At 29.7% G+C, this 72089-nt stretch overlaps 1 protein-coding gene across 2 annotated transcripts; it reads left to right on the top strand.

Annotated features, from left to right (window-relative positions):
* The first annotated feature begins 22358 nt into the window (after positions 1–22358).
* On the top strand, positions 22359–55510 carry LOC107449702 (uncharacterized). 2 transcript variants are annotated; one of them, XM_016065312.5, is made up of 2 exons: positions 22359–22631; positions 54398–55510. In XM_016065312.5, the coding sequence occupies exons 1-2, from the start codon at positions 22597–22599 to the stop codon at positions 54942–54944; spliced, it is 582 nt and encodes a 193-aa protein (XP_015920798.3). In that variant the 5' UTR covers positions 22359–22596; the 3' UTR covers positions 54945–55510. The 2 variants fall into 2 exon arrangements, with proteins under 2 accessions (XP_015920798.3, XP_015920797.3); XM_016065311.4 differs by lacking the exon at positions 22359–22631 and adding an exon at positions 31582–31724.
* Positions 55511–72089: the final 16579 nt, after the last annotated feature.

Below are 72089 nucleotides of genomic sequence, written 5' to 3' on the forward strand. Positions count from 1 at the left end.
CTGTACTGCGCCCAGTATACCGGGATGGTGCAGCGATTTATTTTTGACACAAGTATAGTGAGGTACTACATTTTGATACAGGAAGGTTAGTGAACTGCTCTGATTGGGAAAATAAAACATTGATACAATTGAGTAAATAAAGTCGCATGGTTTATACAGAGAAATTAAACACTGACATCAATTCACACTTTGTCAAAAGCTATAGTTTGCATTATGTTTATAAAAATTAAATAAACTGTTGCTTTTTTCTTAAACTTCACAATTAATGAAATTTTTTTAATAATTAATTAATATATTAGAAATAATTGTCAATAATATTTGAATCTAAAATACTACACAAAAAATGTTTTGCAGCAACATTAGAAGTGTAAATGTATTCTTCAGATTTTATGAAAATTGATTGGGGGATTAGAAATATTCTGTAATGAATAGCCAAAACCCTGACTAAAATAAGTCAAAATCTTAATTTGTAATTTTTTTTCTCCATATCTTTTGAAACGACAAAATAAATTTTGTTAAATAAGCCTCGGAAACGGTTAGTTGATGTAGTTATTTGATTTATATAATTAACATTCTACGGTTATACTTTAGTGCATCCGTCGTAATATTTTTTGATTCTAAATTATTATACAAAGAACGATGATTACATATGTAATATGAAGGAATGATGTGATTACCCTTACTTCTCTGAAAGTGAAATGAAATTTTGCTCGTTTTTCGAAATTATTTCATATTGTGCAGTTAAGTAGAAACATTCTAATAACTTGCAAATCATATTGTGCATATTATGCAGTTATGTGGAAACATTCAAATAACTTGCAAATCTTTTATTTTAGAAATTGGTTCTATTATTTACAAAAAGTGTTCCTGTAATAATTTTATTTATGCGTGTTTATTTCATTCTGTCATATAATAAATTCTTCTATATAGAGAAAATAAAAAATAACAATTTTCGGAAGTTATTTAGTTTAAAAAGTGTAAGGGTGATTGTATTCATATAAATATGAACTTTATAAGACATTGAAATAAATTTGGGAGCAGGAAAAATGGTGCAAAATTAAAATATTCGAAATAAATAGTAACATACTTTGTAAATTGTATTTTTGCCTTCATTAACAACAGTCCATCCTTAAAGAATAAACATCTAAGCATTTCAGAGAACAAAAACAACCAAACGACTTCTAATAACATTACAAATTCAATTAAAAGTTATTAAAAGAAAATGATAAACTCATCAATCTAGCTATTGAGCAAGATTTTTGTCGTAGCGTATCCTTAAAACGTTAGGGCCAGAGTATTGCCATTTTGAGGCGTATTGATAAAAAAGACGCGTCGTCGTTTTTATCAATACGCGATAAATCAGTAAGTGAAAGGATAACTTTTATTCTTTCACTTTACAGGCTTTCATCTTTTTATTAAAATGAAATATTTAAAAATTAAAAAAAAAGAATGGAAGAGTATAAGAGACTTCACCCTGTCGTGTTTTTAAATTAATGATTTTGCCTAACGAAGCCGCCTGATTCATAGAAAATGCAACATTATAAATAAACAATAAACCATACAGCAACATTTAGTTTTCCTTGTAAAGAGATCTTGAAATATGTAGGAACCTTTAATCCATTGAATCGTTAATCATCTCTTTAGCCGGGTTGAATTGACAAACTTGAAGAGCTTTCTATCAGATTTATTCCTTCTTTTATAGGTAAATTTTTCTATTTTTAGAGGCATTTTAGGCCTGTTGGGAAAAAAGGCTTGCTTTTATTTTTGTATTAATATTTCGAAGAATAATGCAGCATCTTAATTCTTTCTCATTGAAATGAATTATTCGATCCCATTAGTTTGGCTAGTAGCCCGCTTTTCGATTAAATGAAACACATCCGAAAATTTCACGAGCCTGAAACCTTTTGCTTTCTGATGTAGCGCGCTTGTAACTCACTTTATCCAGCCATTATTTCCTTAACATCGCATCACTCAGGAGTGATGGATGAGTTACATTTGCATATATTTTCCTTAGTAACGTTGCTCTAAAGTGCGTTATTTATTTTTTTCTATTAAAGATAGAACGATGGAAAGAGCTGGAAGAATTTTATTATACTTTCGAATATTTACATATTTTATATTCCTGTCATACCACTGCCGACGAAAGATTTACTGCGTGTTCTACCTCTTCTTATAACAATAAGAAAATGACTTAAGCATGTTGATTTTATTTTCTTGGTTTTGCTTTTTTTTTGCTTTATTGACAGATTCAGTATAAAACAGTGGCACGCAATGAAGCAAAAATATACATAATTTTATTAGGATTTTCCATTTCAAAAAGTGATATGGTAAGAAAAATTTTATTAAAATATCAAACAGTTAAAAAAATTGCAATACAAGATGCAATTTTAAATTTTTTTAAAAGATTCGTTAACTTTTTTTATACATTTTGTATATTGTCAAAGCATTTCTGAAAATAATTTTATCCAAAATTTGTTTGCCAAATAAAATTTATTATTTTTAAACTATTTAGTAATTCGTTAAAATTAATTATTATTAAAACAAATCAAAGCATTATATTATTAAATCAGTTGATAGTTTTCAAGATAATTATTTTTGAAGTAGTTAGTAATTTTTTCAAATTAACAATTATTTACCCACTAATTATTTTAAATAAATTAATATTTAAGCAAACAAGTGATTTATTCAAATAAAGTAGCAGTAAACAAATGAGTTATTATTTCAATTAAGTAATATTCTGTCTTATTAAAATCCTTTTTTATTAAAATTATTGGTAATTTTTAAATTTACATTTTTAAACAAGAGTTAGTTAGTATTTAAAATTAATTATCTTTAAATTAATGAGATATTATTTAAAAATATTTATTAAACCAGTTAGTTACAGTTTAAAATCAATAATTACGAAACTTAGCTGTAGATATATGCACCGTATTGATATATTGAAATTAGTTTGTTTTAAATAAATCGAAATTTAATTTCCCAATAGTTCGTATAGTTCCTTAGTATTGTTGGTAAAGCAATAACTTCATTGATACTGCTGGGGACGCAAAATGATAACGTATAAATTTTTGATCCCAGAATTAATTGAGATTTAAAATATTTAATTAAAATTAACTAACAGCGTACATTCATTTTCGTCTCTTAATTCATTTTGTCAGTGAATAGCATTCAAAAGTGTCTAAAGTACTTCCATATTTAACGAATAACTTTTTTATTTACAACGAAAAGACTCTAAAGTGTCACTTGCAAACGAAGCTAAACTTTTTTATGCAGCTCTCTTATGAAATAATATATATGAAATAATATGATTAATTTGCATTTTCAGACGGGCACCTGTTTAAAATGCTTGAAACATGTTGACTGTTTTTTCCAATGTGTATATATTGAAGAAAAGGAAGTTTTTAACCTACACTGCGTTAGCTAAATAATAATAGCCAATTTTATAATAAATCCAATTATGCCTAATTTCATGGAAATTCTCAACTGAATTTGCATGAACTTAATTATCCAAGACAAGATATTTCCGGGCAGTAATAATCATTATAGAGTCTAGTGAGAGTTTATTAAAATAGTGAAATAGTTATTTTTTAATGCCTGAAATGAAATCCTTATCAGCAGCTTTACATTTGAATTAAATGTTCTTTGTTATAGCACCAAAAGTAAATTCGCAAAACTCTCCTTCCAACTGATGATATTACCCAGACTCACAAGTGCTCAAGATTTTCCAAAGCTTGCTCGCTGAGGACCAATTTTTGAAAGGCACTCATCAAATTCCGGGTAAATGAGACCATTTTCACATTGCCTCTCATAAAACTGGCATTTAAGACTTTGGAGAATGTTTCTGTTAAAATTTCGGAGATTTCGAGCAATTCCTTGATTGCAAGCAATTCTTTTAATGATCATTACTGCTTATTACAAGATCAGGAGAAATCTGCTGAAATTATCGCCAGAATTGTTGCGATTCAGATAAGTGCCTTCACAAACATATTTAGCTGCTCTATAGAAGGACTTTTATATCTTTATGCAGAATGAGTTAAACGTTTTGCAGAAAAATAAAGATTTCGGTAAAATTAAGAGTGAAAAAATATATTAAATGTTCATTTCATTTGTGACTTTAAATAACTTTTCATGAAGGGAACATTTATTAACCTTTTTGTATTTTTTTGTTTGTTTTATATTTGGATATGTTATAGTTTTCAACTAATTCTAACTAGTTAGAACCAGGAGAAAACAGTTATACCAGGATAACTGTCACTATTTGCGTGGATTTAGTTTTTTTTTTTTATAAAAAAAAGCTATTCCTGCAGTAAATTCATGTTACTGAGCATAAATGATTTTCTCCCAGAGTTTTTCATTTTAGTTCAAGATAGTTCTAGTAGATGGCGGGGCATATAAAACACAAGAAAAATAGAAAAAAATTTTTTTGCAATTTTCAAAATAATAATATTTGTTAATGTTTTTAGCTAATAAAATTTCCTTTTAACTATTTTCAAAATATTGATTATCAGCCGCAATCACGCTTTGAAAAGTGATATGCTTTGGTATTTATTTATAAAAAAGGGCTTTCATTTGTTGGTATACTTTTCACAACACTTATGTTTCAATCAAACATTTAATCAAAACATAATGAAACATCTATCTAAAACATCAAAATTAGCATTTAAACATTACCTCATATGGAAAGATAGTTTCATAAACTTTATTTTCAAATATTATACATATTTTTCTCATGCACTTTAATATAATTTTTGAACTCGACAAAAATTAAGCAAAAAAAATTTCGAAATTAGTCTTTAAAATTATTATTCAAGTGTAAAAATACTGATTAATTTATCAAAATACGACGAATTATTATCAAGTGAAGGATTCATTAAAACAATTAAAATCTGTTAGATTGTAAAATAAAACTGTAGTGCGTTTCCTATGCAATCTTCTTTTACCAGATTTAATTTATTTGATTTTTAATCTTTTAATTTGCCTTCAGTCATAAATTATTTATCACTTTTTATAAGCATTTTATTTTATTTTCACTTATATATCAATTTAAAACTCTTAAAGTTTGAAGATTTAAGGAGCAATGATTACAGAACACTCGATATAAATGGATAAATTTTTGTTTTCACGGTTGATAGTTAACATTTTAGAATCATCGGTTATACAGTAAGCTGGAAAAAAATTACAAACACTATATAAATCATCTGAATATCTTCATATCATATATTATTACAAATAATGACTCTATATATGCTTTTTTTCACTTTTTTTGTTATCAATAATTTTAATTGCCTCTTTAATAAATAACATCTTTTTGATTTCAAAATTTCTAAGATATTCCTTCAGATTTGATACAAATGCTAAGCAATTAATTCAAATATAGCTTTTTTTTTAACAGAAATATCTTTAAACGTTTTTTAAGAGAACTTTTATCTGCACTGAAGTCTAAAATTATTCAATTCAATCCAGCTGTACTATTTTTCACTCCATTTGATATCTGGCATGTTAAACGACTTCTTTCATGTCAGCTATTCTTCCACAAGATTAAAGTAAGAAAAAAAAAATTCTTTCTTGATAAAGAAAAAAAAATAGGAGCACTTTTCCCTTACTAACTTTTATGACTCTTTACCTGCGAGCTGCAAAAAGGAACAAAGACTAGAAATTAAGACGAAACTCTTGTATCCCCTTGCCTTTTAATGCTACACTTGGCTTAAAGAAAAGGATAATGAAGAAAAGCACATGCCATAAGGGAAGAGGGTTTTCTCATAAATATAATTTTTGTGCACCATTTCTGAAATGAAATGAGGAAAAAAAGTCGCCAAGTGTTGCTTTAAAAATATAAAGCATCCTCAAGGGCAAAGTTTTCAAATTTTATGGGGTGAAAAACTTTCTTCGAAGCTTAATGACTAACTTTCAATGCGCATTTTCGGAAACAGTGTTTATTGAAGGTTTTTTTTAATCAATGAACTGTTTAAATGTTAATGAAAATATACTATATTTTTAACGCAAACAAAAAGGATTGGATTATTTTAATTTTTGCTTTATACATTATTGTCTTATAAAATCTTTTGGGGAAATGAATTGTAGTAAAAATATATTAGATGCTGAAAAGTATTGTTTTGTGATGTTTTAAAAATAACTGAACTTTTTGGATTCTAATTATATTATTCTTGGTTAAAAAGGTTGTAAAAAACATTTACTGTGACAAGTGTTAGACTTGTATAATTTTCAACAAAAAAATGAACTTTTGTGTATATTACTTTCTAAATTGGCTAAGAACTAAATTTAAATTTCACAAAGTTAATGAAATGTTATTTTAACACACTTTATTAAGCTGTTATTATTATTTCTTAGTCTTGGTGTACAAAGCATTTTAATGATTTTTCAATCTCAATTTAATAAGACAGAATAAATACTTTAACGAATGTTGAATTTTCGGTAACACATTTTGAAAGCGAACTTTACAAATGGAATAAATGTTAAAATTAATTATTTCTTGAATTAAATTTTAATATGCGCTTTTATAGAAAAAAATAAGCAGAATTCATTTATACTTTATCATGAGTGTTTGAGGGCCTTAAATTATAAAATTGCTATTGATATTAATAATATAAATTACGACAATAATAATGTTTTATTTCCGAAGACCTATTAATTTCAAACACCATAAAATTTATTTACAGAAGAAAGCATATTGTTTTTAGAATATTACTTGTTTTAGAATTTATAGAAATAAGCTACAAAATCATTGAAGATACTACCTAAAATATTTATATTCTAAAAAAGTGCAATATTTTAAGTTAAAAAAGATGCTATGCTCAACAGTGTGAAAGCTGTTTTTTATTCTCCACGGCATTCATGCAAGATAGTTATTGGAAGAAAAAGGTATCGTAAGCATATCTTGTTGTCCACATATTTTTTTTTTGAATTGGTGTTTCTTAAATTATTAAAATGACCCTCCAAACTTCCATCTACAAAGAACTGCAATAGCCAAAATAAATGTGGTCATCAAACATATAATTTGCATATCATCTGCAAAATGATTCTTGAGCTTGGATAATTTTCCCCGACACGTGTGTTACAGTCAAGGAATATAGAAAAGAGAAGAAATCTAGCTTGTCAAATAGGTAACTCACGCGAGGAACTGCTCGGTATGGTATGTTGCATCAGACAAACAATTTACAGGGTGAGGAACATACTCAACTAAGAAGAACATCATAAAGATCCAGCGCATGCGCATTCAAAGAAGAGTGGCAGTCAATAGGTACGTCACCCGGGTACCGTTTGTTAGACAATTCTACATGCGTGGTTAGGTACGCAGCCTCTCATCTGCCACCATTTTATTCTTTCTTCCTATATCAAATTGTGTTGGCAGATATAATCAATATGGAATCATCAATATGGAATATCAATGTATTCTCAACGAAATATCTTAATTAATAGTATAGTGCTGTATATGAATAATGTACAAAGGCAAAACAAACCAACAATAAATAAAAAGAGTTTTTCTTCTCCTTTCAATCACCAGTATGGTTGGCAGGAGAAGAGAAGAACCTCTGCTAATGCTCCCTTAAATTTTTTTTTACTTTATACTTCACCAAATCTTGAGAGACTAGTTTACATTATATCTATGGAAGCTAGCCTTCTTCTTCTATGTATATTCTTCGACATAGTGTTGCACTTCAAATATTTAGCAAAGGCACTCGAGAACAGAATTTAAAATTAAATTAATTGCTCCGAAATATTAATATTGTCTTCAGAATCCTAAATGCCTTTGAAATCCAGTTGAAATCTAAAAAAAAAAAAAAAAAAAACCTTCTCTTCAAATTATATTGAATAATGGAAAATTTCATTATCATCAATAAGCAACTATCCAAATTTTAAAGATTTGACAGTCAAATAGTGAATAAACGTATGTTTTTGAAAAAATATATTTAGTAAAATCAAATTATTTTTATGAAAGCAAATTATCACTTAGGATTAACTAATATGCACACGGAGTAGAAATTTCTGAAAAAATTACTTTACTCGATGGTAATGGTTTTTCAGGTAAAGAAAACCATAATTCTGGTATGAAAAAATAAAAATATATGGTATTTAAATCATTCATTTGGTAAATTTCCCCTTCATATAGTAGCAGATTACCAGAAATTCTGTTTTTCAAAATAGTTTTTACTACCACACACTTAGTAAGAAAAATACAAAATTGTAAAGTAAATTTAACCAAATAAATAGTTTTATGACATGCTCTAAGGTATCATGAAAGAAAATATCGAATTTTACATTTATCAAATTTTATTACATATTACCAATTATTAATAATGATAAAACTAATTATCGTTAAAGTTTTATCATTAGTTTTACCGAAATTATTATCAAAGCTCTTCCGTAAAAACTATTGAATTTTTTGGTGTTCCCATATAACCAGAATTACTCCATATAGCCAAGTAAATTTTTTCATATTATGTTAGTTTTCCCTATACATTTTTTCTCAGTGTACATAAACTGCTTAAATTTATAAGCAACTTTAAGAAGTAATCTTATAGTAGATGACTTTGTAAAAAAAATTATAAAAGTCACTTAAATTATTATCTGGGTAAGAATTATTATGAATTATTAAATAATTTAAAAGGCATTCGTTTCTATTTTATACATAATATAAACTACTGAATTTTAAATGCTTATTAACGATTAAACCAAAGTTGGTATTTTATTTTTGTTCATTACATTATTTATTTAAATTTTTTACCCCCAGTTACTAAAAGAATACAAACTAAGCTATTAAAACTCCCTTTTCAGCATATAAAAAAAACTTTTCCTTTCAAATTTTCTAAAATGTTTTAGTTTGTTGGAAAAGTTGGAATTTGCATGGATATTCTTCTATTTTTACAAATTGCCCGGAAGTCTACCTACCCCCGATTGACAAGGAAAATATGCAAAATCGTTAATGTTATATGACAAAATTAAAAAAAAATCTAATAAATAATTTTCTAGATTTATCTAATTAATTCCACAAACTTTTCAAAAATTGTTTAGTAGCAAGTAATCGTATGCAAATTAAAGTACTGATCATCAATTAAAAGGAGAAAACATTCAAAAGAATATTTATTTTATACAGAAATCATAGTAATAATGGAGCACGTTTTAGTCAGTGTTTTTTGTTACAAAGCAGAAATCAGCCGTACAGCAAAACATTTGTTCCTGCATAAGAGAGTGAACTTATAATTGAAGGAGTTTAAAAAGAAGTTTATAAAACTAATAAAAATACTTAAGCAGACTCAAAGTTAGGTTTTCAACTTAAGAACAAACTAAGTGTTTGTGCCATTTTGCAATACGGTGTCGGAGAGAATGCTTTTTGGGATTTTTCTCAGTTTTAAATTGCATAAATTCTTAACTAACAAGTTTGCATCGTGGAAGAAGTTTTTTGAAAAAAAAGTATTTAACGTAACTAAATTTGCACTGAGAAAAAAAAATCTTGCAATATGACATATAATGTCTGGTTATAAAGTTCGGTATTCTACAGAAAAACACATGTTAGCAAAACTTTTATAATTGAACCGATTAAAAAAAATAACTCAAAACAGAAATTTTTCAAAAATATATTTATAGAGTAAGTACAGTAAGAATCTCTAAAAAAGTTAATGTAAAAAAAATTGAAGTTAATTGTGACCTAGGAAATTATGTTTATCATATGAGAGAGAAACGTAGAAGGATGTAGTTTTGCCATCTGTCGGTAGTTGTGGACAAAATGAACCGTTGGCCACCGATTAGAAACAAACTATGGTTAGCAGAAGCTGTACGCGGATACTCTAAACACCATGGAAAAAAGATGTGTTAGGATGCTTCATGTGGTTGCAACCATAGAATCACCGCTACGATTCACGTTTGTAAAGATGAAATAGTAAATTAAGTATACAGAAATGTTTTGAGGGTGAAGATAACAATATCAAAATGTATTGTTTGTTGTTTTGATATTAAACTTTTTCGGATTTGAAAAAAAAAAAACTATTTGTATTAAGTAAGATCTGAAGTAAGATCGAGAAGTAATTTTTCGGTTACATTTTACAGTTTTAAAGAACAGAAACTTCCTGTATTGAAGTCGAGAGAATCTTCTATTTTTTGACAGAATTATTTATATTTTTTTTTAAAATGGGAAAGATTTATTTAAAAAACAGAAAAAGTCGAAATTAAGGAATTAGATGGGATACAAAAAATAATGTTGCAAAATTATTTATGGTAAAATATCAAATTTAAACAAACATCGGAGAATGATTAATAAATTTCATTCATGAAACAATCCTCCCATATCTAAGAATATTTCCTATTCTAAACTCCAAATAAGGATCCACTATTTAGAAAGGGATTTTCTGTTGTACTTTAGATAAACTATTTATTCTACCTAAAGATTCAATACCACTGATATCGATTCGATCGATATCGGCCCAGCGTTGTGCAGAAAAAATTAGATATAATTTCTAAAAGATTTTTAGAAAAAAATTGAAGCCAATTCAATACCAGAAAAAAAAAGTGCAGCTGAAAAAATTCAATCAATCGATAACTTTCATAAATGCTTAATAGCAAATTTTATGTGGGTTAAATCAATTACCATCAAATTAATTTAAAAAATATTCAAATAATTATTTAGTTCAATAAAATAATAATAAAATTATCAATTTAGTTTTTTTAAAGCATAATTTGCTAATACAGTTACAAAAATTGCAAGTCATCTATGGAATAATTATTTTTAAGATCTAGAAAAAATAAGCTATGAAACCATTAAAGATATTTAATATCCAGAAATAAAGAAGCAGTAAAGAGAAAAAAAATTCAATCAATCTGCAACTTCAGATAATTTTTAATCGCAAACCACATGCGGGTAAAAAAAAATTAGATATCTCACAAAACATTAATTTCCACGGAGAAGGAATGGAAATTTGCATAAATTAATCTGTGTAGATCTTGGGCTTGATCCAAGAGCAATCTAGGCCAAGATACTCATTTGCTCTGCTTCACTGCCTTAAGATAAGTTTATTTCCAAAACTACTCACCTGAAATGTAACTTAAAAAGGTATCCAATTTACTTTTTTTTCTTTTGTTTCTTTATCTTTACCACGTGATGACAGTCATTCTAAAATTTTAATTTTTTTTCTTCTTATTCTCGAAAGTAATGGCGATGAAAAAGAGAAAACCTTATATTTTTGTCGTTTTAGTTTTATTTCGATGATTTATATTGATAATGATAAACTGCTTTTTATGAGTTTTGAAATGACATTTTTTTTTTCTTAACTCTCTTTGAAGAAGCAAAACAAACCGATTTGCAAACGTCATTTGGTTTTTATTTTTATATTGGTTTGAGTAGAACTTTGGTTCACCTTCTGAAATTGAAATAAAGAAAATTGAAATAAAGTGTAACAAGATTAATAAATAGTTTGAGTTTAGAACTTTCCTAAAGAGATTTATGATCACGATCTTTTAAAGAATCATAAAGAAAATTAGCTTTTAATGAAAATACACTTTTAATACCTTATTTTTAGATTTCATTTACAATTGTGAAGCAAACTTTTGAAAATTGTTAAGAAATATTTGTTGATACATAAATTAAATTTCATAGAAATCAGAAAAAAATAATGCTTGAAATTGAAAAACAAGTCAAAAGTTATTTTTAGAGTTAATTTTTTTTCCTTAAATTTTTTAAGGAATTTTTCCTTTTTAACTTTTATTTGATGTTTAAATGTAAAAATAATAAATTATTTTCATTTTTGAGTAATTTCTAAAGAAATAAATATTGAAAGATGTCATCTATAACACTGCTCTGTTCTCTTTTGTGTATCCGTATTTTTACCGTCTTTTTTATCACCTTTTTACCACCTTTCTTTTAGAACAGTTAACATATAACCTAGTTTTTAATTTCAAACTTTAGTTTGATACTCAATATTTGCTTAATTTGATCCCAGTATAAATTTACTAATTGCTTGACAATGGGCGTTGATTAAAATTCAGAGATCTAAGCTTTCAAATTTATTCAAAACAGTATAGATTTCTCTTTGACTTTGGTAAATAATGCTCATTGTTATGACCTATATTCTCCCGTTAGTAGTGAAGTCACTAGTAGTAACAATGTTTGCTCTTTCGGGCTGTTGATTAATTATAATATCTCGAAGTACGACTTCTATTCTCCATTAAGTAGTAAAGTCTATAATAATGACAGAGTTGATAACTTCTGGGTTCTACATCGATAAATAATATCTCTTGCTTTGACCAATCACCTCTAATCAGTAGTAAAGCTCACATTAGTAAGAGTGCTGATACCCTCTGAGTTGTACTAAAATTATAGGATTATGACCAACTGCACAGGGAAAGCATTGCTTGTGATTGGAGGACGAAATGTTGTGGCTTTAAACTTAAGGAAGTACTAGCAGAAGATTCTCTTGTCAATGTTACATGTAAGAAACCAGCTGTCCACTTTTCATTCTTCATAGTAAAGAAAATAAACAAACATAATAAAATTGTAAACTGTTTTAAGGAGACATGTGGTTGGATAAGTAGTAAATACTTAATTTCTGCTATTATTTAGAGCTCTCTCACAGTTTACTAATATATAGTGCTCTCTCATAATTTGCTGATATATATAGAGCTCCCACACAATAGCAGTGATTCTTCAATTCTTAATGTACTACATGCGTGCATTAAAAATTTTCAGTGTAGAATCCAAAAGGCATTACCATTGCCATTACTTGAGACTTTACTACTCTTTACTAAAGGGATAATAAAGTTCATAACTTTAAATATTTTAATTAATAAACGTAGAGAAAGAGCAAACATTGATACTACTAGGGACTTTATTGCAAAAGGGAGAATCTAGGTCATAGCAATGAGTATTATTTATGAACGTCAGATGGTAAAGATATGAGACAGTAAAATTATAAGATGATAATAAGATGGTAAGATGATCAAATGGTTACAAGGTAATATAATTGTCAGATGGTAAAACGAAATATGTATTGCTTTGAATAAATTAGAAAGCATAGATCTCTGAATTTCTAAACAATAAATTTTTAAAATGACATTACTAGAGAGTATGAGTGCAAGGCTTAAGGTTCACATGACACGTCCATCCATCATAAAATCCGGAAATGTAAGTGGCAATTTTTAGATGCTAATAAATTTCGCCAAAGCAGTAAGGAATCCATGATTGGCTAATTATTAATTGCAGCAAATTATTGCCATAGTTTTTGTTTAAAGACTTGTATCCAGGTCTTGGCTTTCGAATTTAAAATGCGATGACAGCGAAGACGTTATGAGAAAACAATAATGTATTTGTTTTAATAACGACAAAATATTTTAGCTACCACGCAACGGTTTCTGAATTCTAAGCTAAGGTATCCACGCAGATTTATAGAAAACTCAAAAAATAGATTGAATTCCATTTATATATCAAGGTTATTCAGCAAAAAGATAAACGATAACATTAATGGTTTAGTTTAAAGAGGAAATTCTAAAACGATAAAATAATTAAATTTTTACGCGATAGAAAATAAGCGATGGTGTATTTTGCATGACAAGATGGCGCTCTTTTATTTTATAATTTTTTTTTCCAAACCCAACTTATCAAAAGTGTCATAGATAATGATATTAACTTTCTGAAAATAAATAATTGCTATTTGAAACTAGGTAGATTTTAATGTAACTATAAACCAATTATCTTGAGTAGCTTAATTTTCTATCAATAAGGAGGGACATTGAAAAACGTATGAGAATAGTTGATACAATTGTCAAAATAAAGGGTAAATTTTAAGAGTAAATTTACACATTAGAAATAACCGATACCCCTACCGATTTAAAGAATTCATGCAATCACGGTGTAAATGCATCTATGCAAATTATTGTTCATTATAAACTTTGCTCTGGATTACTAAACCCTAGGGTCTAGCAAATTAATTAACAATAGTCACAATATTTTTGTTTTATTTGAATATTCTTATTATAGTGATTCAGATTATCTTTACTATTGCCATTTAATTATGATTTTATAATATATGTCAAACAGCATCATGGAACTCTGAAATAAATTTGATTTTTTCACCAATTCTACAGTCGATACATCTAGTTTTGAAAAATGATGCAGTTAATTTTATTACTTGTTATGATTGGGAAAAGTAAAAGCTGTAATTTTACTTTAATTTGATCCGCAAAATCAACCAAATTCAAGTTTTAGATTTTTTATCGGAATTTTGCAGTTTAAAAGAGAACCTCCCGTATAATCCTAAACAATAAAAAAATTAATTAAATATTTTCCTAGAAGTCATATTAGTCAGGGAAGCTTATGACGTATCGAAGAAAAAAAATTCTCCCCTCCCCCAAATATTTAGAAATTCCTAGTAAGAAGCTATAATGTCATTCACTCCCGTAAAGACAAGAACAAAAGAAATATATGTTTTTTAGTACCTCACTTTTTCGTGATTTTTATCTCATGATTTTAAAACATCATTCTTTTCTTAAATATAGCCCTCAGTTAACTTAGAAATACCATAAAGATTTTTTCTCAACCTCCACAAAAAGATGCAATTATTTACCGAAATGGAAGACAATGTCTATTTTTACTTATATTTCACATGAAAGAAAATAGTTTACTTTCAATTTGATGGAACAAAGAAATAATAACTTGCAATTTTTATGTTTTTTATTGCTTCTTTTGTTTCAGAAATTTAATTACAATTTCAGGACTATAATTTAGAATTACTTAACCTATATAATACTATAATAAATGTCTTCCATTTATGGAGAAATTATTTAATTCATTAAATAATTTCTCCATAAATGTGATTTTTGAAGGAAAATTATTTAAACTGACAATATTTGATGAAGTAAGCCGAGGAACTCATAATTACATTTAAGAAAAGTATATATTATTTATATATTCATTTTTATTATTGTGTATAAATTTAATTTTCTTCCAAAAAAATTTAAAATTCTCGCATGTAACTATACTTTAATATCAATCATTTCTTAAAAAGCAAACAAAGTCACACGAGATATTCAAAAGATGAAAAAAATACCGGAGAAATTCTTTTAATTCTGAAGAAATGAAATTAAATATTCATAAGAAAATATCTACGAAACAAACGTGTCGAACGCATTTTTTTGCTACCATCTTAAAGTACGAAATAAAAGTAGATATTCAGTTTGCTTCGTATTAATTTATGTGTTAAAATATTTTGACATAAACTGTTTACGAAAACATTTCCATTAAGAAAAATAATTTGAAAAATATCTTCATGGCTAATCTAGATGATTTAAATACCTTTCTAGCAAAATATAAAATACAAAAATAATAAAATATTTAAATCATAAAATTGTTTGAAAAAAAAAAGATTCAAAATTGGCTTCGTAAAAGCTGGAAAAAATTGAAGCTGCGATAAAAATTTTTGCCGTCTAATAAGGATTATTACATCTCGGGAAATATTGTCAAGGGAAAGACCATGTTGCGAATAAATATTTGTTCTTTAGATATCATTGTAAGCTTCCGCGCAATTTATTCCAGAAAAAGAAATCCGTTACGAATGCATCAGTTCCGCATAATGGTATGGACTTTACGTGTTTGGTCATGTATTTAATTAGAATATGAAAATGGAAATCGTCTGGAACTTTTTCGAATGTATTACGAAACGTTTGCTTTCTGAAAGAAAGCATTAAGCAAATGGAATATCCAAAGTAAATATTTTTTTTCTCCATAAATGAAAAAGAGTTATAGGCAAGTCAGGGTCTAGTTATTGTAGTAAAATTCTAAACTTATTTCTTTTGATAAAAAAATTTATTTTATTACGATTATTCTCCCTCAAGGTATGAAAAACTTTTGCTTTTAAAATTTCTACGTACATTTCAATGTAAATATTATAAATTTAAAATTAAATTGATACTATAACGTTTAAAATTCACTTTTAAAAATTAAAACTTTTACTTGTTAATAGATATAGGTATAAAACATATTAAATTTAATGAAGTCTTTTTTTTTCTCCAATTTGTGAGTATATTCTTAAAATATACAACCACGCATCCTATTTTTCTGGTCAATAATTTGAGCGGCAGATGAAATTGTAACCGAAATATTATAAACAGAATAAAATATATTGGCAAAATAACGGTCCTGTTACGTGTTATGCAGTTACCAATTATCAGGTTTTATTTTTTGAAAAATAATGATTTCATCAGTCAACGCATGAGGCAGCTTTTTTTGTTATTCAAGTAATTTATATCATTAAATATTTTAGCGTATTAAAAACAATTAACAAGTCTTCCCTTTTACTCCTTAGACAAGTTAGTAGGCAGGTAGTTTATTTACGTACCACTAGAGCTGAACAGCCAAGTGGCTCAATTGAAATATTTCGGTACTATAGTAAACAATAATAATTAACAAAGCAGACAAAGAGAAACTGATGACTTTTGAGAGAATAATATTAATAAAATTTTTTGATGCAGTGAGAGACAATGGAACCTGGAGAATTTGTTGCATTCATGAATTGCAATCAAAGTACAAAGAACCTAACGTAGTAAAAGTTATCAAGTTTTCTCAAGCTAGGGCGCATATTTCATATAGCGATGAAACTCTTGTTAAAAAAATAACCCTCCAATCACCAGAGTGGAAAAGAAAAAGTGATACCTAGAACAAGATGGTTAGATAAAGTAGAAGTGGTTAAAGGGCTTGGGAGTTAAGGATAAATATAGAATCGAATATATCTAAATGGAGTGAAGTGAGTGAAACGGCCTTGGCCGGCTGTAGTACCTAAGAAAAAGAAGAAGAAGTGCTGCGCAATGAACTATTGGCGACGGTCTGAGAAATATTCTTGAGGATGATCTGATGACTTGTCATCACAATTTTAATCTTTAGCAGACGTGATGGCCTTCCCGTTTTGGTACCTGACGACCTACGCTTAAAATCGAGCACTTTAACGATAGAACAGATTATTAAAGATCGATACGGAGCACCCACGGTCCTTATGCAGACTGATCTAAGTGTTCCTTCACCCACTTACTGACTGCAGCTAGTGATGCTTGGCTTAGGTGTTCTACTGGGAACCTCGTCTTTTTTGCGGGAAATAATCCAAGATCAATTCTGCTAATTCGGCAGTACAAAAAGAGAGTTTACACATTGCAACAAAAATTTAATTTTATTTATATTTTTATTTATTTATTTTATTTTTAAACGCTATATGTTTATTAAAATCTAGAGAAAGTTTAACAATAATTTTCTAGTCAGTGAACACGTGAGATACCTTTTTTATTTTTTTAAGTAGTTCTGTAATCAGTAAATAAAACGATCTTTTCCAATAAATTCACATTTAGAATGAAATGAAACTTTATCTTGCATAAGTTGACAATTATCAGATAATAGAGATGTAAAGAAATTTAGAGCACGTGTGGTTAAAGATTAATAGATCCCATGACTAATCTAGGATCGTTAACCGCCCATAGATTTGCTCTTCTTATTATGATGCTTTGCTTTTTGTACATTTTTAAAAAGGATTTTTATGTTATCAAAAACATTATTTCAGAAAATAAGAGTCTCTCCGAGATCGCGGGTTGCAGCATTTCCGCCAATTGTTCAGAAGTATGGAGGTAGAGGGTTCGAGTTATTACGGGTTTATCTTTGTGTATTTTTTTTTTCAATCCTGCGATCTTGTCCTTTGAATGACAGAAGTTTACAAGCCATCATTTGCATTTAGCTCAAACTCCCGGATATGTATGATAATAAATAAACAAAAACATAAATGATGACAAGGGGAAGGGGAAGTTATTTATACTATTGTTACACACCTGCTCATTACAAGTATTGCTTATACTGCCTTGTCAGGTTGATGAACATATAGTTCATTTTTTGTCATACTGGAGAGTATGTGTGTTCCCTTCAAAGCCATTTTAGGTGGTCTGGTCAGTTCTTAGATCTAATAAAAATAGATATGGCTTTTTTGGTAAAGGTACACTGTCCTTTTGTCAATTATTTTTAAGTGTAAAGGCTGAAGATTCAATTCCTGTAGTAACTCCAGGTATTCATTATCCTTTAAGTGATGGCTATTTTTAATGACGTTTTTTTCTCATATTTAAAGGGCGTACGTGTCGTTCTTTGTATTGACTCTACAAGCAGACTTATAATTGAATTCTATTATTTTAATTTAGTACGAAGTATATAGCTTAGTATATAACTTATAATAAGTGAAATAGTTCATTATTTATATAGATAGCTTCGTCAAAAAATACCTGCTCTTTTCAGATACCCCAGATAAACTACATAAGCTCGATGATCCAGGTCTTGATTTCTTATGAAAAGCTGAATGATTCTTTGTTTTTCTGATGCTTAAACTGAAGAGACATATAAACTGTGCATAAATTTAATAAAAAGAAAATATTTAATGATGATCATATATATTTACGAATAAAGAGAATTAATACAAATAAAAACACAATTTCATTGTTTCATGGATTCAACCAATCTTCTTTTCACTTCAGTTCAGTTACTAAAACTAGTTCATGCATGCAAATAAGTATGTCGGCTCACGTGTGGGTTTTTGAAACTTAAGTTTCGACCTGTTGGCTTCGGCACTTTTTATTTACGTCAAGCTAGAGATGCGCAATGGGCTATTGGCGTCTGTCTGTTAAACATTCCTAAAGATGAGTCGGAGACAACATACTTACGTCACATCCCGGTTTACAGGAAGGAACGCATTCCCACTCCATCCAGCCGCAGATCACAATTTTGACCTGAACCAGAGCACGGTCCATCTCCGATCTGGCAGCCCCAGAGGTATTAATTTGCTGTGGGAACTTAAAGGAGTTTGTGAACCCCAGAGGATTTAGTGTACACAAGTCACAATTTTGTACACGGGGAAACTGCAGCTGTCGAAGATCGAACTCACGACCTGTCGGAGACGGTCCCAATGCCTTACCATCCAAACTATCTGGCTCTTCGATCTGTTGAAAAATACTACTTTTGGGTTGAATCCTTTTAAGAGAACAGAGAAAAATTAAAGCGCAAAAATATATTTAAATTTATAATTTATGAATTACATCATGAATTTTTTAAAAATTATATCATGAACCCTATATATTTAAAATTTATTCCATACCCTGTTTTCTACACTCACCAACCCTAGTAGTTGCTTCTCATGCATCATAAGATCAAAAGAGAAGACGTCGCCAATAGCCCATTGTGCAGATCTAGTGCGACGTAAATGAACAACAACAACAAAAGGGAAGAACGGTTTATGTCAATTTTTTGACAAATTACGACCAGATTACCACCTGTTATATTTTGAAAATAAGTTTTGTCAAATCAATAATATAGAAAATCGGTTCCTCCCGAGGTTATTGCGCAATGAAAGCTTTCGGGTGACTCTTCAATCTGATGTGATTTTATTCTGCTTTTAACTGTTTCAAAATTCTGGAAATAAAGTTTTAGTGGTTCGTTGGCCTTCTACTCAGAGGTTTGCTCCGTGGGTCACGGTGGGGGGTCTCTCTGCTGTCGGCCCTAATGTCTGCAGCTGAATTGGTAGTGTGTTGTGGTGCTCTTAACTAGGCACCACAACACACCTTGGGGCCTTGTGCTTGAGAGTCCACGAACTCCTTGGTCTTCTGGTGCTCCGATTACAGTATCCAAATGCATTTGGTGTATGGGCCTGGGTTGCCGTAAATTAAGTGCCCTTACAGAGTGGAAATAGGTTTTTCTGTCTAAACAGTCTGTTTGCTCGAATATTAGTTTTTTTTTTCATAATAAGCTTACATGGACATAAACCGTTCGTCCCCTTTGATTTTCTTAAAAGTGTTTTTTTTTCTCTTTAAATTCGATAAAAAAAGACCATTTTGTTAAGGGAATTTATAATTATTAAAATATTATACAAGCGTATTTTGAAAATATGTTAATCGCAACGAAATGGTAGGATATTTGGATTTGAAAAATTATCAACCATACATGAAAAACTTAAGAAAACGGAATGCGATATTTAATAATAAATAATAAATTAGAAGTAATTTTACTTGCTAACGATATATAACTAAAACCCTATTTCATATAACTATTAGATGCAGTTCATATCTCTCTTCAGTCTTTCTATTTCTATCGATTTTGATATAAATGTTAAAATTTATATCTGGCAACATATAATCTCTTTCTTATTTCTTATTTTTTCATTTTTTTAAACTTGATATCAAACCAAGCGCTAGCTGAGAAATTAAAAATCACGTAATACACAAATTTTTATACAACAATGGAAAAATAATTACTATTTAAGGAAAAAAATTGCAAATCCATCACTCTTTGCAATTTTTTTCGTTAAATAATAAAATAATTATTATTTTTCAATTGTTTTCCATTGCAGAAATCCCTACTTTGGCCGGGATAGCCTGGTTGGTAGGGCACTGAGCCCATGTCCAGAAGTTTGTGGGTTTGATCCCCACAGGCCGAAGACTCCCCGTGTAGTAAATGGTGACTCATGCACGTTAAATTTGTCGAGTCACAAAGTCTTCCATGTGCCCATAACAAATCAATACCTCTGGGGATACTGATCCAGGAGTTTCCTTGCCTTCTGTATTGGTTCAAAACTACAAGGCTACGGAGCTGAACATTAGTAGTTGTAAACCCAAAATTGGGTCGGCTGTTCAACGACGGATAAAACAAACTAAAAATTAAAAAAACACTTAAAATTAAAATAAATTCAGAATGAATAGTTGTAGTTGTAGTTCATTTACGTCACACTAGAGCTGCTGCTGTTGTTGTTACTTTACGTCGCACTAGAGCTGCACAATGGGCTATTGGCGACGGTCTGGGAAACATCCCGGAGGATGATCCGAAGACATGCCATCACAATTTTGATCCTCTGCGGACGGGATGGCACCCCAGCTTCGGTAGCTCGACGACCTGCGCGCGAAGTCGAGCACTTTACGGTAGCACAGTTTAACGAGGACCAATACCGCACACCCTCGGTCCCTACGCAGACTGATCCAAGTGGTCACCCACTTGGCACACTGACACACTTGGCACACTCAAGCACACTGACCGTAGCCAGTGATGCTTGACTTCGGTGATCTGCTGGGAACCGTGTCTTAACGATCAGTCCACTGCGGGACACACTAGAGCTGCACAATGGGCTATTGGCGACGGTCTGGGAAACATCCCTGAGGATGATCCGAAGACACGCCATCACAATTTTGATCCTCTGCGGAGGAGTTGCTCCCCCGCTTCAGTAGCCCGACGACCTGCACGCGAATCAGAATGGATAGAAATTTTGAAGAAAGATGAGCTTTTGTTTTGAGCCTAATTCAAAATGGTACCATCAGCAAGTCTAATTTCAACTCTTAAATTACATTTCAACGGACCAACATGTTTTCTTTACTAGAAGTTTAACAGTTTATAATTCTCGCAATTTTAAATCAAATCGCATTCTTTCTTTTTTTTACTCCATCTCACTTTTTATACAGTTTCCTACACACTTTCGTAATTTTAAATTACTAAGTATTATAGATTCGTAGCAGCCAAGCAAATTGTAAGCAAAGCAACAGAAAAAGCAAGAAAAATCCCCAAGAAAGAACTTAAGATTGCAATAACTGTTGAGCAAATAGAAATTTTAAAATAAATAAATAAAAACTATGTTGAGTACAATAAACAAATATAGTCTTTCTAACATGCTTAACTTCAAATTTGTATACCTTAGGCCTGGAAGATATTTTTTCTAACAAGTTTAACAGTTGCTAATTATCAAAACTACTCTTTTATTTCATTGTAACCTTTGTACACCTTTATGCACATCTTAGTAAAAAAAAAGATTAAGTCGTATAGTTTTTGCTCACAAAACAGATTGTAACGATAAGTTGAACACCCTAAGCCGCAAGTGTGGTGTTCTTCATAGCTTTTTTTAATTTAAAAAAGATTATTGTTATTATTGGAAAATTTTATTTGATTAGAAATTGTTTCTAGCAAGTTTGAATTCAGAGTTTAACATACTCACAAAACTCACCATTATGAATTTAATAGGCGCCGACTTTTCTAAAAACACAGAATAGTATTAATAATTAACAAAAACTGAAAAATGATAGACTAAGTGATTGAGTAAGTAAAATTCACACAAATATGAAGAAAAATCCTCATAAAGGTATGTTCATGTTTGTTTTTTTGATTTATTTAGAATTCCTTATTTTTTAAGTATTCTAGTATCAAGTGAATAATGAAATCTCTTATAACGCTAATTTTTTTGTGAAAAATACCTTTAATCCAACGTATTAGATAAAGATGCTATAATTTTTGACCAAATGTTAATGTAATGATTCCGCTATACTCGAAACTTCCGCTATATTTCCACTATACAAAGAAAAAATACTTCTTTAAAGATAACGTTCTAAGTTAGAAGTTTTCCATTTAAACAACATTTGAACCTATAAGTAGTTTCTGCGCAGGTCCTATTGCGCTGGTGTACATTTCGAAGCATATAGAATTAAATCAAAATGTTGAATTGTAAACAAGTACTTGAAACGAATGCACTGTTAGCAAAAGTGACGTTTTATTTTCTGAATTTGTCAATAGTGAGACAAGACTCTGTTTAACGAGGATTAATCGTAAAGATGCCCGAATATAAAAACGAAACTTCGGATGAATTGTAAGTCCTTTTACGCTATTTTTTAAATTACATATTTTAAATTAACAATTTTTTAAAGTCAAAAAACAGCTGCGTAAATAAATTCACTACAAACTAATTGGGTTTCAAAGAACTCAATATTTTATTTGGCGTTTAATAAATTGTGTAACAACTCAGAAAATCCTTAACTTCAATTCAATTGTTCTTTTACTTTTATTATTGTAATTTAAGTTTATTTATGTTTGGTTATAACAATATTTTAATTTTATACAGTCACTTAAGCGAAGGAAATGTACAAAAATTTATCCCTCTTTTTCAACGTGGTACCCATTCTTCAGTTAATCTATGATTTCTCTGGTAAATTTGCGACTATAATTCTACAATTGCACATTTGATTTAAAAACATTGCAAGCAATTTAAAAATTTGTTCAATCAAATGTTAGGATAGACGTTTAACATTGATTTTGTTAATAATTAAATGTTTTAAGGTATTCGTCTGACAGAAAATCTGCAGTTTTTATGAAACTTCTTACTTTTTTTTGTCAAATGAGAATTTTTGTTAATTAGTTTCTTTAATTTTCGTTCTAATGTCTTTAGAAGGAAGTTATAGTTGTTTATTTGCATGCTGAGAGACAAAACAGAACAGAAGTTACACTTACTTAAAATGCATTTTCAGAATAATAATGATTTTAAGAAAACCTGTTTACAAGAAAAGCTTATAATAGAATTTTTTGAAACTTTGAATGTAAATTTTGCATAATGTTAGTTATGTTATACACCTAATATACTATTCACACTAAACCTATAGTCTAAGAGAGAATTTATTATTTGTATCACGCTTTAAGTAAGAATGTTTAGAATTTACCCTTAAAAATATCAATACTGAACAATATATTTAATTCTATTTCATTGTGCATTTGAAATCTTATAAACATTTTAGTTCTAAACAAAAATAACTATACTATAGATCTAGAAATTTTTTTTAATTTAGTACTGCAATTTGTTGCAGAGGGCCGGTATAGCCTGGTCGGTAGGGCGCTGGGCCAATATCTAAGAGGTCGTGGGTTCGATCCTCACCGGCCGAAGACTCCCCGTGTAGTAAATGGTGACTGATGCACGTTAAATCTGTCGAGTCTCAAAGTCCTCCATGTTCCCACAACAAATCAATACCTCTGGGGGTACTGATCCAGGAGTTTCCTTGTCTTCTGGATTGGTTCAAAATTACAAGGCTACGGAGTTGATCGTAAGTAGTTGTAAACCCATGAAATTGGGTCGGCTGTTCAACGACGGTTATAAAATAAAATAAAATTTGTTGCAGAGTTGATAGCTTTACTTAAAAAGAAAGTTTTCATGCTCAAATTTGTCTTTATTTTGAAAAAAAAATTTAAATTTTTTAAGTTTACCAAAACTAAAATTAAAGTTTTAATTAAGACTGTTTTGAAAAATTTTGTGTCGAACCCAGACGGAAATACTAAAATTGTTTGAAATCTATCTAAGTTTCATAAGGGAGCTTTAAATTTATAATTAATTATGTTACATAAGCTCTAGAAAATACTAACTGAATTTATGCTTTTTTCTTTTTTTTTAAAAGAAAACTTAAAACTTTCAATCTATTTCTTAAAAATTTATACCACATATTACCTGATCAATCAATCAATATTTCTTTACAGGTAACTAATTTCAGCAATTTTGTAGCATGAGAAAATGATGTTTAAAAATCTTATCCGAAGGGTTTTAGAAAAAAAAAATTCTTGTTCAATATTGAAAATTAATAAATATAACAGATATCAAAATCTTATAAAAGGTATACAATTTTATTTCAAATTTTAAACTCAACAGCAAGATCACTTGACAGAATTATTTAATGATGGATTGTTTACTAATAGAATTTTTATGCTAATTATATTTTATGTAAGCACATTGTGTCATCATATTTCATTAAAAAAAAAGTCCAGAATGAACCATTTTTTTTTTCATTTTTGGACAACTGCAAGTCATTTATTGTCTAAAACTGGTCTGAGCACTAATTACTTTCAAATATGTTGCTGTGTTATAAGAAATGTAGATAAACAAATTTTGGGATAAAGTAAATAATGTAAAAGGAAATGAACTGGCTCATAATGCGATAGATACATGCTTTACGAACGAGTTCAGTGCTTTTTGGAACTCTGTGCAGAATTTTTTTGTACCATATTTTATCATCAGTCTAAAGATGTATTTATACTTAAATATATTTATTAAACAAAATCAAAATAGGAACCGAATAGGCGCCATTAAGAACTAGCTTTTCGGGTTGAGAGATCACCTGTAGATAATTATACAGCAAGCATAAAAATACGCTTAGAGAATTAAGATAAATTTAATTTAAATTTTTAATCAATTTTCTAGAGGAATATTAGTCCTTTATTTCCTTTCAACTTCTTAATAATTATTAAAGATATTTTACTCAATTATTAAAGATATTTTACTCTAAGCGTTTGCGGTTTAAAAAAAAAGATATAATCAAAAACTTAATAAAAAATTATTGAGAATTCTTTTAATTAAAACTTAATTTAAAGAATAATTATTTATTAAACAATTCTTTACAGTTTAAGGAAATCTACTTTTATTAAAAAACTAATTTTTTAAAAGACCTACGCCTTTTAAAATTGGAATGATTATTCAAAGTTTGATTAGATTAATACTTGAACAAAAGCTTGATTAAAAGTTTTATGCTTGATTATTAAAATGAATTGTAATAAAAATTTTAAGAAAAGCTACCTCATTATTTCTAAAACAATTTAAGCATATTTTTAACTTCAATTAAGTTTTGAGTTATTAAGTAAAATTAAATGAAATAACATTTTGTTACGGAATCTTAAATTATAGTTTCATTAATTAAAAAAAGTAACGAATGAGACACTAAATTCGAAAATTTTCAGTCTTATATATCTCATTGGAACACATTTATTTTCTTTTTCAGCTTATTCAGCGCATTAATTTATTTCAAAACTAATTTGTTCATCGCAGTATGATTACCCGACAAATAATATTCGTTCGTTTATTCGTTTCGGGAAAACTGAAAAATACTTTTTTCATGCTAAAAACTCGGGCGGTTAAAACATTAGACTAATAACTATGGTTGTTTCATGTTACGCAGCTTTTTATTTTATTTTGAGTTCATTTAATGGAATTTGTTGACATAGTCATTATGGATTGAGATATATTTCCCATGAGACACTGCGAATTTCAAGATTATTAGAGCTCGGTATTTTTAATTAAAGTTTGGTATCTTTGTTAAATAGAAAATGAAAAACGAATTTGTGGATTATAAATCTGTTTCTGAAATTCCTATGCTAATTATATCTAAAACTGAAATTCGATTTGTGTGCTGTGTTTTTATTCACCTAATTAAGAAGAGGAATATTTATCTACTGAAGTATTTTTCTTCCTTAAAAAATTTTTATTATTGAGTATAATTAATAAAGTCAACTTTTTAGTTTCATTGAGATGAATACTGTGATAATTTGTTTTTAGTTTTCATTGGAATGTGTAAAAAATAGAATAGCAGCAAAATTTCAATTAAGTTGATTTAGAATCCTTACAAACTTGTTTGATTTTTATAAGATATTTTATATTTTTTTAGATAATTTGTGCTTTGCTTCTTTGTTTCAAGTTGATGGATTTAAAACGAAGCATTTTTTTTCTGCGTGCTAAGCTTATTCTATGAACTAATAAGTAAAATTAAGGATATTTATTCGTTTCAAGCATTTTGAAATTCAAATTGTATTTTTCCCCAAAATTTAATAATACTAAAATTCTTATGCTTATTAATAGTTAAGGATGCACGCATTGCTTATATAATTCAATAATAGTTAACAGTTGAAATTCTTTTAAATAACACAACAAAACATTTAATTGTAAATAACTGAGAGAAGCGTAATTCAGTATTGCATATCCACCATCTTAGGAAAATGGCTTTTAGTGTAGGATTCATTTTTCTCAGCTTAGAACAGGTTCTATGAGACAAAGACACTCTTGTGAATTGTCCCCCTTTTTGTCAAAGTTTATATCCAAGGACCAAAGTTTATATTTATATACCCAGGGAACACAATTCCTCAATCTGTATCTAGACAGCAGAATTCATCAATACGCATCTAAACGCATATCCCAGGCCCGGGATAGCCTGGTCGGTAGGGCACTAGGCCCATGTCCGAGAGTTCATGGGTTCGAATCCCGCCGGCCAAAGACTCCCAGTGTGGTTGGTGACTGATGCACGCTAAAATTCTGTCGAGTCGTAAAGTCCTCCATGTTCCCATAACAGATCAATAACTCTGGGGGTTCTGATACAGGAGTCTTCTTGTCTTCTGGATTGGTTCAAAATTACAAGGCTACGGTGTTGAACATTAGTAGTAGTTAATCCAAAATTGGAGGCCGATCGTTCTCTGATTCAGGTCAAAATTACGATCTGTGGATGAATGAATGGATGTATGAATGGGTCCACCTTATCAGCAGGTGTGACGTATGATGTGGCAGAAGTTGAATTCTTGGTCATAGATGGCGCCACTGAAAAGAAGAATCGCACACTCTGCCTTAAATTTGCTCGGTTGCACCAAGCAGACTTGCCCGTGTGGCAATTAGCATTAGAACCAACCAACCACGCATATCTTCCGTATCGGATTTGAATTTTGCTAATTAAAACATTTACCGAGATTGAAAAATACTACGTAAAATTGCTGTTCAAATCATAGTTTTTTTGTTCTTGAAAAAATAACCCCTTCAAAATATCAATCAATGATTGATATTTTAAATTGGTGGGTATTCTAAATTTAATTGCTCTTATTGTGACAATAACTACAGCTTCTTGTGAAAGAGGCTTCGTAACTCAATATAGAACAACTATTAGCTTTACTTCGTAATCGGCATTTCGATGTTCTTCTCATATTGTGTTGTGAAGGGTCTCCTTTCATACTTCGATGTCGATTGTAGCATGAATTTTGCATAAACTGCTAAACAATGCAAACAGAAATAGGGGTATGAAATTTTTAATTCTATATATTTAACAATATTTTTTTTTCTTCATTTCATAGACTAATTAGCCAGTAGATAACAAAAAAACTGAAAATAATAGGGAGTACTATTTGCTTGTCAAATATTAAAGTAATAATTCTTAGGTGTTAACTTTGTATGACAAATCGGTTTGTTACAAAAGTATATCGGTCTGCTATAAAGTGGTGATAATTTACAAGCGCAATCTACTTTTATATGCGTAATAGCATAAAAAGTTTGAGAAACTTATATCACTCCACTCTCTCTAAAAAGAATTTTTAACACTGACGTTGATTGCGAAATATCATTTAAGTTGGGCGCAATGTAGGTTAATCTGGCTCTTCCGATATTAAACTCAACTTCTAATTGAATTAAGTACTCCATTTCCATGCATTTCTTTTTTACTTCCGAGTATTTATTTTTACAATTCTTATTTTATTAATTTTTTATTTCTTTCGCATAGACAATATTTGATTAAATTTGTGTAGAGTCTTTTTAATTTTCCTTACCGTCAGTATAGAACATTTTCAGACTTATTTACTTGATATCAATCTGCTAAAGTAAAGCAAACATAGCTTCGCATCATAAAGGCACAGAAAAAAGAAAAGCAAAATTTGTTCAAAAATTATGCTTCTGACATTCATTTGATTTCACCAAGAATCAGCATTTTACATAAAATCTATACTAAGATTAATTCTGTTAATAGCATTTATTTATGTTTGACGCTAATTAATAATCATCTTAAATAATAAATAATATTACCAATTAATTATGTTATCGAATTTAGTGTTTGACAGATGGTTTGCATACTGAATATTTGATCCGGTTTTACCTTCATTTTTCTCAATTAGTCTCCTTAAAAAAAGTTTCCAAACAAATTACCTTTTGCTTTATTATTTGATTAATGTTCTTCAACTTTTACAAATTATTCCTTTCTGCAATGTCTTCGCTAGTAAATTTATTTGATTTTAAAGGGCTAATGTTAGGGAAGCATCTTAACTTTTTAATATTAGAACTCGAGAAAAGGATACTATTCTTAAAATTAAAACTTTGAGATATTTATCCCAAAATATTCATTTGACCATGGATTTTCCAAAGTAATCAGTAATTCATATCAAAACTATGCTTAATTTTACTATTCTGATAACTTTTTTCATGTTTAACGATATTAACCCATTATCCGAACACTGACTGGCTTTTTCATATATATGTATTTCATATATATATTTTTCATATATATGCGATCTTATTTCTAAATTTATTTTTCCTAACTTACCTAAAGAGTAATCTTTGCCTTCATTCTATTTTACTTTGAATATTGTAATTTGGAGAGTATTCTTAATGAACGAATTTCTTAGAAAATCAACAATACAAAATCAATAAGTCACACCAAACACCTCTTCCCAAAAGCACAATGCACTGTGGGTGGTTCAAAAAGTTAAAAGGATTTCGTTATCTGAAAAGTTTGATCCCTCAAACCAGTCTGCGATTACCACCCCTGTCTATGATAAGGTTTCTAATCCCCTGCTTATAACTGGCTGCATTTATCGCTTCTTTGCGATCGCCAAACAAGTTTTGGAGCAAGGGCACCATAGTAAAATATTTATCTCCATTTCCTGGATACTCACGCATATAAGACTTGGCGCACAGGTGCTTCAGTGAAAATTTTTCCACCGAGTGCACCTAGATAAAATTTGCATTTATATGGTTAGAAAATGTGCATAAATATATCTTTTTACAATCCTGCTTGATATTTTTCGGTGTGTACATTATAATTTCTTACAAATAGTTTCAATAATTTATTCAATGCTACAGAACCAAGAGTTTTTGTCTATGAAGCTGAAATTTTTAACTTATTACTTAGAAGGAATCGTATAAAAATTATGTATTATTTAAATTATAATGAGCTTCACCTTATACTAATCATTGTTATTGTGCTAATCGCGACTGTAAAACACACCAAAAAAAGCTCTTCATTCACTTCCTCATGGAATTTAATAAAACTGAGCTCCCGTAGTTTCTATCCTGCAAAGAATTGATTATTATAATACATTATACATATTCTTATTGTAATTGCATTGGAAGGAAAGAACTGCTTTGATTTTCAGGACAAATTTAAACTTATTATAAATTTCTTTCTCCTCCAGAACAATTTTACTTTGGATGAATGAAATAACCTAAGTTAGGTAATAAAAAAAAATGGTTGTAGTACAAATACATAATTCAACACTTAAAATAAAATCGGCAGATCCTAACTAATCTCAAATTTCAAAACAAATAAGTATGACAGTAAGCTCCTGCCCTCTGTATTTCATATGAAGTATAAAACTAGTTGTGATAGGACAAAACTCCATTTTACCACCTTCGAAAATTTTCAAAAAAAAGAGAAAAAAAAGAACGTAGTCTTTTAGCCTACCATCGCGAACTCTGAAGTCTCACGGTGTCAGTCATTTTTATTTTGAGTTTCTTAACTAATCTCATTAATTTCATTGATTATTTTGTTGAATATTATATATTAACCCATAAAATGTATAATTTTCTTTCCAAAAAATTTAATAAAATTTCTGAAAATGTCCTTCAAGTTTTGAAAGTACAAAATGTAAAGAAATAGACTTTCAATAAATATTTATCATGAAAAAACTATTGATTATTCGCTTTTATCATTCCTTCAAACGCAATAAATATGTTAGAATTGTTTAGCCATTTTTTTCTAAATTTAAAAAGTATAGATGAATGATTTTTAACAGTGGTCCCTCAGTGGACCGATTGTTAAAGCACGGTTTCAAGTAGAACACCGAAGTCAAGCATTACTGGCTGCAATCAGTGGGTGATGCCACTTTTACTAGCCTGCAAGGGGGACCAAGGATGTGCGTTATTGGTCCTCGTTAAACTCTTCTACCGTGAAATGCACGACTTCGAGCACAAGTTGATAGTCAACCGATGTAGGGCAGCCATTCCCTCTGCAGAGGATTAAAATTGTGATGACATGTCTGTGGATCGTCTTCAAGAATGTTTCCCAGACAATCGCAAACAGCCTAGAGTTCTAGATTGACGTCCCTGCAGTTCTAGATTGACGTAAACCAACAACAGCAAGTAAGCATTGTGAAAAGGAACTTGTCCATTGCCTCTAAAGACTGCTTTAAAACTTTCAAAGTCCTTTTAATTGATTTAAAACGGCAGCTTATTATAAATCAATTGACTTCTTTGTTATTGGAGTAGGAGGGAAATTATAAATTTTAAAAGCATAGTTACGACTTGATTTTATTAATCGATTGAAATTGGAAATTTTATAACTTCTCTGATTAAATTCATGATTAAAATCAATAATTAATATCGATTTTAATTTATAATTAAAATCTGAAGCTGAACTTTTCCATCTATAAGAACAGAAATTGTTTATTTTCTAAGACAAATCCTGTGAAATTTATGATATAATGAAAAAATCTGTCAGCGTAATGTCCTCCCTAGGAAAAATAGGTTCCATGAAAAAATTCACATGTATATGTATTATCAAAGAATATAAAATCTCTGTTTGAATTACGGTAGCAGCTAAACGATTGCTTCTCAAATGCGTTTATTGATTTTAAGGGTAACTTGTTTTAATTTTCTTTTTGAGAATAAAGAGAGAAATATCAACACACGTGGAGTTGAATATCTCCTCTTAATATTGTATTATGATTTTAAGCCAAGCCTTGTTTAGGTCCGTCATTGCTTCAGGTAATAAATAGCTAGTACCCTTATTGTATTTGTTTGCTACCCCTTTGTGTTCAATGATAAGAAAACTAGGCGTAATGAAAGATGACGACCTCCCTCCCACCTACTTTTTTTGTATTCCCCCCCCCCCCCCCAAACCTTACAATTCTTGGTAAGGTCAGCAATTGTACATTGAAGATTGTAGACGCAAGCGATACCTTTTGGCGAGAATAACCTCAAGGGGTAAGGTTGCCAGATATTTTTTTTTAAAATTTGATTTGTGTTCAGCTATAGTTAAAACGTAGTTTTAGTACACAGTATTTCACGCGGATACAAATTTTCAAGAAAAATGCCATATGAAGAAAAAGAAATAAAATTAGCTGACGGGGAACTGTAAGTTCTTTTTTACTTCCATTAACTATTACAGTTGTATGATATTCGAAAATAAAGAAAAAAATAATTTTAAGCACCATGTCTGTCAGATTAGTTTTAATTAATAGATTAATTAAATTATTAGAGTTCAGTTATCAAGTTCAATTGACAGATGAATTTATTTTAATTAATAGATTTAAGTATTAAATTATGCAAATAGTTAAATTGAAAACGTTGACTGTACTCGGACCTTAAGCGATCTGCAAATTACCAATGGTCTTCTATTTTGAAGTTTTGCTTACTAAGAAATTTTTTTGTAATATCAAATGCTTAGAAAGAGAAGACAAAGTTTTATTACTTAAATAATGTTAATTTTTTATTAATTTTATTCTTGTATTATGACTCTTTGAAAGTATATGTTAGCAAATTTACTGTAGACAAAAACTTTTGTGAATGACTGGGAAAATATTATTCATGATCTTATAATTTCATTTATAAATATTCTTGTATTATTCTAGTTTGATGATTGAAAAAGTTTAAGTCAGAACCAACAATTAGAAAAAAATTAATTAGTTTTTTAAATAGTAATGAATCACTTCTTTTTATTTATAATGCAATGGTTTACTAGGATACTATGTATACAAGTTGCATAGTATACTGATAATTTGATCTAAATTTGGCTACTCTCTTATAATAATTGATTGAATTCGTAATTGTACTTAAGGACATTTAAAGAGTTATTTTCAAATATTATATGGTTGAAATAAAATGTAGACAAATATATTCAGACCACTATTTAACGAAGTAAATGACTCCAAAAAAAACTCTTTATATGGAAAATTCGTAAATGTTTACTTTTTAAAATATTTTAAGCAACCTAAAAGTGTTTTTAAGTTCCTAAATACTAGGTAATAATTAAAGCAGTACTTAGTTCTTTCAACGCCTGTTTTTCCTGTCGAAAAAATAATTTTCTCTTAACCCAGTATGAAATGTGTATTAAATATAAATTTCTTTACAGATTAGTCCAAATGAAAAAAAAAATTAAATACTTAGTGCAAATTTAATGAGATCACTGATTGTGGTAAATCTTGACTACCATAGGCTGACAACTATTAAAAAAATTATTTGTACTGTTAACTATTATCATTTTTTTCAGTTATTATTTTTTAAAATTAGTACTATCCTAGATAATTCCTTCTTTTCAGTTGAAATTCTAAAAATATCCTGCATAAACTAATCATTAAAGAGTCTTTGAGAAAAGCAACAAATAAGAATATAAAAATAATTTTTTGCCCTATAACTGTAATGTCTTGGTTTTGTACTTGATTGCGTAGCGTTAATTAATAATTATTTCATATGTTACAATATTGTAACCCACAAAAAATAAGTATTTAGCTGATGTTAAACATTTTTAATGTATAGCATTTGAGTCACATTAGAAAACAGTAAAAATTTAATAATTTTTTTAGGCATTATCCTATTTAAAAGATTTGATTTCATCAAAAACATTACGAGCTAGATTTAAAGTATCCATATTAAAATATTTTTTTATATCGGTTAAATCGATATTTTTTCAAAAAATATTAAAAAAAATGTGATTTAATAATTTGGTTTCTTTTAATAATTAACTAATATAAAAAGTAAATTGGTTAATTTATTTAAATCAAAACGAGAACTTAATTTTTAGAAAAATATTACTTTAAAACAAAAAATATAAAGTAAAAACACACTTATTGTATGTAATGTAAAATAAAACACATTAAAATTAATCTTAAAATGAAAACGACTGTATTTTATCTGAATAAGTTTTCGATGTTATGGGAATTTAACGTAAATTTAATTCGAACATGAAAAATTCGAAAATAAAATTCAAGTTTAAAATCAAATTTCATAAAATTATAAGTCTATGATAATATATTATTTTTATAAATCTATAATACAGAAATGGGGTTCATTTATGTTTCTGAATCTGATATGTTCTTAATCAAACATAGGTATATAATGATGGAAAAAATAGGACATATAATGAAGAAAAAAATAATTTGAGTGCTGTAAGATGATCATTGTTAAAAAATAATTACTGACGGTGCTTAGAGGAGTATTTTTTTTTCTTCACGTTTTATATTCCCTTGCTATGCAAACTTTTTTCCACATTTACGAAATCAATATGTCATTCATACGTATGGGAGAAATATCCTTTTAAAACTTTACAATTATTTTTGCACATAGTTCTCCTTTTATTAGATTTAAAATCACATTACTCGAGGAATGAATTTTCTGAAATCTTTAACTTTTAATGCTTAATAGGTTTTCAATGACAGTTAAAATCAGAAGCTCTATAAACACTCTTCTCAAAAATTATAAGTTAAAAGAAATTTATTATTTATTTGCTAAAATGTTTAAATTTTTTTTCAAAACCATTGTATTCTATAAAGAAAACTGTACATTTGATCTGTTCTGAAAGGTTGGAAATTGATTACAAAAGTTATTAGGCATTTACTTTTAAAGCATCATTAGTTTATAAATTCTTGCAGAGTTTATTTCAAAACTTTTAATGAATTTCGATTATAAATATGTATATTTTAATCGAATTTTGTTAGTTCGGAGTAAAATTGTGTTGAATTCGAATAAACTCTATGCGATCGTCTTTGCAATTTTGATTATTTTAAATGTGTTTTTATTGTTTCATATCATTGTTTTTATTTTATATTATGTTTTTATTAATTACTCTTAAACCTTTTTAAGTAATATTTCTCTCAATTTAAATTACGGTTTTAAAAAACAAATTATTAAGTTTACTTTGCATATAAATTAATGTTTATTAAAATTACCCCAGTTGTTGAATTATAAGATTTCTTTTTCTTTTCTTTTTAAATTCAAATTAAACGAGTCAAAAGATCTTTTAAGATGGTTGCCTTTAATCAATTTTGTTGTGTTTTAAAGAAAATCTTTTATTTGTTGGTTTTTATCATTTTCAAACGGGATCATGTCTGAAAAACCTATCTAATAGTTTGGACTAAAATGTTTTCCACCAGATGAGTACAAAAATTCTATCATTAGTGCTGCGCAATAATACACAAAACTTAATTGCAAAAGTGACACAAATAAAAGTTATAAATCATTTCATTCTTTTGTTATTTTTTGTCCCTCTCGATGAGTTTAGATGATTAGACTAAGAATTTCACTTCATTAAAAGAATTTCAATCTAATAAGTTTTCAAAATTATTACAATTTCAACTCAACGAAAGAAAGAAAACTGTACTAATTTCAAAAAAAAAAATTAACTCAAAAAATTAATTGCGTTCTGGGAATGGTAGGGGAGAGTGGGGTCAATTGTAACATTTTTTACTTAACTATTTTTAACTAACAAAAAATCCTATATATTATTAGTATTAATTGACAGACGAGTAAAGTAGACTATCCTCTACTAGGAAAAAAAATACCTCATTTTAAATGTTATTATATTAGTTATTAACAAATTTTGACAGTCGTACACTTGTTACAATTGTCCCCACTTACGGGGTCAATTGTAACAGTTCATAAATTCAACTAAAACATAGTTAATTATACATATTATCATAGTTGTGATATATTTTTTTATTGATCAAAATAGTAGTGATATTTTAGGAGTAAAAATAATAATGAGCAGAGACCTAAAGGGTTAAACTTTTAACTTTAAGGGGTTAAAAATTTTAATTTATGCTGTGAAAGGTGACAAATAAAATAATGCACATGCAACATAATATAAATGCTATAGGAAACTATTGGTGGTTCTTAAAGAGTTAAGTAATGGTTTGTAAACCTAAGATTAATTATTTTCAGCTGTTACATTCGTCCCTTTACATATTGTTACATTCGTCCCCAAGACGCCATTTCAGCTTCATTTGTTAAAAACAATGCTAGTTAATTAGTAAAACTAATCTTTTTTTTTATTGAAATGTTAATTAAGGTGTCCACTTACATATTCGGTTAAAAACTTTTATTTGTTTAAACAAAATTACTTTGTTACAATATAATATTCTAATACCAAAAAAAGTACTTTCGGGGCGTGAAAATATCTTTTGTGATGTAACTCTTTCAAAAGTACATAAAAATGGTTGCCATCAGGGGTGTACATGTAGATTTATTAAATACACCTTGTGCGCCACCTAGGAACCAAATCTAGAACCCGATACTCGAAATGTTTGCTCTGTTACAATCGTACCCTGTTACAATTGACCCCACTCTCCCCTACTAATAATACCAGCACATGATAGTGAAGGTTTACCATAACCAATATTCTTGATGCATAGCCACTAAGTCTATTTGGATTACTTGATTTTTTTTTAAATTGCCGAGCATTTTGAATATATACAACTTTGTATAGAGAATTCTCTTTAATACGCATTTCAAAAGGAACAGGGAGAGGACTTGGTTTTCGAACAAGAATACAGCCGTTCAAAGAAGTGAGCGTGTTAAATGCAAATTACGTTACAACTCTATAGCCTCGTAGTTTTGAGCCCAACCCAGAAGACAAGGAAGCTCCTGGGTCAAGTATTGGGAGAAATTTGTCTCATTGGAGGATTTTTTGAGGGAACTAACCCGCATTTGCGTTACACGGAAAAGAAAACCGCGAAAACCATCCATGATTAGTCTGATAGTAAGGGGATTTTATACCATGATTCGTCTACCATGGAGGATATTTTACGACAGAACTGTGGTCGGTGCGAGTCGGGTATTTGTATCGACCTACCATCGCTGGGATTCGAATCCATTTCACCTCATTGGGAGGCGAGAGCTCTATGGCTAAATATTCAAGATTATAATATACTCATATAACAATAAAAGTGAAACTTAATTATTAAACTATAAAACCTTATTTAACTGCAATTTATTTTAAAAAGTGCTCACATTTTTAAAATATAAAAACATATTCAACATTCACAACATATTTATAACTTATTTTAAAAGTCATATTTCTCAATAAACAATCTATACTATTTAAAACTCATTCATTATAGAGCATATAAACCTCTACACAATCCGACTCATTTCAATTTTACTGTTTATTCATTCTTAATTTGCTCGGAATTGAAATAAAATGCATTTTAAAAGAAATATTTTAGTAATTGATTCACTATTTTAGAATTCAGAAAATTAGTAAATAAGGAAAGCTTATGAAAGTTTTTATTGATTATGCGAAACTTTGCTACTCCAGCAGAACATGATTAGCAATTTTTGATAAACATTTTTAGCTCATCAATTAATTTTAAATTCAATTAGTTCAAATGCAAAATGATTATCCGACAAAATAATTTCGGCTCTTTGCATTCCTTTAAGAAAAGTTCAATAATCTTCACTGCTGGTAACAAATTGAAAAATTAGCTAATAGTTAGATTTTCATATTACATCGCTTCTTTATTTAGAATAAATGCTATACAATACATTGTCTTCTTTGTTACAAACTATGATAAGTATTGCAATGTATATGGAGTATAGTTTAGAATTATTTAAACTGCACCTTTTTAATTAATAAGTTCTATTTTTATTAAAATTAGAAAGTGATAAACACAAAAACGTTTCATAAATGGAAAATTCACCTTTGTCCTCCAATTCTGTGTGATATTTTGACATACGTGAGAAAGTTCTTTTATTAGCTACATATCAAATTTATTTTTTTTCAATATTTAACTACAGCTTAATTAAGCATATAACTAGTTATGACAACATTTTAAGTTTAAAAAATTATTTTGCTGTGTTGGCGGAATGTAAGTTGTTGGGAAAATTATAAAAGTGAATTTGTAGAAGAAAAAAGATTATGCACTGCGTACAAAATAAAGGAACACTTTAACTAATATAATAATATTCAATAATCAATCATTAAAATGCGGACTAAAATGTTGAAGAATTTATCTGCTAATAAATTAGAGCAGATGATATTTTAACACGAAATGCAAATACTATTTTGACATTCAGAGCAGACGTTAATTTTATAAAACATATTCAGACTCAAAAACTCACTTTCTCTGAATGAATTTATATAGTAGTGATGAATTTGGGTTATTTACACCTAAAGTATAGGGGTAGACTTGGGCTAAAACCCCATAGAGAGACAGTCATTTTTTTCTTCATCGTCCTCGCATTGAACTCAGATCTATCAAAAAAGGATATATTTATTTAGAAAGAGTTTTTGAGTCTGATTTTGAAATTTAAAAATTACTGAAGAAAAGTAATAAATTTTAGTTAACTCTTCAAACCATTAAACTTAGTTTTAGTAAGTAGTGATCCAGTCATTAGATTATAAGTTGTTAATTTTTTTTTAAATTCGTACACTATACATTGAATTTTTTTTCGCACACTGTAAATCGATATTTTAAAATTTTTCAAATTATGAAACCTATTCAACTTAAAAGTAGATTTTTCTGAAAACTTCTTTCTCATTAGGAAAAAATTAAAATTGATCACAAGTTCGATTTTAATCCCTATTAAATAACTTTTTTTGTTTCAAATTAAAACTCTTGTTTTTCCTCCTTTGTGCCAGATCGTCCACTTCTGATTATTAGAAGAAATTTTTTTCTTAAATATATTGTTTTGAAGGGTGTAGATTTATTAAATTTTACTCGAAAACATTAATCTCAGAGACCAAATCATGCAACTAACATATCCATCTATCCGCTACTCGCAGAAGTGCTCAAATTTTAAAAGCTCTGTTATAAATTACTATATAAAATTTATTATAATTTGACACTACAAGCTTAACTTATAGTCTACTCCAAACAGAATTTTTACCATTTTATAAGAAATTTTGGCAAAAACTAAAAAATTATATACAAAAAATGTTTTTTTTTCAGTTTGATAAACAGGGAAATAGTAAGATTTTAATGAAACAAATAGGGATACTATTTAATATTTGCCACTTTTATTTTGTTCTTACAACCAAAAATAGAGTAATTTAAAAGAATACTTTCTTGTTTAAAAAAAGTAAAAATTTTACCTTTCTGGCAAAACTCTACATTGTTAGAAATTTCCTTGAAAAATGTTAGAATAACAATTTGCTTAACTGTTATTTTACCATATTCAAACAAAACAGTTAAAATACTCTAAATAGGATGGTATTCAAACTGTTAGCTGTGAGAAGAACAGTGTATTAACTGCTTTCACTTAGACAAACAGAATTTTATCATACTAACTAGGCCCTTCTAATAAAACCTCTTAGTTCCTTGTAAATGGGTGCATAATATAGCCAAGACAGCTATTCTGTCAATCTCATGACCAACAGATCGGGAGTTCGAGTCCCAGCGTTGACAACACAATATTCCCTCCATTCCCTTCGCCACAAGAAGAGTTTCCAGTGTCCTGCTCTCCCTAATTTGTGATACTGGGCTATTAGAATACGATACTATCATTCACACATAGATAGCAGCAAAGAAGAGTTGCTAAACTATCTCCAATATACAGTTAAAATTATTTTTTACGGATTTGAAACCATATTAGTTGTAAATGGTTTAGAAACCGTAAAGATAAACTATGTTTTTTTACCTTAAACTTTACTGTTAACTGGATGGACAGACTGTCGACTATAATTATTACTATAATTTTAGAATGAAAACTCTAACAGTGTAGACGGTGCTTAATTAAAAAATATGTATTATTCAACGATAAATTTCTGTATTCATGTATTGAAAAATTATTTCAGCCATCCTTGTATATATGTGCTTCAAACAATCTTAGAATCTACTAATCGAAAAATAGGACTATACTCATTAATTTTAAAAAATGTATATAACTCTCTAATTTTGTAACTGCTATATAGCCAATTTTGACTCTTGTACCATTAAACTTCAATAAACCAACCAATCTCTGCTTCAGATTAAAGTTGATAGGTTATGTGAAGTGCTACTATATTGTCTTAATACTACAAAAGCGCACTTGGTCACCTTCTCATAATAAAATAAATACATATTTACGATTTGTAATACTCTTTATTGTTAGTATTTATTTCACCTTTATTTAGAAAAAAAGAAACATAGGAAGCGCCTATATATATATTTGAAAATTTAAGTTATAGTTTATAAATACCAATCATTATTTAAGTTCATCTTATAACATATACTACTACAGAAAATACTTGATGTCTTCTTTGTCAATAAAGATAGGTGCATACTAACTTAAAGTTAGTAAATATGACATTTCAATCTTATTCTAAAGCATTTGAAACACGCTATCAGAAAATTGCTTCAATATTTATTTTGCATTTCGAAATTATCTTCCTCCAAACTGATAGAACTAACAGAACAAAGTAGATATTTGTCATCGTTCTCGTTCATATAGTTATATGATACAAGGTGATTTTTCATATGCTTTTGTCCAAAATATTTATTTCTTTTCAATAGCTTCGACAAGTTTATTTCTAACGGATTGAGTCATTGAATGTACTGACTTTTTTTTCCCCTCACACAATGCCTTTTGTGAGAGACTCACTTTCTTGAATGTGTAATTGAAACTTTTGACTTTCACTATTTCAAAGAACACAATGCTATTGTTATGTTGCCAAAAATGAAGCTTTCTAATAACTTGCCAAGAGAAAATGAGATGGAAGTAATCGATCGTAGAAAAACTTTTCAATTATTTTTTGACTTGTGATAGAATAACTCTGTACAAAATGTGTTTATTTGGAGCTAGTCTGGAATTATTTTTTAGTTAAGCGTAATATTAATCTTATTCCATTGCGTTATTATTAAAATAATATTTTTAATTTTTTTATAATACGATATTTCCTACATATTAAGCGTAGAAATTCAAATTTTAAGTACAGTAAAATTGGATAGAATAACTCTGTACAAAATGTGTTTATTTGGAGCTAGTCTGGAATTATTTTTTAGTTAAGCGTAATATTAATCTTATTCCATTGCGTTATTATTAAAATAATATTTTTAATTTTTTTATAATACGATATTTCCTACATATTAAGCGTAGAAATTCAAATTTTAAGTACAGTAAAATTTCAGTAATTTTTTATTTTATTTTACAATGTAGATGCGTTTCTTTGAAATTAATGTATTTCTTATTGTTTTCTAAAAACGCTTTAAATTGTTGAAAAGTTTTATTTTTTTAAACATTAGAGAAAAGAAAAAAACTGAGATTTTAAATGCGGTATCATTAATGCTTGACAAGTTTTTGAATCACAAATGTATAAAAAATTAAAAGGTTAAATGGTGTATACAATTTCATCATTTGAAACATAATGCAACTCTGTACAAAACAGATTTATAAGAAAAGATTTCTGAGAAATGAAACATTTATAATTTTAATTGATTTGAAGTACAAAACTGGTGGTGGTATGGAAAAAAAATATATTAAAGAAGATAAGCTTTAAGTTTAAATTTCGTGGAAGTCTCTCAGATAGGCAGTAAATCTATGTTTGAAGCATAAAATACGAAAAGGATTACTATCTGAAATAAGAAAATCATTTAAGGTGCAAAAAATGTCATGCAAAAAAATTAATTAAAATTTGTTGTTTTTGAAATATGTACCATAGAGTGGAGAAAAAAATCAAATTTGAATTTAGGAACGCTTTGATGCTCATCTGCGTACTGTTATACAAATAAAAACAGCATAAAAAATTTAAATTCGGTTAATATCTTCCGTTCGCGTATAAAAATTAATGAGAAATTGAAAAAACACACGCCTTTTTGAAATTTTAAATCAGCAAAAATATTTAAATGATCAAACTTTAGCTTAGAAAAAAAAAAGTTAACCAATTTTCGTAATTTCCATTTCTTTTATTATATTAGACAAGAATAACACAAAACTCCTGACGAGAAAGCTATTACACTTTGAGTTCCACCTACACCCATACCCAAGAAACCATCTAATTTTTTGTAGTTTTTACATTATACGCACAGCTAGCAGCAAGAAATTTCAATGGAGTAGGATTCTATGGCTTACTGTACACTATTAGAATTTTCTTTCTAAAATTATGGTAAAATAACCATCGGCAGTCTGTCCATCAAAATAACCCTAAAATTTACTGTGAAAAAACATTTTTTTAACCTTTTCAGTTTTGAAACCGTTTGCAACTATTATGGTTAAGAAAATCATGAATACAAAACTATACAGTTATTCAACCATTTACAACTAGCATCTTTTCGAAACTGTAAAAAAATTTAACTGGATTTGTAAATAGTTTAGCAGTTTTATTGTATTTCCAACTATGAGTAAATTAGAGTATCGTTATCTGGGGTGTGCAGTATACTGGAAGTTCTTCCTCAGTTGAAAGGAATGGAGGAGATATTGTGGTGTCAACGTTGGGACTGGAGCACCCGTTCTGTCGGTCACGAGATTGGCAGATTAGCCCTCTCTGCTACAATTTGTACCCAACTGCAGGGAAAGTTGGCTTCAGTTGGTGGTCCTAGTTAGATAAAATTCTACTTGTTTAACCGTATTAGGTTAAAGCAGTTAATAAATGGGTTTTTTTCGCAGCTAACAATTTGAATAACATTTTATTTATGGTTATTTGACTCTTTTGTTTGAATATGGTAAAACAATTTACTAAATTGTTATTTTACCATTTTATCCGAGAAATATCTGACTTTGTATTGCTAAGATTTTTTTTATATACGTTTGCCACGCCTTTAAAGTCTAATTTTTTTGGGGAAAAGATGTTTAACTGATTCAGATCTTACTGTTTCTCTAATACATTCATATAGAGTTTGTGGTATTTAATTTTAATATATTTAATTCGAAGGCTCTAACAAATTCGACACATCTTTCCATAGCCTGGGAGTGGCAGCGAAATACTGGTATTTCTCTAACGGACATGGTGCCAGAATTGCGAAGTGATTTTTAGATCATCTTTACTTCAGTCTCGCAGCATTGTGGGAGGGTATACCACACAATAATTTCATTTAATGATTTCAAAGTTATCCAACACTTTAAAGCTTCTTCTGCGAAACAAAATTTATATTTTCTCAACAAATTCCTGACAATCAACAATACTTAATGATCATTTTAAATTTGACTACCAATGTTCTGATCCGCAGACTGGTAATTTTGAACCATATTCAGAAGACAGGGGAACTCCTTGATTAAGAATTGGGAGAAATTTGCCTTTGTTATAGACTTGTCATTGTTAGGATTCCCCTGGACAAAATCCATTATTTTATAATCTAATCTATTATCAAACTATATAAGTCTATCCTCTTATTAAAATCACTCTACAAGGATGTAAAATATAATCAATGATGTACTTCATATTGACTGATTCGGGTGTGGAGAATTCAAATTTGAAATTTGTTTTGTTCCTAAGGCTAGAGATTCTTTTTAAAATAACATTTTAAATCATTTTTCATCGAAATGTACAAGTTTGAAAACGTAATATATAAAGGGGGTTGCGTAAAGGTTGCGACAAACTTATAGGAAAGAAAAGGCACTGAATCAGGATTAAAATAGCATAGGAAACTGTGCCCGGAAATGTCATTCGTGGCTAGGAGGGCTTTCCGTCATCACTTTTTCAGAAGCACAAGAAGAAACACTTCATAATAGGGAAGCACTCCTCCTTCGACCTTTCCAGGAATGCGTTCCTATGCAAATTTAATCCTAATGATGTGCTCTAACTCTGCAGAAGTTTCTCGTGATCCTTGTTATATGTAAAAAATTTTAAACCTGTACATTTCGATACAAAATGGACTAAAAATGTCATTTAAAAAAATCTGTAGCTTGAAGACAAAAACCGATTGCAGATTTGAAATCAGCGATATAAAATTATCTTAGATCTGTTAAAAAAAATCTTATATTCCAGTGCAATAGATTTTTTATCAGAGAATTATAAATATAATGTAAAGGAGATTAAAGAATATGGTATATGGCTAATGTTGTGATAGGTATTTGACTATTACGCCCAATAAGAATGATAACGAAACATGATTGAAGATATTAGTGATCCAAAGGTTTCAAAATTATACGTGAAAGTTATGACGTCGTATCAGTCCAATAATTCTTATCCATCATAAATAGAAGTACAATAAATATTACTAAGATTGAGGCAAATATATCCAAATTTTTTACTTTATAATGAGGAAAAACTTTGATTGGCTTCCTGTTTGTTGTATTTAACAGTACACGTCAGGGAGTTATAAATTATTCTTTGAAATATTGTGCGTGAGTGTACTAACATTGATCTGTTACTATTTTAAGTAATCAGTAGTAATTTAATACCAACACTTATCTTTATTGTAAAAATAACTATCATTATAACAAAAAAATTTTTGCAATAGTTACGCTTTTTTGTATTGATGCTTTTAGCATTATCAGTTAAGAACTTTTAATTAGCTCTCTCAATAATAACCATGAATGCCATGGCATGTAAAATTATTTTGATCCAATATAATTAAAAGTATCGTCGGTGGAAATTTAGATTGAATCGGAATCATCATAGTTATCAAGTTGTCTTCAGGATGAAGAATAAATTGGGGAAAGACGGCGACAGGCGTCATAAAATTAATGTCTCGTTTCATTGCCTTTAACACTAGTTGTCATGAAGCTGCTATAAATCCCGTAAATAAAATAATCTTTTGGCTAAGTTGCGGTACATCTATATGATAAACAGCTGTAATGCATCAGGAGGAAGTAGGGGTAAATCTTCTATTTACTTTGATATTTTTTCCCTTCCTTCGTGGACCAGGAAGGAAACCATAAGTCCTCAGCAATTTATCTTCAATTCCTCCGGAAACTTCAAGGAGTTTACCGCCAATAATTTGCGACCTGCCATTCTGTAATCATTGGTGATCGATGAATTGAACGTTCGACTACAGATTTATAAATCTGAGTCTCCATTCTGTGGAGTAAATTTTTTTTCTCTGTCGTTTGAAGGGAAATTTATTCAGTGAATGATGACATAATTTAATGTGATGTTATCTGAGATTTTTACCACTGAAAATTGAAAGATCTCTGTTACTTTTTTCTACCAGAAGGTTAACGGCAACTTTAATTGAAAATTAAAGTTCATGATTTTGTTTAATGTTAAGAACATGTCTTTGTATAAACTAGGAATTGCTTTTAAAACCTTTTATCATTTGATTAAAATTATTAACAGATTTTATCAGTCGATAAAATCTTCTTACACATATAAGATGACGATACCTATTTAGGAATTTGTAAGAAAACGGTTACCCTTACAATCCATGTCTTCACAATTTCAAATGGAATTCAGTGGAAAAAAAGCTAATAAATCAAGACAAGAATAGGCAATACTTATTGCATGGAACTAATATGAATTTATTTTGTATTAGATTTCAAACTACTGTTTTTTTAAACTACAGTTAGCGTTTCCAACTATGAGAAGTGTTGGCCGAGAGGTATAGAATTAATCACCCATTTATTGGAATTTGAAATTGTATTGCATGAGTTTTAGAAACAAGAGTCTTCGCTTGTTCATCTCTACACCAGGTCCATCCAGGGACGCATCTTTTGCTCGTCTACATTATATTTTTCTTAAAATTATTTTTAACACAAGTTAACTAAGGAGGAGGTCCTTCCGGGAGACGGGACAGACTCTCTCTTGTATGCCCTATAATAGGGATAGGGTCGATTACCTTAAGGCTTAACATAAGTAGAAGCAATGTATGTGCGCAAGTTTTAACAAGTTGTAAGCATTTCTTTCATGTTTAGATGTCTGACATACTTAAATTTTGTCGGGCTATTGAATTTCAGACATTAGCACTGGAAAGACGTACAGGTTTAGTTTGGCCCTATATACTTTGGCCAATTGCTACAGAGTTGCTGTATCTCCAGAGTTTTGTTGCCCTGTTATTCAAAAAATAACTTATTAAAAGTGCTCAGTATTTCTGACTTTATAATTTGATCCTAATGAAGTGTTTAAGTGGTTATTTAATCATTCATGAATTAATTTTACAGAAACGTATATATATATACCTTAGAGGTAGAATTGACGGAGGGGCCAAAATGGCCCATTGATATTTTCGTTGGTATCGCAAGACCCCAAGTAGTTTTGGATATAAAGTACCCTTTTATACGCATTTGGTATGCAATTTTCGTTAAAAAAATTAAAAACATTTCAACTTAACAATAATTATTAATAGAAAAAAAGAAACTAAATTATCTAAGAAACTATTGTGTACGTATAATTGAAAATTCAGCGTTCCGTTTAATCAAATATTTTCGTTAATCAAATCGAATAAAATGCCATAAAATTTTGATGATCAAGTTTATAATATGTTTTCATTAAATTATGAATATATTTCAAGATTCTGGACGTCTAATGTTTCTACATAACAACAAACTGAAAAGGGCTAATCTGGTTTTCTAAGATTTACAGCAATGTTTAATCGTTCTAATATTAAAGGAAGTTTTATTTTGGCTGTAAAATATTTAAATTTAGAATTTTTTCTTCTTTACTTTGAGAATAAGTATGCAAAAGAGCAAGTTCTCAGAAACTGTAAATAACCGATTTACTTTGCATACTCGCATTTTTAATAATAAAGCTGCTGAACTGTTTTAATTTTAAATTATCCAGTACGGATAAAAAGAAATTCTGGCAAAATTACCATACTTGTATGATTCTGACATTTCTAGCAATGAAATCAAAGTATACGATATTTAAACAATTTGGTAATTCTTCGTTCGTGTAGTAAATGTGAACTGGAAATTCTGGTTCTCAAAATTATACCTCGTGTCATCACACAGACACCATTATTAAAAGTATAAAACCGGAAAATAAATCTATATGAAAAAATGGTTTTTATGCTATCCTCTAATGATAAAATTAATAAATTGTATCAAAATTGTTACCAAACAGCATGATTATTAAATCATTTTTTTCGTAAATTTCTTACCAAGGGTCATTACTAAAACGCATCTCTGTGAAAATTATTGCTTTTTAATGTGTTCAAAGAGCAAAAAACAAGGTAAGTTAATAGTTTTGACCATAAGTTTTTTCCTCAGTGAAAAACATTGAATTTCTTTATTCGCAGAGATATTTATTCATGCTTCCAGTTATTTTCTCTTGTTTTTCATTCAATATGTTTCATGTTTTACACATATATACAATGTTCTCAGTAAAATGAACATATACTAAAATGTGGTATGCATAAAGTATAACTTTGATTTGTTTAATAAAGAAACAGTTTCTTTTTTTATTTTTTTTCCTCAAGGGTTAATTAGCTTATAATTGATGTAAAAAAACCTATTCATAAAACGTAAAGGCAGAAAAAAATTCCAGTCTTAATTTATAAGAATAAACACCTCAACAAAATAGACTATATTAAGCAACACATAAGTTAAATAAAGTCACCTTTTTAATTCCAAACCCTATTTTAGCTCACCATTTCACTTTATTTTTCAAACAAGAAAACTCTGCTTTTTTACTTGAGCAAAACTAAACAATCTTGTATACTAAACTTGTTCCAACCAAACGAACAGATCGAGAAAATGAAATTGAAAGAAAAAAAGAAACTAAAACCAAATGAAAGAACCTTTTCAGCATCTCTCAAAAATGCGTTTTCTATCTAAAATAGGGTGTGGCTATTTCGAAAAAGGCGTTAATATGAGAAACGTGTATAGATTCAATTTCAGAAATACGTTAGGGGATGGGGGTGAAAATAGAACGTTTTTCAACAGTAAAAGCAATTCATTTCTTTTAAGATTTTATTTCCCCTTCTTTTGTTCTGTTTTAGAGACCCCTCCTTCAGCGTTCGTCTCGGTGGGATATGGAATCGAATTAGTTTCTAGAACAACTTTTCAATGATTCTTCGAATGCATCAGATCGTTTTTTTTTTCTCCCTGATATTCTGAAAGAAATGTCAGTCCTGCACGCAATAGGGTAATTAAATTTACAAGAAAACTCTGATTCACATCATTTACAGGCAGCCTTTTAAAAGTAAAAGAGACGTTGTTTCGTTAATTGGCAATGTTTACCTGCAGACATTTTTTCTCTTTTAGCAAAAATCGTGTAAAACTATATACCGATAAAATGTTTTATAATTGATTTTTTATTAAGAAAAAATAAAATCTAATCGATAGAGAGGTAGATTCTATTTGTTTAATCTTCAAAAGTTAAAAAAAAAAAATTAAATCCAGCATTTCGTAAAACGTCAAAAAATCTTATAGAATGTCAATTACAAATCAGTAAATTATAAAATACATGAGTTGTTTTGTACATAATTGGTTTGACATTTTATAAAATGTTTCCGTTTAGTCTTTGGCTGTAGCAATAATTAGTATTTCTAAATTTGTCTGATTCTGAGTATTTATAATCTCGATATTTTGATCATGGTATTTAAATTTCCTTTTAACAATGAAATATTGTAAAACATTTTCCCAAAACAACAAAGTGTTTCCTTGAAAAGACAATCTTGTGTCATTAATTTTGTTCAATCCATTGAGGGCTATCGATTTAAATACCAATTTAAACTTCATTTGCAGCAAATTGTGGGTGAAATTAAGTATTAACTCTTATGTGCTCAATATATTATCCTGCATACTGACAGTAATCCGGTTTGTTGTGTTTCTGTTGCATTGTTTTTTTTTTATTCCTCACCAGAAATTTGTCATCGATATTTTGACCTCAGATTGATATTTTAACATCAGAATTTAAATTGCCTTGACCCAAAACTATCATTTATAATATGTGCCTTAAGCATTGCATGGTGTTTTCCTCTAAGACACGATTTAAACACCAATTTAAACTGCATTTGCAGCTGATTGGGTGATTAATTAAGCGTTAACTTAATGCGTTCAATATATTTTATTCCAGATTCTGCTGGCAATCCAGTTTATTGTATTTCTGCTGTATTGTTTTTTTCCCCTCCAGAAATATGTGAACTGAATCTCTATTTAACCAGATGATAGCCAAAACAAAATGATGATACATATGCCATGTCATAGAATATTTAAATGAATGTCCATAGTAAAAGTAAAAATATGAGTCCCCAATCATATCGATTCACTCGATTCATTAATTTCGCATACTCCTTGGCATCTCTTTGTAAACTCGTCTGACTTCCATGTCTTTATAGCCTCGATATTTTGACTACGACGATCCCCTCTCCTAGCATTGGGTGTACAGTTACGTCTGCTATTAATTATATATCAGAGACTTAGAAAGAGTTGTTTTCCGAAGTCCTGTTCCCTGGAAAAGAAGGGGTGAGGTTGCAGACGAAGAGATCACATTCTCCCTTACTGCATGGTAGCTGCAACGATCATTATTGTGCGCTTCAACAATAATGATCTCATTATAGCAAAGGACAGACTTCTCTCTTGCTAGCGAAAAGTCTTGTCTCATTTTGTGTTCTGGAAGGTTGAGGGGGACTTCATTACGTTCGCATTGGCTAATTAGTAGGAATTCTATGCCTCTTTGCTGCCTTAGATTTGTTTTGGGATGACTTTTATAGTCATCAGTTGAATTCGATTAACTTTTTACTCCCACTTTAAATTTCTATTTTTATCAATTACGCGTTTTTATTTTGTAATAAAGCAATTATTTTTTATCATTATTGGTTAAGGAGTTGGCAGCATGAAATGAATTTTGACGATATTCATTGATTATGAAATCAATGGTTTGTGACATGTATTTTTACATAAATTTTACTTTATAGTTTTTTTTATTTATATTAAAAAAATATGCATTTTTATAACGCTATTCTGTAAGTAAAATTTGTGAAATTTAAAAAAAAAAGCAGGCTTTAGTAAATGGCTTTAATCATGATGAAAGTGGGATTTACTTATCGGGCTAGCTCTTAGTTCTATTAGTTATTTAATGCTTAGCAATAAGCTCAGTTGAAAATAATAACCACAAACGCAGCTCTCATAATAAGAAACAAAATGTTAGAGAGTCAAGGCGACAACGCTCGCCTCCCAATGAGGTGAACCGGGTTCAAATCCCAGAAATGGCAGGCTGATATGAATTCTACACCCAGCACCCACCAACCACAGTGATGGCGTAAAATAATCGCCTGAGGTAGAAGGATCATCGGTCAGAATCCCCTAGCTACCAAGTTAACCGTAAGAGGCATTCGTGGTTTTCCTCACCATGTAACGCAAATACGGGTTAGTTCCATCAAGGAATCCTACACGAAGGCAATTTTCGCCCAATGATTGGTCCCTTGTCTTCTGTATTGGGTTCAAAATTACAAGGCCACGGAGTTGAGCATTGGTAGTCGTTAACTCAGAATTGGGTCACGGGTTATAAATGAATAGAGTGTATGTAAGTGCCAATTTGCGCATGGTATATTAAATAGTAAATAAACATATCCTTTTCTACGAAATGTGTCCATATAAATACATTGCAAGTCATTTTAAGATAATGTGATATAAATAAACTGCTCAGGTTTAAGAAAATACCGTGAGTAAAAAAATTTTAGAAAATTTAGGCCAAATATCTAAAGTAATCTCTAGATTACTAGAGTAACTAAATACACATCAAATCAAAAAACCAAAAATATGCTTTGAAATATTTTCAAAAGCTACATTCATGATACATTTTACACACTATTGCAATTTAAAGTGCTTTTTTATTGATTTTTTTCACATATTTTGCTTTAAATAATGTCTCATTATTCAAATAATGATTCATTGTTTTAAATAATGCTTTGAATATTGCTCATTTGCAATTCAAATATATCAATTAAATATTCCTGATAATGCTCATTTGTTTTAAATAAAGATTCGTTGTTGTAGGAGATTTTACCTATTGAGAGCTTTTTATTTTCTGAGCTCGTGCTTGACTTGATGATAAAAGTAACAAATAACTGAAAAAATATAATACTGACAGATTAGATCTTGACCAAAATTAAAAGCTCTTTTCGTCAGATCGAAAAAAAGATTTTACTTCCATGCTTACCTACGGGAAATAATGTGTACAGAATTTTCTTATTTATGTAGCAACTGGTTAATATTTCTGAATAATTTTGGATTCCATTTATTAGCTGAACAGTGCTCAGTTGATCTTGAGTAAAGAAATTTTAATGTTGCATGAGTAAAGAAATTTTAATGCTGCAAGTATTTTGAAAACTTTTTCAAATTTTAAGATTTCTCATATTCCAAGCTTTAAGAATACTTAAAACCTTAACATTTAGAATCCTTTAATCAGGATCAATAGAACGGAATTCAATGCAAAAATTGGAATAAAATATTTTAAAATTGTAATCTAGTAAATAAGGAATTCTTGGAATAAAATCCTTCATAGGTTACCATAGAAAAATCATAATCATTTTCCCTTTTGATGTGGACCCTTAAATCTTTACATTTGGGCAGATATTTTTAAAAATATAACAACTTTAGAGATGAAAAACTATTTCCAATTCGAACTGTTATATAAGTTATCGTTATACAATGTTATCGTTGTTAATAAGTGAAACTACTTCTCCTTTGTTAGAGCTTCTTTTTAAGCACGTTCTGTATTTCTAATTTTAAATATTTTTTCTTCAATTTGCAGGTAATTATTTTTTAAATCTAGGTATCCATTCAGCTCGTTATGGATGGACTATTAACAAAATGTGCTTACATCAAGTTTTAGTAATTGTTTATTTAATAAACAAATTGATCTTTCTAAATCAACTTTAAAAACAAATAATGATGAATGAGAAAATATTAGTATGAGAGAGTTAAATGAACAAGGAGTAGAGCCTTCTAGTTATATTAAAAGTGCCATAATAATTTTGATAATGCATAAAAATTATCATTATTCTATAAAATAACTCTAATATAATAGTCAAGAGTAGCATAAATTTCAGTTTAAAGTCTCGATTTAATCACATGATATTATTAACTAATTTGCAAATTTCGATTCGATTTTCGATTAATTTATTCAAGTAAAACCGTACATCATTCAGATTCTAAGAAAGAACTCACTTTGCTTTAAAATTAGCAAAAATCAAGAGAAAATTAATAAACAATTGGAAAACTGTCTAAAAGTTTTTGAAAATGACTGAATGTTCATTATAATCTTACTAAAGTTAATTTTAAAGTTAGACGAGTAATTTAATTTTAAAAGATTTCATGTTGAAAAGGTAAATTATATAAATTTTAATAATGCTAAGAATTTATCTCTAAATCTTTAATTTATATCAAAGAAATATTCGGTGCCAAAAATATTTCTTTAGAGTTATTTTTTTTAACAGAATAGTATCCGAAATATACATGAAAAAAATCTTCTCTAAAAAATCATACTGATATGCCCTACAACCTGAAAATATGACAAAATGGAATGTTTCATAATTTTAAATCTTAAAAAATGCACGCTGTTCATAAAGGAATTTTGTCAATGTATATAACTGTTGGCTATTGTTTTGCTATCTAGCTATAACTCTTTTGCTAACTAGCTTAATTTTAGCTTAATTATTTAAGTTTCTTGAAAATTTTAAGTGATATTTCGAAAAATAAAATTATAAGATCAATTCAGAATGTTTTTACCAGTTTTCTAAATTATACTAAAGTGTATGGAAGCACAATCACTATTTTGGAGTAAGGTTTGTTTTATTCCAATATTAATATCTACTTTTACTTTCATCTTAAAATAAGGCTGACTTTGATAACTTAGATTAAGAAAGAAAAAGAGCTTTTTTTCTGGGAATATTGTTTTTGGAATATATCATAAAATCTTAATGCACTTTATAATTTTTTACCAAATATCTAAGTACAGTTTTAACTAATGAAAGACTTTCGTATACTAAGCGCAAAATTCTTTGAATTAATCTCTAAATTGAGGAAACTGTTTTAATTTTTATGTTATTAGCATAGAAACATACTGTTCCGAAAATCAGAAACTGCCCAATATAAGCTAACCTGTTTTTTTTCTGAGAGAATAGTTAAGTAGGGTGTGGTGGGTGATTTTGGCAAAACAAAATTGGTGTTTCCTTTTCTATGCAAAACATGCTTATTGTTCTCACTTTCATTTAGTCTCATCTCAATCCATCATAATTAGGGTTCCACCCATATTTCTATTTCACCTTCATATTAAATAATTGTAAACTACAAGTGGAATCGTGCATTTATATCCGCTTAATAGAAATATGCCCTTTATGCACGCGAAGCTAACATTGACTTGAATGAATACAATTTTGGTAAAATGAATTTCATTGTCTTTTTTTTTACCTATTTCTTTGTAATGGATACGACAAAGCTTTTATTTGATTATTGACTAAAATAGTTAGTAAATAAAGGCAATTTTTTCACTGTTACATTAAAGTGCTTTCAACGATATCGCAAGATAATACGTTGCTTACTTACAAGATAATGAGTTGCATCATAATTATGCATTATATGATTCATATCGTATTTATGGTAAATTGAATATCATTGTCTTCAACCGAAATTGTTTTCTCGATAAGACAGCTTTTCTTTGATGACAACTAAATTAAAGACAAATTTTGCTTTACTGCTATATTCTTGTGTTTTAAACAATTTTGCAAGATAATACTGTCTTACTTATAAGGTAATGCAATAAAATTATCTATTATGATGAAACTCAATATAAAGCCAACTCAACTTTAAAGACGCAAGTGGGCAACCTTTGTGTTAAAATGCAAACTAAGGCAAACAACGTTAAAGAGGGCAAAAATATTTTTAAAAATATTTTTGTGCTCTTTAACGTTGTTTGCTTTAGTTTGTCAACCGTAAAGGTCCAGAAAGGGTTAAGGCTCAACAATTATGTGGCCAAAAGCATGATAAACTTCTCAAGCTGATACCTAAAGATTTGAAGCTTGAGTTTCGAGCCTCCGCTAAGGTTCAAACCTCAGTCTATCACAAAGACAGCTCATTGCTAAATTGCATTTTATTCTGTGACTGATAAATTTCCATGTACCAAAAAGTATCCTAGTGATCTCTTTGACTGCTTTTAAAGGACTTAGTTAAAACGAAGTTTGATTTCCATAAAAGTTTCAACTTAGGAACACTTAATGGTGTTTAAAGGAAGATTATCTTTAGTCAAGTTAAGAGGCCACTTTAAAAAAAAATATTTTTGCAATGCAGAACTAATCAGTTGATCGAATTCCATTCTGCTTAAAAACAAATAGACATTTTATCACCGTTCCAGTCAATAGTGTGCTATTTATCAATTCACTTAACTTCAACAGTATCCCTTGTAAACCTCTTTTGAGTTCACATCGAGTTTATTAGATAGATTATTAATTTAGTACAAATCTGGACAATAGATAAAGGTTAAAATATCAATTTAAAAATTTGTAGCAAAATGGGGCAGTGTCACACAAGCCACACAAGTGTTAACTTAAAAGGGGGCATAATGCTTTCTATTTTAATAATAAACAATTTGTAAAATTTACTGGAAATTTATAAAATAACGGCATACAATGGAACAGTAGTTTCCAAGTTTTTTTTGTTTTGTTATGGAGCCCGAAATGATCGATCTTATTTTGGCGGAAGCCCTAAACATTAGGATTAAAGTTAAGTTGCCATTGTGTGTATATTTTTGAACAAAAAACTATTAATAATCGTGTCAACATCTATTGAGAAAAATGAAATTATTCCTCGCATCATTTTATCAATTAAAGTCTTAAAATTAGGTTTTTTGTTAGATAGTTGAATAAAAAGATTTAAACATGGAGTCCTAGAATGTGAAGAAAAGGACATTAGTTCAAAAGTTATTCAGGGAGGTTTTTTTCCTCCCAGTATAGCATATGTTTAAGGTATTTTAAGCTTTGCATAATATTTTGTGAATAATTTTCATTTACTATTTCTTGTAGGTATTACATTCATCTTGAAAACTTACCATGGTCGGCGTGCCACCAAGATGTCTTGAAATTTTTCGATGGAATTACAATACCGCCAGGTGGCGTATCCATTTATTGTAAAGATGCATTTGTTGTTGTCACCAACAAGGAGGACTGCGTCAAGGCTTTAGCACGCAGTGGGAAAGACATCCATGGGGCAATCGTCCAACTTGTGAGTTTGACGAAACGTGATGCTTTTAGACGAAAGTGTCAATGCATTTCCAGAAAGTTGCAGTTTTCTCCTTCCGTTAAAAGAATTCGACCAACTGTTGTTCCAGAAAATTCGAAAAACACGTTCGATGTTTTCAATCCAATCGAAATTTATATTTCAGATGAAAATAAAGAAATTCTGCAACAGCAACCGAATAAGAGAAAATCGAAAAAGATAAGGCCAACACTGCTTAAAGATCTAAAACAACTACAAGTGTTCGAAAAAACCGATATGAAGGTTGGTGACCAATGTGTGAAAAAGATTAAGTTGGCTGATGACTGGCTAATTTCTCATCTTGAAGTAGCATGAATAAAAGTTTCTGGAATTGCACGCTTTAAAACATATTGAAAAAGTACTAAATAATTAAGAATAAATAGATACCGGTTTTGTTATGCAATCGTATATAAAACAAACATATTTGCCATTCCCGTTTTGTACGCTGGCGTGCAAAGTTTAAAGACTTTTATTACGGAAAAAATTTCGTTTCAAAATTCTAAAATTGCTTTTTCTTTTAATGCTAACAGAGTAAAAGTCCTTAAATTTTGCAAATCAGTAAGAAATTCAAGGCAGAATTTCCGGCATGCAATTTGAATGTAATCAATTTCATAACACGAAATTTTAGCCTTAATTAGAAGCCTGTATCCAACTTCTATCTTTTTGATTGATTGTACAACATTTTATTTGTATATCATATAATTCGACTAAAAGAATTTAGCTGAACGTGATGAGTTTCGTGGTAAAATCGTGCAATTATATGAATATAAATTAGGGATTATTTTATTGTCCTTAATCAATACCAAACATTTTAAATCTGTTTTTGTATATGTGTATGATTTATTAATTTGCTTTTGAAATAAAATAAATGTGTATCAAAATATGTTTTCATTTTTATTAATCACTAGACTTTTTTTTAATGTAAACTATTTGAAACAATTGACAAAACTAGTCCTGAAGTTTTATCTTCCTGCATCAAATATCTTAAATTTTCATTTTGAAGATAAATTAGCCGAATAATTCTAAAAATGATAATAAAAATTATATTATTGAAGTTAAATTAATTTTTGGAAGTACACATGTGTCGAGATTTATACAACCAATTATATAACCAGATATTAAAATAGCGAAAAAAATGTCATTTAACCTACTGAAATATTTAGATCATTAAGTAAATTAATCGATCACTCTATCGAAAAAGTATAGTGCATTTTTAAATAAAAAAGTCCTAGCAATTTTCACTTTAATATGTATGTAACTTTCTGTCAACTAAGTTTATCATATTTAAGAACAGAAAATTCAAAAAAAAAAAAAAAAAACACTTCACGAGGCCCATCCTTTATAGATGAGGCATGTGTTCAATCGTCTTGGGAATGTCTTACTCCCCCTACCCTTTATAGCCTTTTATTTTACACGACTTTGTCATAATTGAAAATCCCTGTTTTACCCAAAAAAAAAAACATTTAAATTAAAGACTAAAAATATATTAATATGCTAAACTTGTCTTATAATTTAAAATAACTGCTAAAAGAAGCGGTGTAAGATATAGAGCTGGTCGAAAATATATCGTCGAGCAAATGAAAACCACTGAGAAAAATGTGCAGATGAAAATCAAATCTTTTTCTAATCAATATTGTTTATATAATAATAATAATAACAGTCTACAATCAGAGGTCCCTCGCAAATTTGGCTATTTTAAAATAAAAATTTCGATCGCGATAAAGGTAAACAAAAGTTAAAACGGTAACGTTAGGTGACGTCATTGAAAGCAAATGCGACAAAGAATATCATGATGTCCAGAAATGGTGTTTCAGCAAAACTGAAAAAATTTTATTTTAAAACCAAGAGGCCTCCAATTCTGTCTGTTGGTGCCATGTAGACTACTAAAACATCCGACCGAGAGCTATGAAATGTTGCATACTGATGGTTCAAAGAGCGAGAAAGGTCACCATAGACACTAGAGCATTTTACTATGAACCGTTCGAGCACACCATAACTGTGCTCTGAGCTATCATGGCTTCTTATCAGCGATACGGCCGGGGAGGAAAGCGGCAGCCCTAAGGGTACATTTAGATAAGACTCCCCTACCACGACCTGACTACAGATGAGGAACGAATTGAATACTTGAGAAAAATGGTCCAACAATTCAACACTAAGAAGGATTTAGATAAGAGGATTGATTTCTTTACAAATCGTAATCGAGATGAGCCTGCAACAGCCCATGATAATGAGTTACATCTCAAAGCCGATCGGAAAAGAGGGCACGAGCTTTTACCTGAGGACACTGCCTTAGAAACAACGACGCCATTTGAAACAGAAATGACAGCAGACTCCGATACGCCTGCAGAGACCTCAGAGGCAGCACCTACCTCCGATTCTGGGACAGTGGATCTCCTGATCCAGTTGTTGATTCCGTCAACATAGAGACGGATCACGATCCAGAACCAGAAACCAAACAACAGAAAGAGAAATAATCCGACTTAAAAGCACCTCTGTCCAAGAGATGGAAAAAGAAAAGCAATCTTACCAAAGACCTAGAAAGACTGATAAAGACTGCACTACTACTATTATACATCGAGAAGCTACACCTACAGCCCCGGTTAACAGATGAGACTTCCCCAGATTACCTGAACAGAAAGGGGATCTACAACCCAGTAGAAAACTCAAAATTCTTATCAGAGGACATAAAATCAACGCTGATACTTCAGACATCGAAAAAGCCTTACTAAATTTTGGACTACGACCAATCAATATCGAGCAGGGAGAAAGAGACGTGACCAAGAGTACAAGCTCCTCTCCCTCTTCATATTCATTCACAGATAACATCAAGCATCGTGAGATCTACAACATGGATCAGCTCCTGATAACACCAGTTCGGATAAAAAGATTTCGCTGCTGCCGTCACGAGATCCAATGATACAGATTCCAGAAATTTGACCTCACGCAGAAGTTCTGCAGTGCAGAGCTGGCTTGCATGAAATGCAGGCTCACATTTTACATACTTATGTACAAAATCGATATGCGAACCGGCTAAGTGCATAAATTGTCATGTTGAGCACCCAGCCTGTTTCTCAGGCTGCAGTGCCAGACCTAAAAGAAAAAAAGGGAGGAAAACCAGCCAAGCTAAGGAAAACCTCCCACCCAGCTACAAGATACCTGCTACTCTTCAAGGAGATGCTGCAGTTACTGAAGGATCAAGAACTAGTTAGCCTACTCCGATCTCTACTCGACGGAAAGCCATAGACGCAGAGATCATCCTCCAAGTCTCTACTCCCACCAAGACGTCCACAGCCCTCCTGTGGAAATTCCCACCACTTTCAAAGCCATTAGTCATAGTTGCCCATGGGCAAATTTACCAGATGAAGAAGTGAAGTGCCCGCTGTTGCTGGCAGATACTTCGTTACATATTATATCAAGTCAATCAAGTGAACCGTTTGAGCGAAAATCTGAATGAAATTTTCTAGTTAGTTAAGCGGAAATTATTGTTTTAAATTAATAAAGGATTTTTTTTAAATTCAAATTTTTCAGATAACATCACTGATTTTCAAGCTTATAGCTCTATTTTAGAAATATTTTTTTGCACTTTTTTATTTTATTTGCAGATAATTGATTATCAGATAAATTGCTTGTTGTTGTTGTTCATTTACGTCGCACTAGAGCTGCACAATGGGATATTGGCGACGGTCTGGGAAACATCCCTGAGGATGATCCGAAGAAATGCCATCGCAATTTTGATCCTCTACAGAGGGGATGGCACCCCCGCTTCGGTAACCCGACGACCTGCACGCGAAGTCGAGCACTTTACGGTAGAACAGTTTAACGAGGACCCATACCGCACACCCTCGGTCCCTACGCAGGCTGATCCAAGTGGTCACCCACCCGCACACTGGCCGTAGCCTGTGATACTCGACTTCGGTGATCTGCTGAGAACCGTGTCTTAACGATCAGTCCACTGCGGGACTCAGATAAATTGTATGAGCAATGTTAGCTTGCTAGCATGGCAGGATCACGATATTGAATTAGTATGCAATAGTCTTAAACCATTTGTTGATTTTGTTTATAGTTATTCATTATGATTTTCTATAAGAGCAAATTATTTAAAATTAATGGTACTTGAAATAGAAAAATGTATTCAGGTAGTATATTATAAAACACGGGAATTAAAATTCGAATACTGTCTCTAATTTATCACTGAATAACACGGTATCTGTTTACAAGTAGTTTCACGAGATTTAAGATAAATGACAACATACCGGCTTTATCTGTCAATCTAGTTATGTTCAACTCTCCCCTACACGAAACAAAAGACAGGCACAGAAGATATTTATTTCAAATAACTGAAGGTACATCGGAAAGAAAGTAATTTGTCTGAAATGCAACGTCTAGTTTTCAATGAAATGACTGAATTAAACATGGTGACTTTAATTAAATGAATGGTGATTTGGGACACTTCAAGGTTACTTGTTGTCTAAAGTAACTTTTCTGAATGCTTCATTGTACAATTACAAAACATTTGTTTGAACAAGAAAAAATATTTTTAGTCAATTCGAAAATAGTCTGCATAAATATAATAAAATGCAATTCATTTTAATGAAAAAGCTTTAGTTTCGAATAACAACATTTTTTTGAAAATTGCATGATTTATAGAACACATCAATTTATTCCTTCGTGTATGATAAGCCTTATATTAAAATTTAATGATAAGCAAAACTCAGTCAAGCTGGATTCCCAATGAGCGCCGGTTAGATTCTTGAAAATCTGTGTTCTACGTTTGCGCAGAAAGCACTATACTCAAAGATGGGGGAGTCTTTGCTCGCTGTGAACCCTGCCTTACTTTTGCGTGCATTCCAAAGAAAGTATCAAAAATGTAAATGTCTGCGATAAGTTCAAACTTTATTTTATTATTTAGGCTTCAGCTTAGCATTGACTTTGATTTAAAATTCTTTTCAACTAAATAAATGCCATTCTTCGTACAGGTTGAAGGAGAAAATAATTAATAAATTAGTACTGAACATTTAGTAGTGCATCCCCTTAAAATAAACAATTGCATTTAATATCGTTTAAAATGATGCCGTTGCTTGAGGCTTACTCATGAGAGTAAAATTTTTACACAGTATCTATTTTAATATTGCCCTGTATTGATGCAATTTTAATAGTTATCAAATATACTAAGATGATACATAGTACCTATATTTGTTTTTTGGAGTCTATTAAAACTGCACAAACCAGTAGTGCTTATCGTATACCAGTAGTGCCTATTATCAAAATTAAGCATTTTGGCGTCAGTAATCGAAAAAAGATTTTTATTTTTTTCCTAAGCGAATTCGTACCTTTTCATTCTTAATCTTGCTTTATCGAGTACATACGTAGCTTTTTTTTACTTTAATTAGTACTTACCAACAAAATTAATTAATCATCATCGGTGTCAATAATAACTTAGCAATTTTTCATGCTTCTCTTAAACGAATGAATAAACTTTCTCCATAAATTTTGCTTTTTAGTATGTAGATTACTTTTCTTCTTCAATTAGTAAATGTTATCAAACTTTACTAAGCATAGCGTCAATGCCTATATGGCAATATCTATTGCTTCCCGAAACTATATTTGTATCATTTCTCAATTTTACTTTTTAGTGCGAAGCTTATTTTTAATTTCAATTACTACCTATTGCTTAAAATCTGATTCTAGATTTATCGAAGGGAAACACACACATAAACTCTACATTTTATTATTGAAGATTTAAAAAAAAAACTACAATAATGCTTAAATTGTAAAATATAATTTCATAAAAATCATATTTAAAAAAAAAAAAATTATGTACTTCAAAATATGAAGGTTGGAGGCAAATAATTAAAAATTATCTAATTTCTTAAAATAAATCTCCGTATGAAAATAATTTTTTTAGCTATAATCTCTGTTATCTTAAAATTAAATGCTTGCCATTCAAGTACTTGATTCCTCTTTGAAAAATAGCGTTTACAAGAACAATTTTTATTTTTTCATCAAGAGTTTTTCATCTATCGAAATTTTATTTTAAAAAAATAAATAGCTTAGATAATTCTTAACATTGAAAAATATTACACGAAACTATTTATAATTTGTAAGCACTGGATATAGACTACTGAGAAGGTTTCGGATTTTGATAACAAAATAAATTCACATAATTTTATTTATGACAGTGTAATTAGTTTCCAAATCTATAAGCTTCTAAAACTTAATTTTCTTTCTTCGAGTATCTTAATCTGTGCAAAAACCGAGAAGTATTACTCGATTCTTTCAAAAAAGCAAACAAAAACCCCTTCCTCCTTTCTGTGTTGTGAAATCGTTATTCAATTTGTAGAAAACCTCAGTTATCTGTTAGAGTACACGTCATCAGATGAAGGTTAAACAAAAGAAGGAAAGAAACTCAATTACTTGAAGCAGCATCACAAAACAGTGTTGAAAAGAAAAACGCAGCCTATCGGAAATACAATCGAGTACGATTAGTTTTTCTTTCCTATTAGCCTGGATTTAGCCTCGCATTAAATGTGGTTACTTGAAACACTTTGTCGTTTAAGGTAACTTTTGAAAACAACTGGGCAACTCCACCCTCCATGCAACTCCAGGATTTAATTAAAATTGATCCGCTAAGATGAACAAACAAGTGCAAAAGCAAATTATTTCTCTGCTTCCCATAGAAAACTTTCAGGATATTTTCCGGGAGAGAAAATGTTTTTTTTTATTCCTTTTACCCAGTAAGAGATAAAACGATTTTCCTGGCAAATATTAACCACTGTGTTCGTCGGCAATTAAGAGAAGAGAGAAGTAAAGTATTGTAAGATTCCTTCTATTCGCAATGGTTTGTCAATAAACGTTTTCCAACGAAAGAGGGAGGGTTTAAATTAGATTTAGTGTCCCCTTTAGAATCTTTCGGAAGACTGTTCTAGGATGGAACGTTTTCTAGTTCCTTGAGAATAGCAATTATCGAAAGCGGTGCAGTGAGAAGGTTTCGTGTAAATAAGAGATTTAGTCTTGCACTAGAAGATGAAGATTCCCTTTCCTTCAAAACTTTCTCCAGACTTTTATACTTAACAGCGGTAATGATGGACAGTGTAGGGTTAAAGTGGTCGAAAAGAAGATTTGAGTAAACAACATTTTAGACCTTAGCGTCAACTACGTTTGACTCAATTGGTGATTTTCGTATATAGTAGTGTGCCTTGAAGACTTTAGTACAGCTTTGACGTTACCGTAAGGTAAACATATTCTGTTAGAACATGTTAGTGATTGGACTAATGAAAGAACCAATCAGACTACATCATTATTATATATATATATATATATATATATATATATATATATATATATATATATATATATATATATATATATATATATATATATATATATATTTATATATATATATATATATATATATATATATATATATATATATATATATATATATATATATATATATATATATATATATATATATATATATATATATATATATATATATATATATATATATATACTTCTTTTGAATCAATTAAAACAAATTTGTAAAATTCTAACATCCAAACTCCAAGTCCTAAAAGTGTATTTTTTAGTGTTTGTTAATGAAATACGGCACAAAAATTTCTATACTTTTTACTATTTGTAACTTTTCAGTATCTAATAATAAGATATTAGCCATTTTTGATATTTATACCCTACATTTGTAAAATAAATTATTCTAAGTTAGGAAAGAATTTATTCTTTTTTTTTCAGTTTAATAAAAAAGTTTGTTTTCGACGTAATTAAGCATTATATAGAAAAAAAGGCAAATTATTAGAGAAAAAAACGCATAAATGGTATAATGTTCAATTTATATCCATTTCTTCAGAAACTTTTGTTTGAAGGAAATTCAGACATCTTTTCCAATCGTAATCTGATTCAGATCACTAATTTTCTCAGATTATTCAAGAAAAATCATTACAAGAGAAAAAATTGAATCAATAGCGTACTTTTTTTTAAATCTGAAAAGATAGAATAAATTTTGTGATGAGGAAAATGAATATCCTTATTGAAATGAAAGTATCTAAATCAAAGGTAATTAGATTCGAACAGATGAAGATACTTCACGAGCTATTGTAACAAGTTGAAAGGAAATACATTAATTACTTTTCTTTTATTGGGAATATGCTAATTTCTAGAATTGCTTTTTATGAAAGGAATTATGGATTCAATTGTAGATTGAACTTGCTATTAGAATGGATTCAATAATATATGAATTATTAAATAAAATTGCATGTATGCGAAAGTATTATATTTCAAAATAATCAAGTTGGTTATCTTCAGGCAATTAGGATTTGTTTACTTTCAAAGCTATACTGATAGAAATTTTGGAGCATGTTAAATCATAATAGAGTCCCAATTTGTTGCAAATTTAGTATATTTTCTAAATTGAACCAGATAACGCTGGAGATTTTGTCTTTTCTCATATATGAGCAGAGCTTTTTTTGTATATAACATTTTTTTTTTTGCATGAGATTTTCTTAACGGATCTTGGATATTTTCTAGGAGTTGATTTCAAATCTGCAATCTGTTTTTTCCTCCAAACTACAGATTTTTTTATTTTTTGAATGAAATTTTAGTCCATGTTTTGTCGCAATGTACGAGCTTAATAGCATTACATATAGCTGGGGGGAGTGTACTTTAGTTTAGAACCAGTGCTGAACAGCCAATTCTGAATTTACTAACGATGTTCAACTCCATAGCCTTTTAAGTTAGATCCCAACCCAGAAAAAAAGGAGCTCTGGGATCAAGCATTGAAACTAACTAGCATGCCTGTTAATATAACATGTTATTGTAACAAGGAGAGGAAAACCACGAAAAACTTCAGCTCGACGGCAATGGGATAATAACCAATTATCTGCTTTCCTCTGAGGATATTTTACATCATCACTGTAGTCGGTGTCAGCTGGGAACAGATTTCATATCAACAAATTCTGTACAAGCTCGAAAGATGTATCCTTTTTATTCGAACCATTGGAACCTGATTGGGAAACGAACGCTCTGTCCTCTGAGCTACAGCGGCCCGGCTCACGAATAATTTGCGACAAGTTTCTGAGGTAGTTAGGTAATATCATCCGGATTAAAACTGAATAAAAAGGCTTGTCGTTAGACGCCGCAAAGAGAGCTTTCTATTGTGAACTATTTCTCCGCGTGCTTCATGTCATTATAGGGAAGCGCCTCAAGCAGCACACTGTGACATTTCAAAAGCATGGTCGTCTATGACATTGCAATCCTGATGATGTCTCCTAACTTCCCTAAAAGTTTGTTACATTTATGAAACATTTAAGAAACATAACGTTTTTAAACTTGTAAATTTCGACAAAAAGTGACTAAAAAATGGCATTTAAAGAATGTATCTTTCGGAACAAAACTAATTTTAGATTTAAAATTCTCACACCTGAATTAGGTAATATCAAGTATTTGTATAAATGCAACTAGAAATGTTTCCCAGGGTTATCGTACCTCACAATCAATAATTAAAATATACTACGGTCCAACTTGAACGGAAACATGGTTCAAAATTACACTATATTAAATTATCAACGAACTATGGTTTAACGGTGAGCCTGTTTTTTGACTTATATTTTTTAATAAAATTGCTAAGGAAAATCCAAATGATTTTGCGTTAACTACAAAAATGTATACTTATTTACAGGGGGGTGAGGAATTCAAGGTGCAAACTTTAAGGGAAGGTACAAGACATTGTAACAATCATTTATTGTACAAGAATGTATTGGCACAAGTGACGCGGTAAGACTCAAACACAAAAGATAAGACACGAAAGGAAAGACAATGTTCATTGAAAACGTCGTTGACAGGTGTAATGTTTACAATAGCTGTTCAAAATGGCCTCCACCAGTAGCGATATATGCCTGACAGAGTCGGTGGAGCTATTGGCGTACACGTTCAAAGATACCAGGTATTTCATGCACGCGTGCAGCAGCTTCGGAAATTCAAGCAACGAGATCCTCATCAGTGTCAAGTGGATTCGCATAAAAAAGATTCTTAATATGCTCCCATGAAAAGAAATCGAGGCTCGATAAATCGGGAGATCGTAGTCAGGAACGAGCAGGAAACTTCGCATGATACATTCGTAGCGCAGCTCTAGCGTTACCATTTGCACGGCCGTACATGCAATGTATGTTTGCTTTTCCGGTATACGTAAAGTCTACCATCGTAGATGTCAGCACAATTACGAATTGCGCTTTCCGCTACTTAGATGCATCATGTTGAACGGTGACTAGACATCTACTGCCCTCTACCGGCAAGGCCACCTACCGGAAACTCCATTTTTCTTTTATTTCCCCTGCTTATCACTTTCCCCGCGTCACTTGCGCCCATACATTTCCATACAATAAATGATTGTTGCAATGTCCTGTATCTAACTTTAAAGTTTGTACCATGAATTCGGGATCACCCTATATATAAAGGTAATTAATATATTAAAGTAATTTATAAAGCACATATATATAAATATATATATATATATATATATATATATATATATATATATATATATATATATATATATATATATATATATATATATATATATATATATATATATATATATATATATATATTCATAAATAAATGTACTCAGATTCTCCACAAATATGCGTTTATTTAGTTTTTTTCTAACTCGAAACTTATATCTATTGCTAAAAATCGATGACAGAAAATTAATTACTATTATTAATGATTACTGCTTTATAACTTAAAGCCTCAAATTATATGAGATTTGTATTTCTTCCATATTTATTTTTAGTAATTATTAAAATTTGTTATTCGAAGTTAAGAAAACAATTTTCTGGTTAATTCATTTCATTTAGAAGTTAAGCCTTAGTTAGAGGATTATTATAACCAAACAATCACAATAATAATGCATCTCTTATATTATGTAATACTCGAATAATATTTATTTGCTTAGTTGCTTTCGTCTCACGGAAATTCAAGCATCTTTTCCCAATGTTATCTGATCCAGATTATTAATTTACTTAGACTAGTCAAGAAAAATAATTAAAAGAATAAGCAATGAAATAATATTACTTTTTCTATAACTAGAAACGATTGAGTAGACATTGCGATAAGGATAATTAATATTTATATTAGAACAAAAGTATGTAGATCAAAGGTAATTAAATTCGAATAGAAAAGGATACTTTACAAGCTATTGTATCAAGCTCAAAAGATGTGTACAATAATTACGTTTCTTTTATTAGGGAATTGCATTTCTTTTGTGAAAGCAGGATGGATTCAATTGTAGATCCAACATACAATTTGGTTTCAATGTATGTATTATTTTATGAATGAATAACGAAAATCACAATATTATTATTTACCAAACTAATATAGCCGGTGTACAGTGGGCAAAAAAAAATGAACCAACCAGAATAACTTTTGATCCTAATAATCGTATTTTCACATTCTAGGACTCAATCCTAATGGCTCGAGAGTGTGACCTCAAATATGCTAATTAATAGGTGCAGACGATATTTTAAGTTACGAAATCAGACACAAAAACGTACTATGTTTGAATAAACCTACCCTTTTTTTAACGGATTCGGATTTCTGACTCCCAAATTATAGAGGATAGAAGCAATTTGAGACATCTGGACTGAAAAGTTAGGTCAGGAGAGTGCTCCAAAGTTAAGATCCCTTAATGCTAATTTAATTTTTTATTTATTTCGCTATATTTCAAGAACATTTTAAGTGAATTGAAACAATTTTACTCATCATTATAAAATGTTTTTATCCAAAGATATTTCCATGCAAAAATAACTTTTAGTAAATATTTATTATTTAATTTTAGACTGATCAAAAACATTTTGAATTGTAAGGTATACAAAGTATAATTAATATTAAGGTGTCCAAACTTTGGAGAATTCTCTTGATCAAACTATTGGGACCATATTTCCCAGATTGCGACTACCTCTGTATTTTAGGGATCAGAAATCTGAATCCCGTTTAAAAAAGGCCTTTTTATTCTAAGAAAGTACGCGTTTAGGCCTGATTTCGTAACTCAAAATATCGCAGCTTCCTTGAGGAATAGAACAGATTTAGCATATTTGAGGTCACCCTCCCGAGCCATTAAGATTCAGTCCCAGAACATGAAGATTCGATTATTAGATCAAAAGATATTCAAGGATCAAAAATGTTCCGTATTTTCTTTTTTTTTTTTTGGTTGCACATTGTGTATCTGAAATTATATTAATGTTACTTCAATGGTACGGTGATATCTGGTGATTTGTAATTATAGCATTTTGAAACAAAAAAATTTACAGCAAAACTGTAAGACAGAAAAATATTGTAATCATAAAAACATAATTCTGGTACATATTTGTTTTGTAGAACTCTGTTCCTCTTCTAAACTCTTATTCCTGTAATTTTTGTTCTTTTCAGAAAATACTAAGCACTCATGAAAAATCCAGACAGTTTCATAATGTCAAAATTTAAGTTTAAGTATTCGAATACGAGACACTGATTTTACGAAGAAATATTGAGGCATTTTCTGTATTCAGAATGTAAAAATTCGTTGAAGTGCAAGAAAAAGGTAGGAGGAAAAAAACTGCCAACAAATGTGACGGCAGCTCGGGAGGCGATCTTTCAAAATATATTTCAATTTTATGCACCATTTTTCAACACGCCAGTGTGACCGATAAAGGTGCTTTTGACAGCCATTTCACCTTTTTGGGACGTCGTCGGAAAAATTGGGAACTTTAGGATAAGGAATAAGCCTGCGCAAATCCCATTGGCCTTTTTATTCAGGCATGATAACAAATCACCCAACCAACAATTTTTTTTAAGATGCACCGCACGTAATTTAGGTTTCTTCAATCAGTAATAGTTTAATGGCTCCTGTCAATGTATTTTTAACCTAGAAACGGAAAATCTTTATTTCCTTTTCTGGTATATATTAAATCTGTGCTATTTACATGGTACTCTCAGAAGGTTGAATACAGCTTTGTATAAATAATGAGTACTTATCTCAACTGTATGGAAAACTTAGCACAACTGTCTGCAAATGATATTTCAAAGCATATTCCCCATTAGTGCTATCAATCACAGCCGTCGAATTCAGACTGTCAGTTTTATTATATTTACTTTTCTTCTTTTTTTCATATCTGAACAAAGTTTTATGCAAAACTAAGGGAAATCTTTTAGCTGTTTTCTATTACATGAGATTTTTAACAGATCTTAGATATTTTGGCATCACTGATTTTAAATCTGCCATCGGTTTCTTTCGGCATGCTACTTTTCTTAAATGGCATTTTATTCTATTTTGTTGTTGCAACGTACAAGTTTAAAAACCTTACATATAACAGAGGGTAGCATAAATATCGTCAAAATTGTAAAGGGGAATTAAATAGCATCATCAGGTTTAAAACTGCATAGGAACACTTCCTTATCATAAACTGTTTTTTCATGTGTGTCTGAGAAGGTCTTAATAGGAAAGTGCCCTTAGCTGTGCTAGACGACACCCCCGGACACGGATCCCTATGCAATTTTAATCCTGATAATGTGCCCCAAATTTCCTGGTAGTTTGTTGAAACAATTACGTGATGTGGTGTTATTTATAACGTTTTCTAACTTGTACATTTTCACAAATAGGCTAATAATGTCTTTATAAAGAAGCTCTGCTGCTTTAGGAGCAGGACTAATTTTAGAACAGAAATACTCACACCCGAATTAGACAAGATCAAGTTTTTGTATAAATGAAACAAAAAATATTTTACCCCAGTGTTATTTAATGCAAGAATAAAATACTTTTGCAGAGAGAATTGGTGAGACTTTGACCCCTAAATATTTCTACTAAATTAGGAGCAGTACACAGAATAAGCAACCGGATTCGAAACTGGGGATGCCCAACACCTCTTAGAAGTGATAATTTCCGAACCTCGTTATGCCATAAAACTGCCTAAATTATTTGAAAAATTAATCAATTAGTGTATTAACCAACATTTTTTCACAAATTTTGTTAATAATGAATGTATTATATCAATATTTATATATATATTTTATGGGTTGATAAGAAAATGAGATAGATTATTTTTACTCTCCTACAAACTTGATTTTAAGATATACATTATATACTCTAGCATTTAAATGCTTACTGCCACGCCTATTTTCCTATAAAATTGACTGATTCTCCAGTAAGTTAAACTTTCTAACTAGACTGAGCAGCTTATGAAATAACGACGCTTTCGATTCTAATAAGTGTTGGGTCAACTCATCAGTGTGATGTAAGCGTTTATGCATGCTGTTTTAATAATTTTATTCAAAATCAGTGAAAAACGAGCATTTATTTTACAAATGATTATTCAATTTTTCTTAAACTTACCTCAAACCTGGGATTTATTTTAAAGAAGCAATACGAAAATCTGGGATTTCATGAACTCTCGTCGAAACTGCAAACAAGAAGATGGCGGATTCTTCTAAACCTTCTTGGTTGAAGAACTTGTCCATGAAAACTAATGTTGATAAACTAATAAAAAAATAAAACAAGTTTTGTTTTTTCTTAAAATCAGAAAACAAAGACTTTTTTCCTCTCCAATTCATAACATCGATTACAAACTTGATAGGAAAGCAAGGCAAATCATAATGTTGAAAAAAGAATAGTGATAATAAGGTGAAACTGACAGAGTGCGCCTCTAGGGGATTCCCATAATATGGAATACCTATAACAGAAATTACCCAAGTTAACGAGATGGTAATGAAACTTCATAATACAATGCATCTACTTTGGAGTGTATTTTGTATAAGCTCTATTTCTAAGATATCAAATACTGCTTCCAATAGTTCGAAGCAGTATTTGGTTGGTGCTTTAATGCATCTAAATAATCTTAAATTCATGTTACCTAATTTATGTTTTTTAGTAGTTATAGTCAAAAAGTGCATTCAAATGGCACTAGAAATAACTTTTACGTTGTTTAAAGATTTTGGGACTAATTTGTTTAGCTCACAAGGCTGGCCTGAAAATTCATATCCAAAAATTGATTCAAAGGGATAATGAACACAAGTATTAAAGCTGAAACATTAACATGCCATGAACAACCGCATGATTAGACAAAGCCATCTGATTAGATGCAGGTACCGATTTGGAGAGGATTGATCACGGAAACAATTCTAGTTGGTCCGAAAGTAATGACATTTCAAAATACAATGTGTCTACCACTGAGTGTATTTTGTATAAGCTCTGTTACATAGACAATGATTAGAAATAGCAAATAAAGTGACCAACCATTTACGTCATTTGAAAAAACGTCTGCTTCCACCGCTGTACCTCCTTTACAATCTTAGTTTTCGAAGCCGAGAAAGCTCAACAAAATAATACAATTTCCGTATAAAATTTTCACTTGCAATCAGTGCTTATTATTCAGTACTGACTATTCTTTTTTCATAAATATTTTAAAACTTTGGAATGCTTTTACAAATATAGAATGCTTCATATACTTAGACTATTCACGTATATTCCGAAACTCTTGCAAAATCGCTAGGTTTTTTTAAAAACTTCTCATATAATTTTAAACAGTCGCTCGAAACTAGATTGCATCTCTCAGAATAAATTTAAGCGATGTATGACTCCCAAAGCGAAAATAATTCCAATTTATTATATTCGAAATTCATTTTCCAAACTATTAAACGTGCATGGCTACCTCCTCCTCCTTTGACTTTCTTTTCTCTCAGTTTGGGAAAAGGACAATAAATTACCCATCGAGTCCACCAGGTGTGTCAGACGGGATAGGCTCCTTTTTCCCGAAATCGGGAATTCTTTATGAATTCCGTATCGGTTTCTCGTTCCCTTGTGACTACACATTTATTCCCTTCTCGTTGATGGATGAAAGCCCATGCATGATATAAGCCAAAGATTGGGAAAAAGTTCGTTACGTCTTAGTTTATTGGACTCTATTTTATTAATGGTAAAAATTCTAATTTTTGTGATGCAAAAGGGGTTGAAATATGCTTCCCAAATATGCTTTACTTTTCGTTACTTCATTGCGGGATATCTTCATCTCCACTGAAGTTCTATGTTTTAGTCCTTGTATTTATGATTAAGATTTGTTTAGAATGCAGTTTATGTTCCGTATTCAAACAGAACTTTATTTTTTATTTCAAGTTTCAAATGAATAATGGTTTATAATTATTTCTCTAACGACAATATTCTGATATGTAAAAAAAAGGGTTAAGTATATTATTATTTAAAGAACTGTGTTTCTATCTTTTTTCTATTATTTTATGGGCAATAATTTTGAACTTAATATGGACTTTATTGGCTAGTTATGACTTAAATTTAGTATATGAAGCGAAAATTAATGAGTTGAAGAATTATGTGCTTTTAAATTCATTAATTTGTTTTAATAATCAATTTATTTGTGTAATTGTTTATTCAGCAAATAGTTGTTCGAAACTTTAGATTTCCGATATATTTAACATAATTTTTGCTATATTTTTTTGACGTTTTGCAGATTGTTAAAAAAAATTTTATTACTTAATTTAAAATACTATTGTAAGTTTGTAACTTACGTGTTATATACTTAAGAATTAATGTTTCGTTTCCAGTTTAAGAAACTCAAACGCTCAAACTGTTGTTTTTTTTTTTTTTGGTTATTATAAACATTGAAAAACATTCTTAATTGCAGAAAATTAAATCAAAACTCATCTAAATGCTTACATTTGAGAAAAAGCATTAAAAAAATATATATATACAAAATACTCATGAAAAATTACATGCTTTAGGCGCAATCACAGTAAAGAATTAGAACTAAAAATATGACAGCCGCATTCTAACCTATAGAAAATTTAAATAATTAATGATTTATTATCCCATTGAATTCGAATTATGCACAGGACTCACACCCCACGACAGAAGGTTCTGATCGAATCGGAAATAACTCCTCAACAAAACCCCCGAACCGTCCTTCATTTTCATAATCCGTTACCACAACGGATACTTTTTTTTTTCAATATTTCCATCCAAAATGGCGGAGAAAGAAGCGTAGTATCCGATGGAATAATAAGATGTTTTAATGACAAACAATAAACGCTGAAAGGCTTTAGGTAATGCGTTTACAATTGCCATTGAAGTATAACTGAGTAAGAAAATATGAGATGCGTAAGCAGGGGGAAGAATTTGCATGTGTTAAATTTTAAACGTCTTAATGGCTTGCGGGAAGTTTGAGATGAAGTGAGGGAATAACACCCAATTTGCATGAGGGGAAAAGGGAAAAATAGACGCAAATGACTTATGTAATTTACTGGGGGAATAATAATGCTCAAATATTTGGAGATAGCCAGTCTTTCATTTTAATGCCCGCATTTAAAGTGCAATTATTTCTTGGAAATTTCAATATCGGATCCCGTTGAGGGCCGTATCACTTGTTTGAGAGTGGGAGAAATTAACGCAAAATATTAAAATTCTCGCAA

Source organism: Parasteatoda tepidariorum, chromosome 8 (assembly GCF_982258835.1).
Source record: "Parasteatoda tepidariorum strain Cologne lab strain chromosome 8, Ptep-v5.0, whole genome shotgun sequence".
In the NCBI taxonomy this organism is placed as follows: domain Eukaryota; kingdom Metazoa; phylum Arthropoda; class Arachnida; order Araneae; family Theridiidae; genus Parasteatoda; species Parasteatoda tepidariorum.

What these genes read in the sequence shown, in the direction of transcription:
- LOC107449702 (XM_016065311.4), top strand. Translation starts at nt 31,681, where the DNA reads ATGCCATATGAAGAAAAAGAAATAAAATTAGCTGACGGGGAACT. An exon ending in AAATTAGCTGACGGGGAACT is followed by an intron (nt 31,725 to 54,397) that starts GTAAGTTCTTTT and finishes TATTTCTTGTAG; the next exon opens with GTATTACATTCATCTTGAAA.